This window comes from Panicum virgatum, chromosome 9N (genome assembly GCF_016808335.1).
Source record: "Panicum virgatum strain AP13 chromosome 9N, P.virgatum_v5, whole genome shotgun sequence".
In the NCBI taxonomy this organism is placed as follows: domain Eukaryota; kingdom Viridiplantae; phylum Streptophyta; class Magnoliopsida; order Poales; family Poaceae; genus Panicum; species Panicum virgatum.
Window position 1 is genome coordinate 20681277 of NC_053153.1, and position 71252 is coordinate 20752528.

Below are 71252 nucleotides of genomic sequence, written 5' to 3' on the forward strand. Positions count from 1 at the left end.
CCTTCTGGACGAGCCCGATTACGAACGTATTTCTTTAGTACTGCAAAGTATCGTTCAAAAGGGAACATATTATGAAGGAAAACAGGACCTAGAATACCAATCTCTTTGATCAGGTGAACTAGAAGATGCATCATAATATTGAAGAATGATGGAGGAAATATTATTTCAAGACTGACTAAACTTTGGACAACATCCTCTTGTAGCCTTCTTAAACTCGATAGATCGATTGCCTTCTGAGAAATTGTGTTGAGAAATGTGCATAGCTTTATGATTGTTGCTCGAACATTAGCTGGTAGAATACCTCTAAGTGCAATTGGAATCAATTGCGTCATCAACACGTGACAGTCATGGGACTTTACGTGTGCGAATTTCTTCTCTTTCAAGTTCAGTAGCCTCTTTATATTCGAAGAGTAGCCTGATGGGACCTTGATACTGTTCAAACAGTCGAACATACTTTGCTTCTCTTCCTTACTAAGAGTGTAGCACGCAGGACCTAGATAATGACGTCCTTTATCCCTTTTTTCTGGATGTAGGACGGCCCGTTGTTTCATACGTTGAAGATCTTGCCGCGCTTCCAATGTATCCTTTGCCTTACCGTAGACACCAAGGAAACCTAGAAGGTTCACACAAAGATTTTTTGTTAGGTGCATCACATCAATTGCGTGGCGGACGTCTAAGACTTCCCAATAAGGTAACTCCCAAAAAATACTCTTCTTCTTCCACATAGGTGCACGTCCGTCATCACTCTGCACTGATTTGTTGTTGGGTCCTTTTCCGAATACTACTTTTATATCTTTCACCATTTCAAACACCATTTTCCCACAACGGTGCCTAGGCTTGGTACGATGATCTGCCTTTCCATCATAGTGAGCATGCCTCCTCCTTAATGGGTGCTTGATCGGAAGAAATCGACGATGACCCATATACACGATCTTCCTACAGTGCTTGAGGTACATGCTGTCGGTTTCTTCTAAACAATGTGTGCATGCCCTATAACCCTTATTGGATTGTCCGGAGAGATTACTTAGTGCTGGCCAATCGTTGGTGGTTACGAAAAGCAATGCACGCAGGTTAAAATGATCCTCTGCGTGCGCATCCCACATACGAACACCCTCATCTTTCCACAACAATAGAAGATTCTCAATCAGTGGTTTCAGATACACATCTATATCGTTACCGGGTTGCTTCGAGCCGGGGATAAGCACCGGCATCATAATGAATTTCCACTTCATACACAACCAGGGAGGAAGGTTGTATATACAGAGTGTTACAGGCCAGGTACTATGACCACTGCTCTGCTCACCGAAAGGATTCATGCCATCCGTACTTAAGCCGAACCTTATATTCCTCGCTTCATTTGCAAATGTTTGGAATGTTCTGTCCACTTTTCTCCACTGCGACCCATCAGCGGGGTGTCTCAACATATTGTCTTGCTTACGTTCTTCTTTGTGCCATCGCATCAATTTAGCATTTGTTTTGTTCATGAACAAACGTTTCAGATGTGGTATTAGAGAAAAATACCACATCACCTTGGCAGGCACCCTCTTCTTGACACGCATCCCCTCAACGTCGCCTGGATCATCTCGAGGGATCTTATACCGGCATGCGTTGCATACAGGGCATGAATCCAAATTTTCATACTCACCTCGATATAGGATACAGTCATTAGGACAAGCATGTATCTTCTGTGCCTCTAATCCTAAAGGACAAATAACTTTTTTTGCCTCGTATGTTGTCTCCGGCAAGGTGTTACCCTCAGGGAGTAAGTTTTTTATAAGTTTCAGCAACTCCTCGAATCCCTTGTCAGACAAACCATTTGATGCCTTCCATTGCAATAATTCCAATGTGGTACCCAACTTCTTTTGGTCTTGTTTGCAATCAGGGTACAACAATGTTCTGTAGTCCTCCAACATACGCTTCAGATCTCTCGATTCCTTTTCTGTTTCGCAACCTTCCTCAGCTTCGCGCAGCATCTGACCAAGATCATCTTCTACAACGTATCCTTCAGTATCTTCTTCAGGCTCACCCATTGCAGTGTCGTTGAAAAAGGAATTATAATTGGCTGCAAAGTCAACAATCCTGTCCTCTTCTTCTACATTATTATCCAGCATAATTCCTCTTTCGCCATGCTTAGTCCAAACATAGTAGTTCGGCATGAAACTACTATTGAACAAGTGACTATGGATGGTTCTTGATGATGAGTAATCCTTCTCATTCTTACAGAATTTGCATGGACAACGAACGAAACTGCCATACTTGTGTTTCTCGGCTGCTTCTATGAATTCATGCACGCCATCAATAAACTCCTTTGAACGCCGATCGGCCATGTACATACATTGCCGACTCATCTAGGTCCACAATACATTTATATACATCATTGTAGTGTACAAATAGTTCATTCATACTATAATAAATTTGAATTCAAATATATAATTGATAATGCATATAACTATAATAAATAAATACTATTCACTTATCAAATAAATTAAATGATAACTGCTTCTAAAAACCAATTGCTAAGTTATAGAGAAAAATAACTAATCTTTTTTGAAAAAAAAATAAAAATTCGTCTCCCCTCCCCTCACTCAGCTGCCATGAACAGTGAGTTCACGGCAGCTTGGAGGGGGGAGGGGTTGGGGTATTTATAGGCGTGGCTCAAAGGCACCGGTTGGTGCTCAACAACCGGTGCCAAACTAAAGGCATAGGCACCGGTTGATGTTACCAACCGGTGCCTTTGTTGGGGGCACGTGGCGGCACCGGGCCATGGCAAAATCCGGTGCCATTGTCCACCCTTTAGGCACCGGTTGGTTCCACCAACCGGTTCCTATTCCTCTTTGTGCTTTTGGTACCGGTTGGTGGCACTAACCGGTTCCTATATTGAAGTTTTGGTATCGGGTGATGCTTTAACCCGGTACCAAACACCTTACCTTTGATCGCCGCTGGCCAAAGGTACCAGCTGCTTTTGCAGCCGGTACTGATGCGTGGCATTAGTACCGGTTGCAACAGCAGCTGGTACCTTTGGCCAGGACCTTTGGCCTGTTTTCTAGTAGGCATATTTAGTTCGCACCCCATAAACACAAAAAAAACATCTCATCGAATGTTTCGACACATGCATGGAGTACTAAATGAAGTTTATTTATAAAACTTTTTGCATAGATGGACTGTAAATCGCGAGACGAATCTAATGAGCCTACTTAATCCATGATTTGTAACAGTGATGCTACAGTAATCATCCGCTAATTATTAATTAATCATGGATTAATTAGCATCATTAGATTCGTCTCGCGATTTACAACCCATCTGTGCAAAAAGTTTTATAAATAGACTTCATTTAGTACTTCAAAATGGTAAGAATTCATCGCAAAATTTTTTTGAAAAACATCTAAACACGGCCGAAATCTAATTGCAAACAATTTGCTCTCACGAAGGGGACGCGCGTTGATGCTGGGATCCATAGATTTTTTTGCCCCCCTTACCCTTTAGCAGCAACATGCGGTGGCCTGGTGGGCATCACGCAACATCTGGTGACCGGTGGCCGGCCTTCCTTCCTCCGTGCGCGCCGGGCCGGGGGGACGAAAACGACCATGCGTCAGATAGTCATTATCGTCGTCATCCCGCCGATCGAGATCGACCGGCGTGGGTCCCCGCCGGCACTCGATCGAGAGCGAGCCCGGCCGGCTCCCATGGCATGGCTCCCTTCTCGCCACCTACCTGGTCGACCGGTTGCCGGCTGCTTTGGGCAACCTCACCTCGAAACAGCCCTACTAGCAGCAGCAGCTGACTGCTGTCCACTGCCTGCAGCTTCGCCTTGCCTTGCCTGCCAGTTCTTGCTCTCCTCAGGTCCATACGTACACACACAGATAGACGCGCGCACATGGCCATGGAAAAGGTGTAGCTATAGCTCACCTCTCCATGCACGTACGCAGCGTCGTCATGGATCCGGCCGTCGCCGCGCCGCTCGTACGAGCAGAGGCATCACCTCCTTTCCATGCCAGCAGCGCAAAGGGGGAGCGCGCCGGCATCGAGCGGCGCCGGCCTCTCAGTTACAGTGACGCAGCAGGCGCCGCCCAACTAACGCTTCTGATTCTGATCGCCGGTCGAGCTCTCTCGCCGCGGGCCGCGGCCGGGAGATCCACGAACGCCCGGACGCCGCGCGCCGCAGCCCCGCTGGCCGGCCGGCCGGCCGCAGCTCTCCTTTCGTTCCCAGCCACGCGCGTGGCTGTGTGAATGGTCAGGCATCAGAGGGTGGGGTACTGCCTGCGCGCGTAGCGCTACAGTGCGGCTACGCCGTAGGGGGGTATCCCGTGGGTGGAGAAGAATATGGGGTGGGGTCCTCGAGAGGTACGGCGTAAAGACGACAGCAACGGCGCCGATGGTGAGCCTGCCTAGCTACCGATCCATCTAGATTTCGGTTAAACTTAATGGGGGCAAGCACATGGAATGCACTTGTCTGATTGCAACGTACATGTGTGTGTGTGAATCATGAAACGGGCGATGATGCATGGACTAATTGGTAGAATTTGTGGTGTGGTCGCTTCTTGAGGTTTATGGGGCTCTTTCGGGTCAGATAAATTAAATGCCTTGGGTTTTCGAGGGTGTATTCATCAAGTGAACGGATCCGGATCCGCATTCGTTCTCCCCATCTTCAGTGATGGGGACGCGATCGGATCTGCTTCTACCATCCCTCTAATTATTTAACTTTGTTATTGACTAGGTTTGTGCCCGTGCGTTGGTACGGGTACGTAGCAAAAAGATTTATAGCATAAGATAAATATATTTTTTAAAAATTATAATTTATAGACCTCAAGGATGTGGCCAACCATCACGTATCTGAAGTCATTGGTAACTTCATTGGTATAGATGAGAAAGAAAGAAAAGATATACCAATAGAGAAGCATGATTATCCAATCGACAATACCCGTGCACTATGGCCCGAGCCTGTCATGTTTGCGTACTTGCGTTCAACCCTGTCGCCTTTGGGTTGAGCCATGTTGGCTCCTCTTTCCGATGTGCCATATTGAGCGCTGCTTGGCTGTCTCGGACCAATAATATTTTCCCACGAAACGCCAAACAAAATAATTCACATATCATATATATATATATATATATATATATAGCACCAGAAACACTCTTCGTTGTGCAGATTTACCTGACAAATTTCCACTGCTCCCATTATGTATCACATTCTCACAGCAATCTTATATGAAATGTTATCAGGACAAAGTGACGAATAACGCCCAATTTGACAGATACAATAGAATCGACATAATTTATAAACTTTATGCTAATATGAAAGAAGAGTGAAGGCTGCCAGCATGAGAACACATGCTATACCCACGACCATCACATATTGAATGCACAGTTGTGTGAATCTATCAGTTATGAAATGGCAAACACCAATCTGTTTGGAAATATTGCTAGAGACCAAATCGTAATTAGCTTACCTGCAGAGTGATAGCGACTGCCCCTGCCTTGACTTCGCCAGGGCCATACGGGCAAATTCGGAGACCCTGTGCGAAACAATAGACTGGGCCCTAGCGGCCTAGTAATAACTGATAACTACAATAAAAATGATACATGCTATAATATAGTACATGTAAACAAAATGTTTCAATAATTAATAGATCTAGTTGGAGTTGTGATCGGTGATCTGCCGTCTGGGTGTGGATGATGTTGGTGAGTGAGGCCGTGCTGCCGTGAGCACTGGCGCGGCGGGCTACAGCGCACTGGGCAGGTTGGCACTTGGCAGGATCGCGAATACCATGTGACAACAGCCAGCAAGAGCGATGTGTGGAAGGAAGCAGCAAGCGATACATCTACGGCGATTCATCTTTCAAGAGCAATTTGGGCCATGTTTTTGTGACAAATTGGGCCAACAATCAATTAAATTAAAGTCTTTACATATCATTATACTTAATGTATATCTAGTATTTTGGGGGGGGGGGGGGGGCTTCGAATTTGGGGGCACGGATTGCACGTGTCCAAAAACGGGCATGGACTTCGCCTAGATTTGTTCCAGGAGCTTACGTCGAGCAAAACTGCCTTCATACAAAATAGCTTGACCTGCAGTTCCATTTAAAATCAGCCAAACCACGGCGTACACGTACCTGCAGGCTGCTGCAGTTCCAGGACAGCAGGCATGCATGGACACGACGCCGTCGAGCGCGGCGTTTTCGCGTGCCCTACCTTGCACTGAAGCACGCGGCGGGTTCAGATCACCTCGTCTTCTTCAGCGTCTCGGAGCAGAAGTCCTGGTCCGCGACGCCGCCGCCTCGTCCACCTACCTCGTCGACCCTCGTGACCGGAGCACCAGGATCCAGCTGCAGCATCTACTAAAGGATGACCTCCCCTTCCGTCTGCACCTGCCTGCTCTCCGATCGACCACCCTGATCCTGATGATCCAGGGAGAGGAAATTGCCTTATCACATCGGCGGCAGCGACGACGAGTGGGTGAAACACGAGTATGACATCGGTACCCGACGTGGGCGGAGTCTGGAGGCCGCCGGCTCGGAGGAGGAGGACGCGACGGCGAGGGCGGCGTCGAGCTGCCGCCGGCTCGGAAGAGCAGAACGCGACGGCGATTGCGATTGTGCGATTGCAAGGGTTCCGGGGAGATGGTGTCGAGGTCGAGGTTACCAGATTTGTCGGGGAAGGGGATTGCGAGGGCGGGGGACGGAGGAGGGATTTCGCGTGCGCGTTTAGGGATGAGGCAGATGGTGGGCCGATGGACGTACAGAAGAGCGGCGTTTCAATCGGACGGTCCGGGTGATGGCATGGCAGAACCACCACGGGGAGGGGGTAGGGTCGCATCAAATTTTTTCTCCCAATCATTCATTTTAGTAGTAGAGATGACCTCTAATACCTTTTCACGCGCCGCCATCGGTGTGCACTGCGACTTCGTCTGTATCTATATGGACGTGTTGTACATGTTTCCGTTACCTTACCTTGTTACATCGCTTTCACGCCAATTCCTCTGTAAGGCCTCCTCAATGCGGTCCTTCCTTTAAGCCCACAAATCCATTGTTAAACCTCACCGGAATTCCACATGCAGTAAACCCTTGGGCACTAATCTTGATATGTTCCCACCAATTCAGTCCAACCATCAAACTGAAATCTTACTATTACTAATTGGAGGCTCATTTGCTGTCTCCACATGAAGCCACCTAGGATCATAGGTGGACATAGTAAAAAAATAGAGAAATCCTATAAATTCTCACAAAAATCAGAAACATCCATCCATCAATCCAACAACTCTAATTATAATAATCATCGAATCTGTTATCTTTCCTAATAAATTAACCACCTCTGCCATTATGAAAATAGACTAAAGTAACCCCGTAAATATGTATCTAAATTACCCAGCTCTGCCATTATAAAAAAAATCTAAAGTAACCCCTTAATGTTTGTGTAAATTACCCACCTATGTCATTATAAAAATAACACAAATACCCCTAAATTTGCATATAAATTATCCAATTATGTCATTATTCTTACAAGTTAAATAACTCCTAAATTTGAATCTAAATTATATAATTATAATAATATATCAAAGTGCACCAATTTAAAATTATAAATTTCTATTTCTATTATTATTTATATATTATTTATATTGTTATTTATATAAAAACATTACGCACGATATATGTCACCATATATTCATGTATGATGGAAGAAATAAGAATACCAATTCACAAACAAATAGTTCGACTAAACATATATTGAATACATATGGAGGTGTGATGTAAAATGAAATCTATTGCAACTAGATAATGATAAATATATATTTTAGAGTATGTGTTAGAATATTTAATAGATGAAAAAGGCATGAGATAAATCATCATAATTATTAATCTTGTTCTTATATTAATTAAAATTAATCTGTGTAGGAGCACGGCTTGATAGACTAGTAGACACCAATTTCCGTCTAAGAAGTGTGCCAAATTAAATACCCCAATTGCTCATTTGTGTTCCAGACTAGACGACTTCGATTGCATGGTGTCAGTTTTGGAGCCACTAGTTTTCTACCTAGACACATTTTGAACCAATAACATTCCGCCATGCAAAATATGCAAATGGCTATGAATTTGATTGTTTTTTTTTCTGGACAAATCCTTGCATTGGATAGCGAAATAAGTTTAAAATTTCCATTGAAGTTGGATTGTAGTAGAACAATAAAGTTCTCTTGGAACATTCAACTAGTGGGCGATCAATTTGAGCTCTAGAACACAAATGGATTATGGATTTGGAGGACGAGGCACTGATTAGAGCACACATATCATAGACAATATAGGTTCGGTCAATATTTTATTTTGTGGCCTTAGAATCACTTGTTGTCACCTCTAGGACCTTAAGCCAGAAGGTGGGGTTAAGGGTGGCAAAGTCCCTCTTATTTTTGATGCACAACATTAGCTAGTGTACCCTTAATTAGCTGACGGTATAAATCAATGGCAAATTAAGTCTCATCCATGTCTTAAAACAAACATTTGCTCATTATTTTTTTTCATAACTAGATATATGAAACGTATCATCAAGAGTCCCAATCTTTTTTTGTGTTGGAAAAATGGCACCAGTGGTCAAAGCCGACAACACCATAAATACCATCATAGCTTACACAAGGAAAAGAAGGTAGGACTACACTATATGGTATAGCGTTTTCATAAATATGTTTTCCAATTCCTTTTATTGTTAATGAAAGATACATGCTCTTCCTTTTGGAGGCTAGTGGTGAGTACCGGCCATAGAAGCATTATGGTTCGGTGGGGTACATGTACATGAATTCGTAGGGAACTGTAAGCCTGCAGGGTCGTCCTAGCTAGTAGCTTCCATAGGACGTACTAGCACATGTTTTCTTACCATACATATAACAGCTAATCTTTCTTTTTTCAAAAAAAGTTAATCTTCTCTTATATCCTTTTTATTTACCATGCACGCACAATCCTCTTATGATAATTTTGTAATTTCCTATATACATATATATATAATTTGATTTATTTTTTGCTATCAAGTCAATCCCGTCATCGTTCTTCTTCTTCATTCCTACCCCATATTCTTATGCATGCTAATTAACTTCCCCGGCCGCTTCTTAGTTCCTTCTCCAGCATTGACTACAGGGACAAGTTCTCAAAAATGGATACACAAACAACCTCTTTACAAAATCCACCAGTCCGTCGTCCTCCTTGTCTGTAATGATATTGACAGATGGACATTGCATGGGAATGTTTCACCAGGGAGGATCTAGCTAGGGATTATTAGAACCGTCTACTATTATAGGATTGACAATATATAGCTGGTAAGATTGATAATTATCCATGCTTAGACTTGTCCACAAGCGTCCACACAGATTTTCGCCGACGTAAATTGTTGTGTACGGCATATCTGTAATCCTGAACGCCTACCAACGTGTGGGTTGACATTGTGCATAGCCTTCCATCACCAACTGATTTCAAGTTTAACCAACCACATATGGAAATGTACTTAATCGGTCGGTCGGTCAGCTCTGGACTATCTACAAAATCCTCACATTTTTCTTTAAAAATAGGAGCACTTCTCAGTCTTATAAGAAGAGAAGCATGAAGAACGATCCGGTATATCTTACATTCTACTATCTCCGTCCATACACCACTGACATTTTGTTCAAACTTTAATCAACAATATTTACTTACTCAATTAGTTAAGTAAAGTGAAAAAAGTGAACTACATTTATCATCAGCTATATACATTTGCATAAATAAATATATTGCCTTGTAGGTTAATTTATTTGCATAAATAAAAAGTGAAAAGTCAAACGAATAATGGCAAAAAAATCAATAGTGCCATATATATATAAGAGCCGGAAGTATATACATTTTAATCCATACAATCTCTCACTCACAGTAAGCCCTGTATAACAGTGCATGCACATGAGTCATGACACACATAGCAGTATTACTAGTACATGAAAATAACTCCTCTTTGTCTTTGCCATCTCCCTCGATCTAGAGCCTGCCTGGTTCTCAACTTCTCATGGCATGGTTAGAGTCCTGATCCAGGCAGCAAGCCTCCAGGCAGCGATCGTGACCCCAGGCCGAGAAAATCGACGGCCTGGGTTTGCTGCCTGGCTCAGGCAGCTGATTGGAGGCAAGAACCAAACAAGCTGGCGTGGCAGAAGTGAGAGAAAAAAGCCCCACTACCCCCCGTCGTCTAGCTCGCTGCCTAGCCACAACTGCGGCTGCCACTGTCCCTCCCTCATTGTTGACCAGGGATTCCCAAAACACCCCCACCCCCGCACACTCTCTCCTCTGCGGCTCTGCCTATATCTCTCTCCCCTCCCCCCCGGCCCCTCTCCTCACCAACCAAGCGAAGGCACGCTCTTCCTCTCTCATCCCGTCTTTGCTTCTCTCCCTGGCCTCTCTCCTCCTCTCTCTCTATTAGTTCCCAAATCGCAGCAGCAACAGATCCAATACATACTAGGTTCCATTGCATCACACATCAGTCACCCAAACCATCAAATCACACGCCCATCAAATCGCACAGGCGAGGGGAGAGGAGGAAGCAGATGAGAGAGAGATGCTGCTACCAATACTAAAGCAGCAGCCCATCTATCCATCAATCAGGTAGCTCGCCAGCAATCGCGTGCCGCCTTTCCACTCACGTACACCGCCTCTCAGCTCGGTTCGGTTGGTTCGTTGCCGCGTCAAATCGGGGCAAGGCGGAGCCAGTGCTGTTGCTTCGCGTGCTCCGCTGTTGCTTGCACCGCGTACCTGAAGGGAGGAGGAGGGCAGCGATCGATCGGTCGGCCGGTCGGTGGTTGTCGTCGGCGTCCGGCATGTCGTCCTCCTCCTCGTCGTCCTCTGCGGCCTCCGCCGCCGCCGGGTTCCCGCCCTCCCCGCCGCCGCTGCTGGTGGAGAACCTCCCGCCGCTGCACCAGCAGCTCACGCCGGTGGCCGCGGCGCCGCCGGCCTCCGAGCAGCTCTGCTACGTGCACTGCCACTTCTGCGACACCGTCCTCGTCGTCCGTGATCGAACCCCTGCTCTCGATCTCTTTCTCTCAATATACTTATATAAATGGGAACATCTCTCGGTGTTATCTGAATCTCAAAAGATTTTTACAAGCCTCAGGCGTGCGTGGGTGCAGGTGAGCGTGCCGACGAGCAGCCTGTTCAAGACGGTGACGGTGCGGTGCGGCCACTGCAGCAGCCTGCTCACCGTCAACATGAGGGGCCTCCTCTTCCCGGGCACGCCGACGACGAACACCGCCGCCGCCGCACCAACTGAAGTCACCACGGCTCCGCCGCCGCCCGCCTCGTCGGCCAACAACGGCCAGTTCCACTTCCCCCACTCGCTCAACCTCGCCCCCAACCCTCCCCACCAATCCCTCCTGGTACGCGCGCGGCGCCTTGTCCCGGATCGCCAGCCGGAGCTAGCTCCGATCTCGCGCATATCACATGTCTAATCCTCCGCCCGCGTGCATGCAGGACGAGATATCGAGCGCGAACCCGAGCCTGCAGCTGCTGGAGCAGCACGGCCTCGGCGGCCTGATCCCCGGCGGCAGGAACGCTGCCGCGCCGGCGCCGGCGCCCCCGCCGCCGCCGGCCGCAGCGGGGAATAAAGGGGCCAAGGAGCCGTCGCCGCGCGCTAACCCCGTCGTCAACAGACGTAAGCACCCACACGTAAATCTTCCATGCACGTCGCTGAGCTTTCCCTTGGTTGTTTCTCTTCGCCATTATTATTGATTGCCCAATGCAAGCTTTCCTCAGTTTCCCGAGAGAGAGATAGATCGATCATTCGGGATCAGCTTGGCCACGACGAAGTCGAGTCGAAACCGTCGAACTCGTCTTCGATCTCTAGCTAGCTCCGTTCCCCTCTGGCTGACCAGATCAGTAAGCCCACGTACTGGCGGATGCGGATGGCTAGCGCTCGTGGCTGGCTAATGGATGGCCGCCGCGCCTAGCTAGCTAGGTGTCGTTGTACATGTCGCATCAATAAGTGCGAGGACGCCCAGTCGCCCACACATGCTTCTTCTCTTTCAACTGTCCAGGAGAGGGCGAGCCTGTCATGCCATCTTTTGTTTCAATTCCTTCTCGAGCTCTTTTCACTATGATGAGGACACCGGCCGGCGCGCGAGCAGTGGGTGCCGGCCGGCGTGCCGCCACGGCCCACGGCGTGCTACATACACTGCTAGCTCTACCTGCGCTCGCGCAAACCAGGCCAGTGCGCTCGCCGAGAGATCCAGCGCGCATGCTGTGCGCGTGCTCCACCATGCGGCATGACTACTGTGTGGCTAACAGGGCTTGGTTGCCTCGTGTCTGTGTGTGCAGCTCCGGAGAAGAGGCAGCGCGTGCCGTCGGCGTACAACCGCTTCATCAAGTGAGTGTGCCAGTAACTACATTTTTCATCCTGCTGTGCGTTGCAGCAAGTCACGACCGGCGGTGTCTCTTTCGGTCACGGCGGTGCATGCCGCCTCGGTGGCCGCATCCGGCCGGGGGCCGGGCCGGGGTGCAGAGGCAAGAACTTTTGCAGACGCGCGCAGAGAGACCCTGCTTGTTTTTGCTCTCTCTCTCTCTCTCTCTCTCTCTCTCTCTCTCTCTCTCTCTCTCGTCTGTACATACGCTCTCTCTCTCGTCTGCGCATACGCAGAGAGAGAGAGAGAGAGAGAGAGAGAGAGAGAGAGAGAGAGAGAGAGAGAGAGGGAGGCGTACTCGTTAATGAGACACGGCAAATGATGCATTGGTGATTGCAAATATTGCGAGTGTCGTGTCACCGAGATTATATAGCAGCTGCCTTCTGATTGATCATATATATGCATCCATCTGACGTCTCCCTTTCCTCTTTTCTTTTTCTGGCTCCTCCTCGGGGCCGGGGAATGCGATTGCAGGGACGAAATCCAACGCATCAAGGCTGGCAATCCCGACATCTCGCACAGGGAGGCCTTCAGCGCGGCGGCCAAGAACGTCAGTGCGGTTTCCTCCTCCCATCACATCCTCTCTAGACGACGATCCTTCAATTTCTTCTTCTCCGATCCAGTAACCTCCCTAGCTAGGGTTTTGCTCCTGCGCGTGGTTGGTTCCTGTGCAAGCAAGCGTGCATTCCTAGGATTTCCCGATATTTCAAAATCGCATGATACGGCTCCACGCATCCCCCTTACTGAATCCCTGTTTGGTGTGGTGGTTTTGTTTGTTGCTGCAGTGGGCGCACTTTCCGCATATCCACTTTGGACTCATGCCGGATCACCAGCAGGGGCTCAAGAAGACAAGCCTGCTACCTCAGGTGATAAATTGATCCAACCTTGTCAATGCATATATACTTTGGCTAATGCCATTTGCCATTTTTTTCAAAGGTCCAAATTAAAGTGAAAACAAATGTTTTATATATATAAGTGATTTTTTATCACAAAATGGAGACGCGTTTTGACATCGATCTCACATGTTCTGGAAAAGGATAAGAAGGATTATATATAGTAGCATTTATTTTTTTCATGATTTTGGATGCAGTGTTGAAATTAAAATTACTAATTTTAGAAATTTATGTTACCAAAAGAAATATCTAGGGGTATTTATTTTCAATGAGAAAAGTAGAAATATAGTTTTTTTTGTCTGGCTAATCCGCAATTTTCTTTTTATATTAGACATGCATATTACAAAAATTTCCTTCCCTGTTGCAAATTCTAAGACATAAAATACAAAATGGGATTTGTAGGAGTTCCCAAACTATCCATCGGTGTGTGTGTGTGTGTGTATATATATATATATAACTAGCAGCACAAATCGCCCACTATTTTTCCCCTTGGATTAATCGAGCTTAAAAACTGGGATATGAAATGATGTGGGTGGAGGAACTGGTTCAAACTGGGTGGTCTCAAGCCAATTTGTAATGAAACCGCAACGTTTGGTCTCCATTTTTTGGCAATAAAATCTACCAATCTGGTAGCTTCGGTAGTAGTACTATAGAGTTGTTTTTTTTTCTGAAAATTTTTGTAGAAGCACTGCACTGTCATTTAAGGAGAGGGAAGCAAGCAGAGTGTCTTACAGAGTTGAAATTACATAGAAGATCTGAAACTCGAACACCGAAACAAAAGTAGGAAACAAGTAATTAAATATTAAAAGAACTAGGATAACTCTGGCCTTCTATAGGCCAATCTTCTCGCCTCCACTTACAGTACTATAGAGTTATAGAACACGTCTCTAGCTCATAGATTCAAACTTGGCTCTTCTTTTTATTAATTCTTAGCTGTTTGTATTCTCTGTTTGATATTGATTTAATCACTTTCAAATCTTTTTGAAAAGCTAATCACTTTCAAATCTCGAAATTGAGACGTGTGCAAGACACATTTTCGTATAAACATAAGTAGGTCGGGTTTTATAATAATTATGGATACCCTCCATCCACAAATACTTGACATTTTGGGCATGACCTAGTCAAACTTTAGAAACTTAGGCTATCAATGAATTTTGAAATACTTATTTATATTTAGGAAACTTGAAAGGCACATTGTAAAAAAAACTATCACTATCCCATAAACCATTGGATTTTATAATAGCATTTTGATATATAAACAGTGGTCAAAGATATATATATTAGAGAACGGTGTCATCATGTTCAAGACGTACAATAACTTTTTTTTTTTGCGAAGGAGCATTTAGCTTGAAGGATTATCTATATAATCTATATAAATGGTGTAAACTAGGAGTTAGGAGTAGTAAAGCAGGCATTTACTTGTTGAAAACAAATTAGGGTGAATCGTTAAGCTAAGTAATTACCGTAAAAATTTAAGCTAAGTAATATTTTATTTCTGCCTATGCCTTTACCTGCAGGATCATCACCAGAGAAAGGACGGGCTCCTAATAAAGGATGGGCTCTACGCGGCAGCAGCCGCTGCCGCGGCGGCGGCGGCGGCCAACATGGGGGTTGCTCCATACTAATTACTCAAGCTTATATTAGCTGCTAGCAAGTTGCTGCTGTTTACCTAGCTGCCAAGACTCTCTTTAACTTCTGGCTCCTATGAACAACCAAGCTATATATCTATCTAGGGCTTACTCGATCGATCCTTCTCTTGTTAATCTGTGCTAGCTCTCGCTGTTGGAATATAATCAATCAAGCACTACCTGCAATGCAGGGGTACGGTTGATCGATCAAGCTGATCATCGCATGCATGGTCAATTATCCTGCTCTAGCTAGTGTGTCTGTTTTGCCGTTGAGTTTATCATGGATGAACACACCCCTTATTTTGCCTTTTTTTCCATTTTCTTTTCTTCCCCTTGTGTTTAGCTGCTACTGCATGCGGCTGCCTACACTTCTGTGCTAGCACCAGTCGTTAGCTTTATCCATCCTGCGCTCTGACCTTTACTGTGTCTTTTTTCCTCCTCTTCTTTTTTAGTACCAATTTATCCTTTGTTTTTGTTCTTGGCCCCCTGTCGAGTAAAGGGAGGCCAGGGCAGCCACGGGCTCGCCCTGTCGTCTGGAATCCTCCTGCCGCCCAGAGACCGCCGGTCTTTGGGTCCATGCATTGCTCAACTCCCCGGCTCGCTTGGTGCTGTTGCTGTAGGCATGCTGCCGCTGGGATTCAAACGCGCCCAGGCCCAGCCCACTGTCCTGTGCGAGCACGCATATGCAGTGGCGCCTCCAGACGGTAGCAGCGGTCGCCGGCTAGGCTACCACCGGCTCCTTTGCGAGCTCGGCGTTCCTTGCATTGTCGCCTTCGAATTCGTCTCCCTCTGCGCCCCTCCGGACCAGCAGCAGGCCAGCTCGCGGCACACTTCTGCATGCACGGCGTACCTATACTGGTCCTGGCCGCGAGAGTCCTTGTCTAATTTGGATGCTATCGCCGCCGCGCCGAGCGCAAGAAGCTAGATAGGGCCGGCGGCGACGGTAATTAAGGTCGCCGGCCGCCGCGGATAATGAAGCGGAATTGGCGGTGGCGGGACCTAATGGGCGGCGTACGGGCGGATCGGCGGCCGGCGTGCGGCCGGGCGAGGCTGGGAGCGAGGCCGGCGCGGGGGGGGGGGGGGGGCTAGCCCTAGGCACGCAGCTCTGGGGAGAGCTTTGAAGGGCACGTTTCCGGTGGCTGCGTTGTGCGTGCCGGTTCTGGGGGGCCGTGCCGGCGCCGGTGCACGCCCCGCCGTGCCGGGCACGAGGGCACTGTTTCGTTTGACGAGGGGAATTTGCCAACAGGGGAAAGTGCCGGGGGCGTGGGCTTGGCGGCCTGGCGGGCGGTATCTGGACTACTATGGTCTCGTTTCGTTTAGCTGCGTCTGTAAATTTTTTAAAATAGAATCTTTGCACATTTAAAATATTAAATATAGACTAATTATAAAATTAATTACAGAATTTGTCTGTAAACTACGAGACGAATCTAATGAGTCTAATTAATCTATCATTAGAGCATGTGTCCTATAGTAATTTAGTGTCTAATTATAGTCTAATTAGACTTATTAGATTCGTCTCGCAATTTACAAGCAAACTATGCAATTTATTTTTTATTTTATCTAGATTTAATACTTCATGTATGTAAGATTCTTTTTCGATGTGATAGATTTAGAATTTTGAATTTTGCAACTAAATAAAGACTATGTTGTTTGTGAGGTGTAGGCTGCAGCCGCCGGCCGGCGGGGATTCTCGACCGGTCGACATGACGGATCGACCTTACATGGAAAGCTGGCTGCGGAACAGTCAGCGTCCAAGCAGACCACCTTTTCGGTCACGGGCACACCGCACACGCATGCGAAGCCTAGCTCGATGTGCAGCAACGCGTTGCCGTTACCTGAGGGACCATGGAATCGAACACGCGCACGCTGCAGGTTGGCAAGCCGAGGCGTCGATGTCTCGATGCGGCGCAAGGTGACCGCCCGGCCGGGCGGCCATGCAGCAGACTCGCCGCCGGCCTCCGGTTTTGCACCGGCCGCAACGCGCACGTACGTGGCCCGTGCCGCAGGGGAGTGGTGCCAGACTGTTACTGCTGCGCGGCCACACATGTACGGCCGCGGCGCGCCACCACGCACCGCATGGCATGGCCACACAGCACGCAGCGCGCCCAGGGGGCAAGCCGTGCCACCCGCCGCGCGAGGCCCCGGCGTTTGTGCCGCAGAGGCGCGCGCCGCCGCGCGCCGCCCCGTGGCGCGCGTGTTCCTCGTTAATCCGCGGCCGCCCGCAGGCGGCACGATGGCCCAGGAAACCCCCATGTCTATTTTGCGGCGTGACGAATCGGCCACACACGCACGGGGCCGCCATTGTTGTTGCTTGGTGGGTGGGCCTGGCGCCTGCACGCACTTTGCCCGCAGATCCAAGTTAAGCCGGCATGCTGGGCTGGGCTTAGATGGAAATGATGTCATGGCCGGACCATCCCGATCCGGCCCGACACAGGCACCCATCCGGCCATCCGCCCTCCTAGTGACCCGCGAGGTGTGAATCAGGACGCCGAAGAGAACACCTACAGGCTCGGAGCGGACCCGATCCGTTTCACCAGAGCACGCGAAGTACACCTTACTAGGGATGGAAACGGTAACGGTAGAGAAACAGGAAAATAGATATCCAAAAATATTTGAAATATCCGAATTCGTATTCGTGCGAATCTGATTCGTTCCAATCCTAAGAGATGGAAATTAGAAGGAAACACAAATATAGTTATCTGAGATATCCGAGTCCGTATCCGTACGCATCCGATCCGTTTCCATCCTTACACCTTACAGGCTTATTAGTCCGAATAGTAGGCGAGTAGGAGAGTAGCATTAGCTTTGGATCTGGAGTCCCCGCCCTCGCCGACAAAAAGATCCAGAGGGAGCCGGCGAAAAAACGGAGCCTGGAACAAATCGGCGTCCTGGATCTCGTCAAGGCCGTGGCCTCCGATCGCCGAAAGACACGTGCCTGGATCCCCAAAACGGCACGGCCTCCACTCTTTTTTTTTTTAAGCACCCCGGAGCACTGGGGAGTTATTTAAAATTTTGGATACACACGCTGACCGGACTCAACGCAGACGAGGTTGCTCGAGTAGTCTCGAAACGCACCATACTGAGGCACTCATACCACACGCACACACGCACACCCACACACGCCTTAGCATCAGGTGGGAAAATCTCGCGTCGAGCAGAGCTCGAACACGGGACCGGCGGCCTCCACACCTGGAGTGCGCGCCAACCGAGCTACCCTCGGTCCCTCACGGCCTCGACTCTTGATGAGTGTCCCGGCATCTCGTAGCGTCGACACTTGAAACCGAATTACCAAAACATGGTGGTAGGCTTTGCTGAAACCCTGCATCGCCTCACGTAGCTGTTCTTAGGCCTCGTTTAGCTCATTTTGTATTTTGTATTTTTAAAAGAGAATTTTTAATATTTGAAATATTAAATGTAGACTAATCATAAAATTAATTACAGATATTGTCTGTAAACTATAAGACGAATCAAATGAAGCTAATTAATCCATCATCAGAGTATGTCTACTATAGCATGACAGTAGTAATTTAGTGTCTAATCACATCCTAATTAGGTTCATTAGCTTCGTCTCGCGATTTACAATCTATTTGTACAATGCGATTTATTTTTCGACTATATTTAATACACTATATGCAAACGATTTATAAAAAAATTGTATTTTGCGTTTTGGAGGAACTTAGTTCTCACTTCTCATCGGAGAAGCAGTGAAATCCTTCCGGCACAACACCAGTGTCTCTCTCAGTCTGGGCACGGAGTCCGACGCTCACGCCGTTGAAAAGTTCCCCCAACGGCAGCATGATGGCTGGTGCCTGGTGGAGATAGGAGCCTGCTGGTGCCGTGCGCCCGTGCCGCCGTGCGGTCTCCGCGACACTGGCAGCGGCAGCCGGCACCGGCAGGCGACCAGCGAAATATGCCCGCCTTCGGCGGGAAGGTCGCACGGGAAACGGGAGTGAAGCCAACTCAAGGAATAACGGGCACGCGCTGCCGCTGCAGCGCGCCGCGCTGTGAGCCGCGAGGCGAGCACGACAGGAATCAGAGCCATTTCTTGCGGCGAGGTCGGTCAAAACCCAAAAAGGGTTGGCGCACGGGGGCACGCCGGCAGGGCATCAGAGCCGAGCCTGCAAGCCCCGCCCGAGCGGAAGCAACGAACATACCAGCAGCCCCTACACCGTGGACCTGTGCCTGTGCTTCAGACCCCAGACCATTCTATAGAGCCAGCTAAGCGTCTCAATCATGGCTCACAAGAACTGGCCCTCATTCCGAGGCAGAATAGAAATTCGACGCGACACATTCTTGCAAGATACAGACTCTTCACTCTTCAGAGAGCCTGTTTGTTTCCATTAGTTTTTTAGTCCCTGTTACATCAAAATTTTTTTTTACCATTTAGAAATATTAAATAAAATTTATTTATAAAACTTTTTGACATATGAGTGCTAATTTGCGAGACGAATCTAATGTTATTATTTGACAATTAATATCTAATAATAAACTAACTAGATTTAAAAGATTCGTCTTATTGTTTACAGTTAAACTAGATAATTAGTTATTTTTAATTATATTTAATGTTCAGTGTCAGATGGTTCGATGTGATACATGGCCTCAAGAGAGAAAGTTGTCACAGCAAGCGACCATGCATGCTGTCGCAAGAGCGGAGCAGATGTATTCTTGTGGTTAGCAAGCGAAGCACACTGCAAGTTGCTGCTAATGTACTAGGCAAGGTGACAAGATGCCGCAAGTTTGGCTGGCCATGAGGGATCATGGTGATGGACGGATGGTAGCCCAGACAGCTGTGCGGAGTCAAGGATGGGAATCAATGCCGAGTAGCTGCATGAGTACGAAACTAGATCCGGGGGGCGTTGATGATCGTACGGCGCGGTTGAACTGGCTTCCAGGGAGAACGGACGGAAGATACAGTGAAAGGGGCTGAAATGAATCCCTTTCTCATGTTCGAGAAGGCGTCAAGCATTTCTTGGGAGGCATAAGGGGTGTGTGCAACCTGACTGGCTTCTCGATCCGAAATGATTTCGCAGGCATTATTTGGCATGTCCTGGAAAGAACACACTGATCCAATGACAGTTGCATATAGGAGCAGACGAGCAGCAATATTGAATGACTAACAGGCTTAACATTTCTGAATCGACCGGGCAACAATGGCAAAGATAGCATTCAGTGAGACAACTCTTATCTGGTTTACTGATTACTGAATGTCTGAATATATGCAAGATATTGGCGAGCACATACTCATAAATATACATTTACAGATGAAATCGAATTACACACAAATAAGTTACCGAAGATTAGATAATAACTCTTCAACGCTGTTAGAACACGTAGCTCTCTGAACCTGACGACCTTTGTACAACACTTCAACACCCCCCCCCCCCCCCCCCCCCTCCTTTCAGCCGAACAAAAACCTAAAAGAAAAGATAAATAGCTTTCTTTATACTCATCATTGAGCAGACGCTTTGATCCTCGAAGGTTATTCTGATACACTGTTCTTGATCGCCTTTACACAGCCTCCTTTTGTTTCCAAATGTACAGTTTGTATCTTTGACTATATAGTCTCACTTCACCTCAAATTGAATCTATAACGTCGTCTTCCCTCTTCCCATGATCTAGATACACCCTACATTGGATCACTGTCCCTCCAAGCCTGAAGCCCGGCACAACTGTGAACCCAACCTTCGGCTGCCCTGGCTTCCCAAGCTCCCTGCTGCCTGAAAACCCCTTCGACCTGACAATGTTCTCCATGTACACCGTTGAGAACTCTGTGCCCCGGCTGACCTGGAATATGCCGACTGCCGGATCATATGCCCAAGCTAATCTGTGGAGCGTCCAAATTGAGCTTGCCATTGCAACAAACAGCTCGTAGAGTGGGCCGGCCACACTCATCACCGGCAATGCCCCGCAGTCTGAATTCCCAAACAGCGAGGACTCAATGCCAGGATGGATCAGCTGTTTGTACTTGCGGTTGCAAAATTGGGCAAACTCACAATCCGGGCTTGAATTCATGAGCTCCATGGGGTCTGCATCTGAGTGCTCGATGAATTGCTGCAACGACTCGTTCCTACGGATTGCCAGCTCGATTCCTTCAAGCTCTGCGGGGTCAGCTGTGGCCCCAAATTCGTAGGAGTCGAATCCGTCGAACATGGAGAGGCAGACGCGGGAGAGCAGCGCGTAGCGGCAGTGGCCGGCCTTGGAGTAGGAGACGCCCGGGTAGGCAGCCGCCGCCGCCGCGGCCAGGTCCCACCCAGCGCACCGGAGGACCTCGGCGAGCGCGCGGGCGAATCGGTGGGCGACGCGTAGCGCGTCGCGGAGGACAGAGTCGAAGACGCCCGCGGAGAGCATGGCGCCGACGGCGTCGCCGCCCGGCGGCGGCGCGAGCGCGCGGTCGAGGCGAGCCGAGAGCCGCGCGTTGGCGTCGTCGAGCGCCTCGAGGTCCAGCCGCAGCGCGGCGGCCGCGGCGTCCTTGGCGTCGAGCGCGGCCTGGAGGCGGTTGACCACGGCGTCGAAGGACCGCAGCAGCGCCTGGTTCTCGCGCACCTGCGCCTCGAGGTGCGCCGTGAGGGTCCCGTCCCCGTCCGGCCCAGGCGCGTCCGCCGGCGCGCCCCTCGCGATCCGCTTGAGCTCCGACAGCCGCCGGAGGTGCGACACCGCGGCGGCGTCCGCGGCGGCCGCCGCCTCCGGCAGGAACGGCGCGTGGGCCGCCTGCAGGTGCAGGTACGCCGCCTGGAACGACGAGGCCGTCGCGAGCGCCGCCTCCACGGCGGCCTCCTGCCCGGACCCCGCCCGCCCGCCCCCGTCCGCGCTAGGGTTAGGGTTCAGCGGGTCGGGCTTCAGCACGACCACCCGCTGCCCCGCCAGGACCCCATCCGCGCCCGGCGCCGGGGAGCGCGCGAACCGGTCGGCGTCCTCGTCCTCCTCGTCCTCGGCGAAGAACTCGATGGTCTTGGTCTTGAACGCGAGCGCGAACTTGTGGAGCATGGCTGCGCCCACCGCCGCGCCCCTCTGTCCACTCTCTTCTGTCTTCGCCGCCGGGCGGGGCGGGGGATCGGCGACGCGAATTGCGGGGGCGCGGAGGTTGGGGAGGAGGCGAGTGGTGGGTGATGCGGGGCGGTGGGGCGGCGCAGGGTTGGGGTGGTGGGGGGGTGGAAGTGAGCGAGGAGTGGGGGATCTGGAAAGGAGAGCTAGGCACGGGAGCAAAAGAAGCAAGGCTGGCTGTCTCCGTCGGGGAGAAGGGTGGTGGTAGAATGGAAGGGTGGTGGAATTTCAGCGTGGAGGCAGGGTAGAGGATGGTAGGTGCTGGGAGGAAAAGATGCTTGTACGCTCCTGGAGGTCTCTGTTTTGCCACACGGAAGAGATGCATAAAAGGTAAATTGAATTTATATCTATACTATTATAATTATCACATTTTAGAGATACACTATTGTTATTCTTAATCACTCCGTGCGGCTGGCTGTGGCTGGTAGCTAGTGTTGATTTGTTGTAAAAGAGATGTACTGATGGCTATTGTTGATTTGAGAGAAAAACACCGCTAGTTGGCTGGCTGGCTAACAAGACAGCTAAACATAGTGAATATCGGGAGCATGCTATTACAATTTCACACTTCCTATACATATGCCATTATAACCCTTTTGATATCTTTATGAAAAAATTTGGACTAAAATACCCTCATCTTCAACTTACAGCGACGATTCCTATCGCGAACAGTAATGTTGTATCTCCAAAATGTGATAATTGCAATGGTATAGATCCCATTAATCTTAGATAAAAACACTAGCAGGAAACATTTCAATTTCAGAGCTAGAAATTTGGAGTGTTTGCAAAATTGGCAGCTCTCCTGCCATTTTTATTTTTGAAAAGGAAACGAGAGAAGATACGAAGGCTTGATCCATGCCTAATATATGAAGATCAAACTGCAATCCCACTAAATTTGTGCATTCAAATTTGAAGAAGAGCTTGATATGCAAACTTTAGATTCAGATTGAACCTCTTTGAAACCAGGGTAGGAGCTTCAACATGTAAACAGAAGGTTTAATAAGGTTCGACTAAACATGAAAAGATTCAAAAATTTTAGTAAAAGTATAAGTGCTTATTAGGCTAAAATTTACAACTCCAAACATATTAATACTGCGCACTCCTTGTATCAAACTTTACTACACAGACCAACAAAGAATTGTATGCACCTGCAATTCTCGGTATGTAATTCTAGACACATAGTCAGAATTGTAGGGTTTTTTTTGTTTGGACGGAGGGAGCATGTGAAACACTTGAATTGCTTCCTCACCAGGGTTAACCATTTCGTTTTCGTTGCAAATCCCGGTGTTTAGCGGAAACGAAATTTCGTTCCGAAATTTCGGTAAATTTCGGCGAATTTCGGTGACTTTTGGCCGAAATTTTTTGAATTTTGAATTTTCAAACGAAATTTTCCGAAAAATACCGAATTTTTTTTCCCGGTAAGTAGCGAAAACGAAATTTTTCACCGAATTTCGGCGAAATTTCGCCGAAATTTAAAACCCTGTTCCTCACTACATAGATGGTCAATGGTCCCGTTGACTAACTGGCCTGCCTGGCTGGGCCCTTTCTCAGAAAGGTGAGTTGCCGCATTGGAATGAGCTGGTAGAAGGCCAGACCGCGAGAAGCACTGAGGTCTGTTTAGATCTTTACCCGTAAAACCTGTAAACACAAAAAATATCACATCGAATATTTTGACACATGTATGGAGTATTAAATGAATTTTATTTATAAAATTTTTTGTATGGATGGGCTGTAAATCGCGAGACGAATCTAATGAGTCTACTTAATCCATAATTTGCAATAGTGATGCTACAGTAACCATCCGCTAATTATGAATTAATTATGAATTAATTAGTATCATTAGATTCGTCTCGCGATTTACAACTCATATCTGCAAAAAAAAATTATAAATAGACTTCATTTAGTACTTTAAATTAATAAAATTTCTTTGAAAATTTTTACACGTAAACAACTAAACACGGCCTCAAGCAGCAACCACGCAGTGGGCAGCAGCAGCGCACCTAACTGCCTCTCCGGTCCCACGCGTCATGCTCTACCGGTTCAACGCTTGGAGGCTACCGCGGCAGCTCGGGCGTTCTTATTAGTTCGTCCGCTTGCCTGGTGTGAAGTGGATGGCCTTGTTCCGTTGCGCTCGCAAGGATTCAACTGTCACGGGCACGGATTCGGGGAGGTGGCGGCCTGGGCACGGATTCGGGGAGGCGGCGGTCTGGGTAGCATGGCCAATAAGCTTGGCTTATTGACTATAAGCCAAGTATTATCTGACAATGTACAGTAGCCAAATTATCTTTCTTCTTTCTTTTATTTAGGGGGTGTTTTGGAATAGGGACTTCAAAAAAGTCCCACTTTTTTGTATTTAGAAGTATTAAATAAATATTAATTATAAAACTAACTGCAGAACTCTGGGGCTAAACTGCGAGACGAATCTAATGAGGTATCTTAATCCATGATTAGCGAATGGTTACTGTAGCATTACTGTAGCAATTTATGAATTAATTAGGTTCATTAGATTCGTCTCGCGAAAAAAGCACTCCGCTGTCAAAAAATATTTATAAACAAATTTTATTTAATACTATAAAATAATAAGATTCTTTTTGATGTGATAGGGACTTTTGAAAAAAACTGGGATCCAAACAGGGCCTCATTCACACTCTCTCGTTCTAGGCGCTCTCTTCTTTCTTTTATTCATTCACACTCTCTCGTTCTACGCGCACATAGTATAGAGAGGGACTGAGTGGGAGGAGAGGAGAGGGTGGCAGGCACAAGCGATCGGCGCGGCCTGCGACGCCTAGTGGCCCTCTCTCTCCTCTTTTTTCTCTTCCCTGTCAGAAAGAGCAGGTCATGCGTCCGGCGTTACGCCGATTATTGGCCGTGCTCGTCGATGAAAGCGACTCACACCACTGTCACACACAGAGGGTTGCAGGTCACAGTTATGGGCTGTGTTTATATCCGTAAAATAGTGTAAAAAAGTTATATCGGACACTGCAGTATACTATAGTATTTTTTATTTTTTTTGATAATTATTGTCCTACCATGACCTAACTAGGCTCAAAAGATTCGTCTCGTCGTGTATATCAAAACTATACAATTAATTTTTTTATTTATCTACATTTAATACTTCATACATGAGACAAAAAATTTAATGTGATAGCTGATTAGTGAAGTTTGGAGAGAGAAATTTTAGAACTATCACAGCCATGGAGCTCTTTCTGCGAGCTTGGATCTAGCTTCCTTCTTTGCTACGGGCCACGGCAGTAATCAGTAGGGGGAAATTGTACACGCACCTGTTTCCCTATACAAGAACTCCATCATTGCTGTTTCCTGCTATCCGTGATAACTCCGCACAGAGAAGTCGCGGCCGATCTTGAATTCTTTATTCTTGACAGAGGCTGTGTTTAGTTTCCCGGAAAGTTCCTAAAATTTTTCACTCAGGTACATTACATCGAATCTTATGATATATACATGAAATATTAAATGTAGTTAAAAATATAACTAATTGCACAATTTGTTTGTAAATGACGAGACGAATCTTTTGAGACTAATTACTCCATAGTTGGACAATAATTGTCAAATAAAGCCGAAATGTGGTACAACAACTTTTTCACAAACTTTTCGCGAACTAAACACACCCAGAAAAAGAAGATTACATATTCATGTTTCTTCCTTCTCTCTTGTTTAGATGCCCCAACCCCCCATCCAAACTTTCTATCACATCTCCATCACATCGAAACATTAGATATAGCAAATGACTCATGCATAGAGTACTAAATGTAGGTAAATAAAAAAACTAATTGCATAATTTTGATGTACGTTGTAAGACGAATCTTTTGAGTCTAGTTAGGTCATGGTAGGACAATATTTACCACAAACAAACGAAAAGTGTTACAGTGTGCTATAGTGTCCGATGTGACTTTTTCTCCCACTTTTCCCGGGATCTAAACACTAGCTAGCTACTCAGCTAGCAGCACAGGTGCCCCATCCGCCTCACCAGCAATGAGAAAGATTCTTCCGTCTAAGGCCTTGTTTGGCTCCAGGATTTTTTTCAGAAGTCTCTGTCACATTAAAAAGAATCTTACTATTTTATAGTATTAATTAAAATCCGTTTATAAATGTTTTTTGACAGCTGAGTGCTTTTTCGCGAGACGAATCTACCTAATTAATCGATGATTGGCTACAGTGATGCTACAGTAACCATTCGTTAATCATAGATTAAGATACCTCATTAGATTCGTCTCGCAGTTTAGCCCCAGGATTCTGCAGTTAGTTTTATAATTAATATTTATTTAATACTTCTAAATACTAAAAAGTCCCTAGGACTTTTTTGAAATCCCTATATCTAAACACCCCTTAATTGTCTCGGCCTGCAAACCGAGAGCGCAGTCTCTCCCTCCAAATCTCATCGCCAAGAAACACTAATGATTCCCGAAGATTTGTTAGTGCAAGATGACAGCAGCATTGGTGCCACATCCTTCTCACGGCAGCAGTGCGTGCCGTGAGGATTCTTTTGTCCCTCTCTGCAAATGGGCACCCCTGACCGCACTCCTCTCTTTCTCTCTCTAGAACCCATCCAGCTGGCTAGCTCCGGATCTCCAGCCGTACTGCCTCACTGAGTAAACGGGAGACAGGAGACTGATACAGCACCAGTGGCGAGTGGTTTGTGGATCACTGGTTCGCATCATCAAGCTCCGCACCTGTGAATTCAATCATTGTTGGGTAGGGGTAGATGATAGATCAGACACGCACTGCTTGGTGCTTCCTCTCCCTTTTGTGTGCGGCGTGTGTGCTTATGACTTTTTGGTACTTGGTGGGGTTACTTTAGCAAGTTAATCTGGCGATGGCCATAATTAAAGGTGCAAGGACGAGCCGTTGCAGAGCTTGGGAGAGTGTGGCTGTGTTTGGTAAACCATCAAATCAAGTTTACACAAAAAAAACGAGCTTCTGCATGTAGTACTAAATGTAGTCTATTTGTAACTTTTTTCAGAGACAGATGTAACTTTTTGAGATGAATCTAACGACAGCAATTAATTGATGATTTGCTACAGTGATGCTACAGTAACTATCCTCTAATCACGCAGTCAAAGGCCTCATTAGATTCGTCTCGCGATTTACAGGGGGTTGTGGAGGTGGTTTTACAATTAGACTTCATTTGATACTCTAAATTAGTGGTCAAATGTCAAAAAGTTTTCGCGAAAATTTTTACAGCCTCGACCAAACACGCCTGTGGATAAAAATGAAAACCTAACCCCTTTGACCTGGGGATGTCTTGTTTAAGGCAGGGCCTGCAGGGTGCAGATTAGAAGAGTGCTTTTCTATTCTACGGTGACGGAGATGTAGTGGAAAGTTCCATCAGCTCAACGGTGGCTGACAGGCTGAGGGCCTGAGGTGCTGGGTGTCCTAAAAAGAATGGGATATTTTCAGTGCATCGTGTGGTGATACCTAGAGACAATCTGGAAGTCTGAGGAGTTGTTTGGTTTTAGAAACTAAATTTTAGACTATGTCACATTCAAAAGAATCTTGATATTTATTAATATTAAATAAAATCTGATTACAAAACTAACTGCAGAATCCTAGGGCTAAATTGCGAGACGAATCTAATGAGGTATATTAATCCGTAATTAGTGGATGGTTACGGTAGCACCACTGTAGCAAATCATGGATTAATTAGGCTAATTAGATTCGTCTCGCAAATTAGCACCCTTCTGTCAAAAAGATTTTATAAATAAATTTTATTTGATATTTCTAAATGATAAGATTCTTTTTGATGTGACAGGGGCTAAGAAAAAAGCTGATGGAAACAAACAGGGCCTGAATGTGCTCGGGGTGCAGTAGTTACAGATCGTTGAAGTTCCAGCTAAATTTCCACGGAACAGTCATTGGTGTCAAGTTGCCGGTGAATATCTGCACCCGTTGCCCAAAAATCCACATCTGTGATAAACGGGTAGGGTACGGGTGTATCCATCTCAAACGGATAGGGGATGGATATACCCATTTGTGAGGAGGGTACAGGGAGGGTATTACTGTGGTTATCCATCCTTCTCCGTTACCCAAACGGGTAGGGTACAGGGAGTACTACGAAGGATCCCGGCCGCGGGCCGCCGCCACCGCCGCCGCAGCGGGGGACCTCCTGAAGCTTCTCCTGCGAGGCTGGCACCGTCGTCCGATCCTCAATCGCCACCGGTATAGACTCCTCATCATCTTTTTTTTTTGCTTCCATCTTTTTTCCCCATCCAGTTCCTGATTCAAATTTAGTGGATCTGCTTGCCGTGGATCCTGATTCTTCAGCAGGCGAGCAAGTTCAAGGAGCAGGCCGCCAAGCAGCAGCAGGTTAAGATCCCACACCCTAACACCCCAATTCTTCCTTGCAAATTTATAGTTCTTGGGTCGTGTGGATCTGCTTGCCGTGGGGGTTGCCGTGGCAATTAGATGGATAGGCCATCGCCCAGTCAGTATTATGTGCAGCACGTATGGTAGTTATAGAGCTTTGCCGTCAGTATTAGCTCCAGATTCTAGTGAAGTTTTCTGCTACTACCAGGTGCTATTAGCTCCAATGTTCTGAATCAGCATATGCACAAAGAAAATCTGCAAGGCTTTCTATTCTTAAACCTTATTGGCTAGTTGAGCAGATGATATTTATGTACTCCTACATCACTAGATGCACCATCAGGATACTCACAGAACTGTCTAGACAGAGCCTTTTTCTTTTACTGTCTTGAGAAGATTCAGAAATACTCTCCTTCGTATCCTCTTCCTCCAGCATCCTCATGGGATTGTTGGAAGCTCGGCCGAGCTGCGGCTGTGTAGTAGTTATTAATCTCTGAATATGTTAGATTATGAACTGGATGTGCAATGACTAATTAAATTTTGTATGCAGTAGCTGCGGCTGTGCAGTAGCTATTAATCTCTGAATATGTTAGATTATGAACTGGATGTGTAATGGCTAATTAAATTTTGTCTGCAGTAGCTAAATGGAACCTCATGAGATTGTTGGAAGCTCGGATGGCACAGAAGAGAGGGAAAACAACTCAATTAACTTATGCTCTGAAGGTGTCAGCCTCAAGTAAGGATTCTTTTTCATGCAGTTGCTTTTCTTATACTTTAAATGCAATCACTTCAATTTCAGTTCCTTGCGTGATCTTCCTGTCCACTGCTCTGAATATGGCTTTCTAACATTATTTTATTTCAAACAGTTGATCCTAGAGTTGAATCATTTGTACCAACTCCAAATGAAGAAGATCAAACTAATGATGATTAAGGTAGGCTTTCTTGTTTTCCCTGCTTGCAGTATTGCATGGCATCACTTGTTTTTTCTTATTTTGATGGCTCAATGATGGCTACGGTAAGTATTGTTTTACTGTTAAGACTAGTACACTTTTGTTATCTTTTGTAATTGTGAATTGATGGTTATGCTTACTGCAATCAACACTATTAAGTTCTAACTTCATCTGTTTTGTTGTAGGACTAGAACTAAGATGTTAGGAAATGACACTGCCATTCAGTTTCGACAGGCAAATGGCACCAGGGAGTGGCGATGGAAGTCGGCAGAGAAGGCAACTGCAATCAACACTTCAGTAGTCATATTGTATCCGGCAGCCATCGTCAAATAAAGGCGTTGATTAGCGCCTAAGCTCCTGGCGCATGATAACATTGTCAATTTTTTTAAATTTTTCATGTAACCCCAGCTGTAGAGATACAAATCGAGTATATTGTTATCGATCCACACGTAGTGCATGTCGAGAGTATTCTCTTTTAAATATTATTTATTATCTCATATTATTGTATCATAAGCATCAAGCAGCAATCGCTCTGCAGGCTCACTGCTTTAGCGCTGTACGTAACGGACCAGGCTTTATTGTTATTCATATCCTGTGTTATATGGCCTTGCCCATATCCATGATATATTTCCCCGTTATCCAATGGGTATGGACAAATTAAAGCGGGCATGTTATGTATAGGGTAGTGATTGGATAATTAACTTATGGGTACGGGGAGGGAAAGGTGCAGGTATGCCCGAAGCTTGCCCAACGTCAACGTGACATTGGTGTGCGGGCAGGAACCCGAATCTTGTAGCAACTAGCAAGACAAGCGGATGGAACACACCAATGGTGTGGAAGGGGCAAAAAGCCTCGCGGCATCGGATCACCGAACGCGCGTTTTGCTTGTTTTTTTTTGGTTGTTGTGTGAAGTGGGCTGTATCGTGGGCCCTGCAAATAGATTATGACGGGCTCCTTTTTGCTTGTTTGATTTTTGCTTAGTCCACGAAACTTGTGGGCTTAGGCCAAATTTAAAGTCTAGTGTCATTGCACAGTTACCAAGTATACTATGTCAGTTTGATATTAGAATATAATCATCTCTCTTAATGCATAATTTCATTGCACATTTTTATAAATAATATGGGACCGATAGAAGGCGAATTTCTATTTATCGCACGTGCTACCCGCATGCGAGCTGTCGCAGAACACGGCAACGCGCAACGCAGACCGAAGGCAGGTACAGGCGCACGGCCATGATGACGCTGCAGGGGCAGGCGCCTGGGCAAGTTGGCTGTTTGCCTGTACTTATTAGAATCGGCCAGTTCCACTTTCTTTCTTTTTTTCATTCGCTCATTCGTTCTTTTCACGATTGCTCGCAATGGCTCATTCGTTCTTTTTTTATTCTTTCTTTTCACATTTGTTTGTTCTTTATTTCTTTCTTTTCACATTTTTTTTCATTTGCTATTTTGTTGTTTTCGCATTTTGATAGATTTATTAAAATAATTTTATTATTTTTCCCAAGTGTATTATATTAAAATCTATATTTTTCCAATGCAGGCTAGCATTCAAACAGTAAGGCAGAAGTTGTTTCAAGCTTTCGTCGTCAATTTGTGAGTACATGATTATGTACTTCTTTCTATTTTATTTACTCTTTTTTATTCTTTTTTCTGCAGAATATTGCTTGGTACTTGAAATATTTCCAAAACAAATTTGAAATGTTCCGAAACACTCTGGAATGCTTCTAAACAAACTAAACGTTTTGGAACACTCTGAAAACTTTTGAAGTATTTCCAAGACAGATGTAAATATTTCAGAACACTTCGCAATGTTTTTCAACAAATTTGAATGTTTCGAAACAAAATGAAAGTTTCGGAACACTATGAAAACGGAACAATAGAAACAAAAGTCAGAATGTTACGAAACACTTTGAAATATTTCAAAACAAATGTAATCGGAATACTCTAGAGTGTTTCTAAACAAATCCGAATGTTTCGGAACAAACTAAAAGTTCCAAAACACTTTGAAATGTTTCCAAAACAAATGTAAATTTTATTCTGGAACAATCTGAAATGTTTCAAAACAAATATGAATATGTATACAAAAACACTATGAAATGTTTCGGAACAATTTTTCTGAACATTTCTGATAACTATCCAGAACATTGCGAATTGTTTTCAAACATTTTTTTTCACTTGACACTTTGTTTGGAATGTTTACAAACAAAGAAGAACAGAAAGCCCGTGAAATGAAAGCTCGTGAGAGAAAAGAACAAAAAATGTGAACAAGAAGAAGCGAATGAAAAAAAATTAACGTTTCCAGGCCAATAAGATTAATGGGCCGGCGTCCCCGTTCGTTCGCAGTTCGCTACGCCGACGCGCACGTCCGCGCGCGCGCCAGCTTGGCGCGCAACTCGGCCTCACGCCCGTTTCTTTCTGCGATAGAACCGGTTCAAATCGCAAAATGCAATGTATAGACACGCCCGATAGTAGTTGATGGATGTGTGTACTAGATGACACTCAAATCCTCCTAGTAGAGTTTCATTCTAGTTTCATAGTTATTGGTAACTGTGTGCATCAAGTTTCATCATCATAAAACTTTATTTATCATCTTTCTTTTTTAAACTGCATATCATATCATCAAATTTACCTATGTGGCATGTCATTTGATAAGACTGAAACTAATATGGTATTTACATTGAGAATGGCCTTAATCTAGGATCCTCTGCGGAAGAAAAGGTTAACATATACTGTTCGTTTCATCCTCCCGTATTTAAGCACGGTGAATACAATATTACAATTCGTGGTTACAGACTCAAACTTGGTGTCGTGTGAACGGCCGTGTAGGCAAGTACTCGTATCACCTATGGCTGAGGCGACTGCTGAATCTCTCCCACGCCCAGTCAGGAATTTCTTGATTTACCACTAGGGCTGTGTTTAGTTCCCTATTTTGGAGTGCCAAAATACACTGTAGCACACTATAGCACTTTCGTTTGTATTTGATAATTATTGTCCAATCTTTGACTAATTAGGCTCAAAATGTTCGTCTCGCAAATTAGAACCAAACTGTACAATTAGTTTTTGATTTTATCTATATTTAGTACTCCATACATGTACCGTAAATTTGATGTGATGAAGAATTTTTTTTTGAATTTTGGACTTTTGGGGCAACTAAACACAGCCTAGGAGAGACAACCCCAACATCGCAACATGGCCGTGTTTGATTTGGGTTGAAAATAATTTCGCCAATTTTTTTTGCACTTTTGACCACTAATTTAGAGTATTAAATAAAGTCTAATTACAAAATCACGTGTATAATCCTTGGTAATTCGCGAGACCAATCTAATGAGACCTTTGACCGCACGATTAGAGGATGGTTACTGTAGCATCACTGTCGCAAATAATAAATTAATTACCGTTATTAGATTCGTCTCGAAAAATTACACCCACCTGTGAAAAAAAATTCGTAAATAAATTTTATTTAGTACTCCATACATACATTCGTCATTTCGTGAAAAAAATTTCGTCATCTCAACCAAACACGGTCATGGAAACGACAGACGCGGGCCGGCACTGCGCCGCGGTACGGCGGCGGTGTACCACTACTACTCCTGGGCCTGGCGACTGCGAGCCCAGATAAGCGATGTGGTACCGTGACGTGAAAGTCGGGTCCGTCTGACCAGTCAAATTTGTATTTGCCGGCAGTCTGCAGGCACCGCCTGTGCAGATTGCTGCAGGCCTGCGTAGCAATCATCAGGAGCGACCGCCCGGCCCCGGCAGCAGAGTCAGACCGTAGAAAACTGTTGGGGACCCATCGCCCCGGCAAAGTTGCGAGCGAGGAAGCGGAGTGGAGTGGCGAAGCAAACTGCGAATGCGAAGTGGATGCACCCGAGGGCACCGGAGCGAAGGAAGGAGAGCGCGGGCAGTTCCCGTCCAAAGGGAAGCGAAGAGGCTGCCCGCCATGGCGAAGGGACGTACGACGAAGTGGCTCCGATAGCCCCTTCGATGGGACAGCAAAGACCTTGATCACTGAGGGGCGCGAAGAAGGGCAGGCCCACTGTCAAAAATTTGTACGGAGTGTCATGTGTAGCTATAATTCCACTACATTATGTCGATTGATATAACATTATCGAATTACCCTAGAAATATTCTCAAATGTTGGCAGTTAGGGGGTAGTTAAGGAATTTTAGCCAGGGGTAGGTGAACCATTGGGCTATAAATACCCCCATGTAACTATAGAGGAAGATGTAATTTAGAGCGATTACGCTGTCGTGTTGATTTTCGTGCTGTTGTGTTCATTACTTCTCTCTCGAGGCTTCGCCTTCGACAACCCGGGCTGTTGTGATCTCTTCGTCCCGGAGAGCATCTTACACCAACAGTTTTTGGCGCCCACCCGCGGTTCGTCCTTGACACGACCACAAGGCAGCGAAGAAGAAACCAAACCCCAGCGCTTCGGAGGCCAAAGCCTCGACCGAAGCCCCGCCTTTGACAGACAACGCCCTCGTTCCGACAAACAACGACAACAACGAAGACCACGGCGAAGACTTCGAGGTCGAAGACCTCGCTGACGGGGACTTCAAGGTCAAACTCCACGACCTCGGCATCTCCACCGAAGACATCCAAGTCATGAAGAGAATTGACGCACGCCTCTCCGAGCGTATCCGTCAAGCGCAACAAGCACAAGCCGGCACATCGAATGCGTTGGTGGCAACAAGAACGAAGGGAAAAGGACATGAGCTCACCGCTGAAGAGCTAGAGGAGCAACTCAACAAGTTAAAGGAAGAAGAATTTTGCTGCAAGGCAATGCGGCAGTCCATTCGAGATCGTCTGATAATGATGAAGCCCCTTCGCCAAGACCCCAAACCCGTGCAACAAGTGTCTCAGCCCCATAGGCTCCGCCAACAACCCATTCTCACTGAAGAAGAACAGTACTCGGACGAAGAGAAAGGCGAGTACGTGATACCACGTCAGCTTCGACCGCAACAAGGCCTCGCCACGCCTCTCTCCGCAGAGTTCGAAGAGCTCCCGTGGCCTCCACGCTTCAACCCCATTATTCTCCCGCAGTTCGATGGAGACTCCGACCCAAAGATTTCCTCCTCAAGTACGAAGCGGCCATCAAAGCATTCGGAGACGGCCCGGCATGCAAAGTTAAAGCATTTGTCCTCTCGCTTAAGGGTCTCGCTCAACATTGGTACTCCAACCTCCCAGGTGGCCACATCCACACATGGGACCAGCTCCGAAGAGAGGTCACCGCCGCCTTCAGAGCGCCGAAGCCTGAAGAAGTCAACTCATGTGACTTCCACAACTTGAAGTACGAAGGATCCACACTGCAATAGTATTTGCACCGTCTCGTCAGGCTTCGCGCAAGGGCACCAGATGTAGCGGAGAAGACCATCATCGATGCCGCAATCGCAGGCTTAAGTCTTGGCCCGTGCAGAGAGTACCTTGAGCGCCGCAGGCCGAAAGCGCTGAACAGGCTCTTTGAGATTTTGCAAGAATATTGCATCTCAGACAAAAGGAAAGCGTCGGAGAATCGAAGAGATGAATGAGAAGAGATCGTGCAATCGCGACCGGCCGAAGCCACATCAGGCTGAACAAGCGAAGACCCCGAAGGCCGTGAACACGGTCTCTAGTGACGAAGCCCGCGACTCCCGGCCTCAGAACAACAGAGGAGGGGGGAGCGACCGAAGCAACTCCAGTCAGGGTCAGAGGGAAAACTCCGGCCGAAGGCAAAAAGTACCCTACTGCTGCATTTATGGCAGAGACAAAGGTCATTGGACGAGTGAGTGCCCCCTCGTCAAGGAGAAGAAAAAGAATTAGTCCAAGCCGCAAACTCCGAACAACCGCCGAAGCCCGTCAACTATACCCACAACATCCAGCCGCGAGACCCGCCACCACAAATTCAGTGGCATCCTCCACAACAACCTCACTGGACTTTGGCATATCCCACCCTATCACCATCCTTCCATACCTTCCACTATAACCCCACACACACCCCACCAGCCCTTCCAGCCCCTTCGGCGCCCCAACTCTCGCAAATCCAAACCCCTTTGGCGCCACATCAAGGGTGGCACCCACAACCCCAGCCACAAGCTTCCACCTACCTCCCTCCACAGCCAAAGCTAGAACCTGGTACAATCCCAGAGAGAGCAAATGATCCGGTCGGAGGCACGGTGAACGTCATCAATGCCATCTCCGGCGGATCGAAACATTACCCACACAACGACCCCCTTGTTATTCATGCAAACATTGGCATAAATTTTGTACATTTCGCGGAAAACGACGTTGGTCGGATCCTCATCGACAACGGCAGCTCCGCAGACGTCCTCACTTGGCAATGCTTCATCAAGATGGGCTTCACAGAAAAAAACCTACACAAGTCTCAGTACCCACTTATCGGCTTCGGGGGGAAGCGAATCGAAGCCCTCGGTAAAATAGAGCTGAATGTGACCTTTGGAGAAGGCAACACTCAGCGAATAGAGCTCATAACCTTTGACGTGGTAGACATAGCCTACCCGTACAATGCCATCTTCGGCCGCAACAGCATCATAAAGTTCGCAGCCGTTATCAACCAAGCTTACCTCTGCATGAAAATCCCGACAGCCGGAGGAGTAATCACGATCCTCAGCAACCAAGAAGAAGCCAGAAGGCGCGAAGACAATGCGGCAAGTGCCATGAAAAATGTCCATGCAATCGAAGCTACAAGCAATGAAGAAGAACAAGAAAAAGCGAAGCCACCATGTTTTGAGCAGTCCCACAAAGAGGGAGTTTTGCCTGCTGAACACACAAAGAAGGTCCCCTTATGCGAAGATGTACCCGATCGCAAAGTAACAATTGGCAAAGGGCTTGAAAAAATAGAAGACGCCAGATTGATACAGTTCTTGCGAAACAATCAGGACGTCTTCGCATGGTCATCTTCGGACATGCGAGGAGTCAGCAGAGAAATCATGTAACATGAGCTATGGGTAGACCCGAAGGTCAAGCTGCGTAAACAGCGTCTTCGCACAATGTCCGAAGACCGCAAGAAAGCCGCACAAAGCAAAGTTCAAAAGTTACTTGATGCGGGTGTAATCCGCGAAGTGCAGTACCCAGAATGGTTGGCTAATGTAGTCATGGTCCCGAAGAAGAACGGAAATTGGAGAATGTGCATCGACTTCACCACGCTCAACAAGTTTTGCCCGAAGGACGAGTTTCTTTTGCCTCGCATCGACACCTTGGTAGATGCGGCGGTAAGGTCGGAGATGTTAAGCATGTTAGATTGCTTTATGAAGAAGTCAGATGAGGAGAAGACCGGTTTTACCACTTCCTTCGCCACTTACTGCTATGTAAGAATGCATGAGGGGCTTCGCAACGTAGGTTGCACATTCAATAGAACCATCGCAGCGGTACTTGACACCTAGCTGGACAGAAACATTTCCGCATACGTCGACGATGTCGTCGTGCGAAGCAAAAAATGCGAAGACCACGTTTCAGACCTTCGGGAAACCTTCACCAACCTTCGTAAGCACGGGCTCAAACTTAACCCAGAAAAGTGTGTCTTCGGCGTAAGGAGAGGAAAACTTTTAGGATGCATGATCACAGAGAGGGGCATCGAGGCAAATCAAGTAAAGATCGAAGCCATCAGAAGAATGCAACCACCTTCGACTAAGAAGGGAGTACAAAAGTTGACAGGCCGATTGGCTTCACTGAACAGATTCATTTCGCGGTCCACGAAAAAATCACTCCCTTTCTTCAAGGTGCTGAAGGGCACAGAAAATTTTCATTGGGGTACCGAGCAAGACAAAGCCTTTAGAGACCTGAAGAAATACTTGGAAAACCTCGCCGTAATGAAAAGCCCTTCGCCTGGAGCAGAGCACATGTTATACATTGCAACTTCAAGCTCTGCGGTGAGCGCGACACTAGTCGAAGAGAGAATGGTCGAAGGCACCTTGAAACAGTTACCAATCTACTTCGTATCCGAAGCCCTTAGCGGATCGAAGTTACTGTTCTCTGAAATGAAAAAGATGGCCTATGTAGTAGTAATGGCAGCCAGAAAGCTTTGACATTATTTTCAAAGTTTCAAGATCAAGGTCCCGACATCCTTTCCCCTTCGGGACATGTTTGAAAACAGGGAAGCCTCAGGAAGAATTGGAAAATGGGCAACGCAGCTGGCATCGCACACCATTGATTTTGTCCCACGAAGTGCAATTAAGTCCCAGGTCCTAGCAGACTTCATCGCTGACTGGACACCATCAGCACCTTCGCAGAACACTTCGTGCAATCTAGAATCTAGAATGTGATGGAGCCTACTGCAAAAACGGCTCTGGCGCTTCGGCAATCCTCACAGCAACTTCGGGAATTCAACTCAAGTATGCAGCAAGACTGGATTTTCCCAGGATGCACAAACAATGTCGCTGAATATGAAGGCTTGCTTCCAGGCCTTCGCAAGGCACGAGCACTTGGAGCAAGGAGGCTGTCTATCAAGTCTGACTCCGAGCTCATCACCAACCACATTGGCAAATCATATAGAGCACTCAAACCAGAACTAGCGAAATATCTGGCAGCAGTCCGCAGTATGGAAAAATATTTTCTGGATTTCAGTGTGCGAAGTTTCCTTAGACTACAGAACAAATAGGCAGATGTCTTGGCGAAGGCCGCAGCAGAAAACGATCCTTTGCCTCCGGATGTGTTTTTTTAAACACTCAGGAGTGGCGCAGTAAATTATGCCGAAGAGCCAGCATAATTTGTCAATGCAATCTCGAGCGAAGACTGTAGGTCAACGATAATGGCTTACCTTCGGGGACACTTTGTCCCGGAGGATGAGAAAGAGAAAAAAAGACTTGCCCTTCGAGCACAAAGCTACTCAATTGTCAAGGACACGTTGTATCGAGGGGGCGTTTGTGCACCTCTGTTAAAGTGCATCTCGCGAGTTGAAGGCAGGAAGTTATTGCAAGAAATACACACAGGAATGTGCTCTTCGCACATCGGAATGAGGGCTCTGGTAGGAAAGGCTTTCTGCGAAGGGTTTTATTGGCCTTCGGCCGTGGCGGACGCCCATGAAATCGTACGCACGTGCCTAAATTGTCAGAAGCACGCCCATTACAGCAAGTTCCCACCAGAAGAAGTCCACCTCGTACCTCCGGTCTGGCCCCTCGCACGGTGGGGCATCGACATTGTGGGTCCCCTCTCAACAGCTCCAGGAAACTTCAAGTATGCAGCAATCGCAGTAGAATACTTTTCAAAGTGGATCGAAGCCAAGGCGCTTCGCGATATCACGACCGCTACCTTGCAGAAATTTTTCTGGCAAAACATCGTATGCCGCTTCGGCGTACCCAAAGAAGTCACAGTAGACAATGACAAACAGTTTGACTGTACCACATTCAGAGAGTTCTGTCAACAATTGGGAACCAAGTTATGCTTCGCCTCAGTGTACCATCCGCAGTCAAATGGGGCAGTCGAAAGAGCAAACAACATCATCTTCTCCGGAATCAAGAAAAACATCACAAAACAGCCCAAGGGCAAGTGGGTTGATGAGCTACCAAAAGTAATCTGGTCTCATAACACAACGGAGTCAAGGGCAACAAAATTCACTCCCTTCAAGCTCCTCTATGGTGAAGAGGCAATGACACCATAAGAACTTCGCCATGGATCCTATATAACCGAATCACCTGACAAGGACATCAAGCCAACAATCGACACTATCGAAGCCATCAAAACACAAGTGGCAATCAACCTCGGCAGGTACTAGGAGGAAACCCGAAGGTGGCGCAACAAGAAGGTGAGGCCTCGGGAAATCAAAGAGGGTGACTTCATACTTCGTCGCATCCTGAAGAGCAAGCAACAAGGAAAAATGCACAATAAATGGGAAGGACCTTTCCTGGTCGCTTCGATGGCAAAACCCGAAGCCTGCAGGCTTCATACACTAGAAGGAGTCAAAGAGCCATACTCCGAGAACAAAGACATGCTCCAGCGCTACTATGTTTAGTTTCCCTTGAATTTTTTGTAATAAATTGTAATCTCATTCAGCATTAGCTTAAACAATGTATTTAAGGGCCCACCCGTACTCTTTTCCTCACAGGGGAAGCCTTCGCGCAATCGCTGTTGTCGGTGCCCTGACCCGGCGGTCTGGACCCAACCAGTGATGATGTTGTGTGTTCCTCGTCCCAGATGTTGATGCAAGAGGCAATACAGTAACACACGGGTTTATCCTGGTTCCGGCCGTGGGGCCGTACGTCCAACAAAGGGGTGTGCGAGGGCACTGTACTATCATGCACCGGGGGTGCCTGCAGTAGGGGGTACATGCGAGGCGTGAGAGGGAGGGAAGCTCCCAAGTCTCTGCTAGAGAAGGAGTTGATTGAGGCGAGTGCCAATATCGGGGTTCATAGGAGCGTGTGTGCTCTGCTAGTAGCGTGAAGCGTTGTGTTCTACCGAATGGGCCGACCCCCCTAAGGGAACGCCCGCCTCCTCCTTTTATAGACACAAGGAGGGATGGTGTACATGCACAGGGGGTCATGAAAGTCGTCGTCTTTTCCTCGAATCGCGGGGGTGCAGTGGTCAAGCACTGTGGGAAGTATACTGTGGGGTATGACGCCGGGCGTGGCTGTTGTCCTGGGCATCGTCCTTGGTCTTGTGGAGATCACACCGGCGTCCTGGCGGCTCCAGCGGGCGGCGTGGCGGCGTTCCGAAGGTCCTACAAGCCAGGGTCTTGTCCTAGTCAAGGCTGGAGTCGCTTTCGAGAGTTGTGCCCATGCCGTTCGGGGGTTCCGCGGAAGGGAAAGTACGAAAGAGGCACGGGGAGTTGGCAGCATAGTAGCTGGAGCAGTGCCGAGCACGTCTTGCACTGCGTCGCAGGTTCCCACTGTGTTGTCACAGTGTCCGGAATGGTAGAGCAGTGACCGGAGTTGGCGGACAAGACTCCGGTCACAGCCACTGTGGGGGACGGCGGCCTGGAACCGTCAGACCTAGGCGCTATGGAGAAGTGGTTGGCATTAATGCCTACCCACGGCGGGCGGGTGAGTGGAAGGACCGTTTGTACTTTCTGTCGAGGGGTGGCTTTGCCCGGCGTCAGAAGAGCACGCCTCAGCCACTCGCACTTAATACGGGTCGGTGAGGGAGCTTCCAGCGGAAGGCTTGTGCCCGCGCCCGCGTCCGCGTGACACATGGCGGCTCCGGACCCCTCCCGACCAGCTAGCTGAGCCGAGAGCTCACGGGGTTCGGATAGGCACGTGGAGGTCCCGGACCCATCTGCGGGGATCCGGGTTCGTTGCCATAGGTGTTGAGCATTTCCACCTCTGGGACTCGTGATGACACCGGACCCGTACCCGAGCGGGAAGCGGGTACGGGACCGTTGGTCCGGTGAGATGGAGTCGGACCCCAGGGGTCCGGCTGCTCAGCTCCTTAGGGCGTAGATGATCTGCTTTCTCAAGGACAGGCTCGCTACTCTCGAGCGAGGCGGAGGGGCGGGGCGCGGTTGAGGGCTTCGGCGGGGAGCCCTCGAGCGAGGCGGAGGCGCGGGGCGCGGTCGAGGGCTTCGGCGGGGAGCTCTCGAGCGAGGCGGAGATCACCCCGTGGGTCCGAGGGGGTGCGGATGGACTGCACTGCGTACGTGGGCCGCGTGCTGGGTTTCTTTGAGTCCTTTCCTTTCTTCCAGATTAGAAGGAGGTTGCAGGCCTTCGTGGGCCCGGTTGCCCAGCATGCGTTCATTTTTAGGGCGATTTTAGTCCCCTGATTAGGGTTCCCCTAATCATGGTACCCGACAGTAGCCCCCGAGCCTTTGGTCGAGTCAGGGGATTCGGGCAAAGGGTACTTCAGCGATTTTACCCCATGATGTGATCGATCAATCGGTCATTGCGTTCCCGCCAGGCGCATCCAGATGCTGTTCTAGAGGACGTGACAACTCGCCGGTCGGGGTAGTGCGCCTGCGGAAAGAGTACTCCGAGGCGCACGCGCGCCTTCTTGTCTTGTTTTGGTGACGAGACGCTTCAGCGCGCTGAGCCGGCCAGAGCCATGATGGCGCCTGCTGCTCTGCAGCTGGTGCTATTGCCACGCTGTCCCGCGCTCAAGGTCTCAGCCCTGCTCTCCCTGGTCGCCTTACGATGCGCTGTTCGAGGGCAGTCGGCCAGCGCCGATGCTGGGCTGCTCAGCGCCCAGGGGCTCGGCTTTGTGTTGCTTTGTCACGTCTCGGCACGGTAACCGAGGGCATCTTTTGCTCGTGGGGCGTCGCACCGTCACGGGCGGTCCAAGCCTTCCCCTTGCAACAGGCTTAAAGCTTGGCGCCCGATGCGGCTATAAATAGGGATTGTGGGACTCCCTTTCCTCTCCAACTTTCCTGCTCTTACTTCTAGCATCGCCTAAGTCTAGTCATGTTTCCCTTTGCCTTTCACGGTTGCCCAGCATGCGTTCGTTTTTAGGGCGATTTTAGTCCTCTGATTAGGGTGCCCCTAATCATGGTACCCGACAGCTGTGATTGTCGACGGTGTGAGGTTTTTAACGAGGTGGAAACCCTATGTAACCCCTTGTGAAATATAAACAAGGTCCCCAGGAAGAACTAGCATATGAGAAGGCACCGAAGCATCTATCCCCCTTCGTCACAGCGAAGGGGGGAGTCATCGGTACGTTGCACGTGATTAACACTTCGAGAAATAAGCCCGGGGCTCGTGCAGTTGACCGGCCCGCAGCACCCTTGGGTCTCAGTTCTTATTTTTTCCCAGTTGGAAAAGACCGTTAATGCACAGCGCCGAAGGCATAGAAAGAGACTCTGCACCAAAGCGCCAAGGGCAAGAATAGTCCTATTGAGCGAAAGCCGAAGACCAAGGGCTTGCCTAAACGCACCAAAGAGCCGAAGCCCCCCCTAAAGAGAAAAGTCCTTCCGCGCAGAGCCCGAAGGCATGGAAAGTCCTATCGTGCGAAAGCCGAAGGCCCCGGGCTTGCCTAAACGTGCTAAAGAGTCGAAGGCCCCATGAAGAGAAAAGTCCCTCTGCGCCAAAGCGCCGAGGGCATGGAAAGTCCTATCGCATAGAAGCCGAAGGCTAGGGCCACCTAAGCGAGCAAAAGTGCCGAAGGTCCCCCTAACAAAAGCCCTTTGAAATATGTTCCCAAGGCACTTACAATTTAATCAACAAATATAGTGCGCCTCACTCCTCCAAGAATGCAAAACGGGGGGTGGCGCTTCGCGAACAAATATGTTGCGTGCTTGCAGTCATGAGTCACCCCAAGAAGCAAATAGGGATGGCGATTCGCAAACTAATTTAAGGTTTCGCCAATTTAATGTCCCTCCAATAATGCAAAAGGGGGGTGGCGCTTCGCAAACAAAATAAAGTGCGTCCTCGAAGGGACAAACGAGCCGTGTCGGCCTAAAAAGAACACAAAGGTGGCATCGCAAAATCGAAGACCCATTTTTCCTTATAACAAAAGTCACCCTCGAAGAACACGAAACGGGGGTGGCACTTCGCAGTTAAAATACAATGCGTCCTCAGAAGACCGAAATATTCCATCAATTAGGGTGGCGCTTCGAAATCAGAAATTACACACAGGGGTCTCGACCAATATTACACAATGGTTTATCTTTACATCGCAACATGAAAATTACATAGGGCCTTCGCCCATTCACTCCGACATTACAACAGATTCTTCCTCTTCGAATATAATGCGGTCCAACTCGTCAATGACTTCGTGGATCGCGATGTCTAATATCTCTTCGGCCAGACTTCGGAGATATGCTTCGAATCTTGGCCCTGCAATAAATGATGGCTCCCATCAGTCTCCTTGAACGAAGGCACCCTCTTCTTTGTACATGAAGCAATAGTCCCCGTGGAATTCCTCCACGGCCTCCGCCTTCGGCTCAAGCAACCCAGTAGGTGGTGAATACGGAACATCATTGTTCAACGTACGTTTGACTTCGGGACAAATAAAACGATCGCGAAGGATCTCATGATGCTTCTCCGCGTCACGCGTAAAGTTATAAAAAAACACTTCGACTGTGTTGCGCCGATTATAAGCACGTTCTTTCATCAGCCAAAATTCAGCGAAGGTCAGCCAAAGCCTGTTCGCATTGTACTTGTGCCACATGGCGCCAGAAATGACAAAGTTCCCACGTCTCATTCGCAAGGGTAATATACCTTCGGCGATCCGCGCAGGTTCCGACGCAGGGTCCTGCGCAGTCACCGAAGGCATTAATCAAAAGTTATGATTACATTCCACAAAAATTACATCTCCCAAAAATCTCACACCTCTCCAATGTCTTCGTTTGGACCAGCGCCGGCCTCGGCCTCGGCGTCTTCATTGTCGGTTGGGGACCTTCGCCTGAGGTTCAACACTTCGGCGGCCCACCCCGTTGCCTTCTCTTGTAGCCAAATAAAACGAATATCAACACCGAGTGGGAAGAGCCGAAGGCAACAACGAATGAATAGCGGACCACCTGAGCCTTCATGTGTTCACCTTCATGCGCGACCATCTCTCGCAGCTTCTCTTGAAAGAATGTCGCCATGACATTCTTAGCGATATTGTGGGGGAGAGCTGCCAGCACCTCCGGCTTCAACTCGTCAGTGGATGGCCACTGCACGTCGGGGTCACGAAGTGTGAGAAGTTTCATTTTAGACATAGCGGCTTCGCCACCAGCCGGGGCTTCGAGCAGAGAGCAGACCGTGGCTATGAGCGAGCGAGCCGCGACGCCGGCGTTCAGCTCATCGAAGAACTGGCTGCCGCAATCAGTCATGGCCACATAGCATCTTAGCCAACGGAAGAGCTCGGTGAGCTCCACAGAATTCGTGTCTTCGCCAGCCAGCAGCGGGGCATCGATGCCGAAGTGCTCCAGAAGACTGTGCACATCGCTCTGAAGGGGAACGGTCTCGTTCGAAACAGCTTGCCGGAAGGCCTTAACCACCTCTTCGGCTGTTTTGGCGACGTCTTCGGTAGCTTTCGCCCGATCATGCGCCTCATCAAGTTGCTTCATAGAGATTTCCGCCCTAATACACAAAGAGGCCAGTGACGCTTCGAGATCTTTCTTCTCCTTTTGTAAGACGGAGACCATCTCCTCGAGCTCCGCAACCCATGAGGAGGCCCCAACCTCGACCTCCAGCTGCCTTCGGGCGCAGCGGGCAGCCACAAAGGACTTCAAAGCAAGGTCCTCCGCACACTGCAGGGCATTGGCTGCCCCGGTGTTCATCAGTCTCTTCTCCATCAGTGGGAAGAAGAAGGACCCCCTGCCTCTGCCAGGAACTCGCGTTCCCGGTCGCGGCTCTCGAAGCGGAGGCTGCCGACAACTTGACCCCCAATGAGTTTAGCTCCCGAGGTGCCAAGGGCCTCAGCCACCTCGCGGGGATCAGCTCGAGGTAGAGACTGCAGCCTTCTTTGGAGCGTCACCCGAAGGCTTGCCTTCGCCGTCGTTGCCAGATGCCGAAGACTACTCAGTATCTTCCCGGACATTGGCCTCGGCGGCAGTGCCTGTAAGGGGCGCCTCAGGAGTCGTCGTGGGCGGTCGCGACTCAACTTGGATGGGGGAGGCATTGTGCCCCTCGTCCTCGTCGCTCTCTTCAGCCATCGCGCTGTACTCCAGTGCGGGCACGCGTCTCACGGCGGTGGGAGCCGCAGCAATCGGAGCAGGAACAGTCGGCGAGGGATGAGGAGGAGGCTCTTCGCGATGCTCCTCTTCCTCCATGTCGTCTTCAGAGTCGCCCTTTGACTGGAGCGTTTCCGAGCCAAAGATCGAATCCAGAAGCTTCGGACGCTTCGGCGCACTCGTGCCGGAGGCTTTTCCTCGCCTTTTCTTCTTTTCAAGGGCGCTAGTGGCGCCCGCACCACAAGCAGCTTTCTGCTGCTTCTTTTCTTTGGCCTCCGCCAGCACCGCCTCGGCTTCACGGCGGGGAGGATTAATTCCGAAGAAGCTAAACACTCGGTTCCTCCTATTGCCACCGAGCTTCTCCATCAACTGCTTGTACTCAACATTGCCCACAGGGCCAACGGCTTCATCAGCGGCAGCCTCGATAGCCTTCGGATCAATGTCTGGAAGAAAATTCGAAGACAACAGATCAATTTTTTAAAAAAACTACCATCGCAACGGAGGCCAAAGCACTCTGTAAAGTCAGGCATCGGAATGCCTTCGATCCATTTCTCTTTGGCCGCCCAGGAGCTGACAGCCCACCCCTCTCGGATGGCAAAGCACTAACACGCCGAGAACTCTTCGACGAGATCTCAGGTGCCGAAGCTCTTCACCACAACCTGCAACAATGCCACGAAAGCTTTAGCCTCTGCGGTGTCCGGTGGTGCAACCACCGGGGTCTTCGGAAGAAGAGGAATCTTCTCAACCCAAAGGAGACTGGAGTTCGTCTCCGGGTCCAGGCGAATCTTGTGATAGAACCAGAAGTTGGTCCATTCCACAGGCCACTTGTTCTGGTATGCCTGAATGGGGCTCGGCGTTGTTTGCCAAAAGGGAAGGTGTAGCTGCCGTACTGGGGCTCCGCGTCGATGCTGTTGCCGTCTTTTTTGTTCACGACGATGGTCTTCGGCTGGTAATGGATGCGGAAGACATGCGCAAATGCTTCGGCAGTGGGCACAACCCTGCATATCTTCGCAAGCCACATGAACAGGTTCAGCCTGACGAAGGAGGTGGGCGTCATCTGGTGGAGGTAGACTGTGAACAGTCGGAAGATGTCCACGACCACCGGATCCAACGGGAAGCGAAGGCCCGCGGTGAAGAAATCACGGAACACAACCACTTCGTCCGGCTCGGGCTGTGCTGAGCCTTGGTCGGGGGGCAGAGCCCGCACCTGGCCGCGGTCAACTAAATCGGGAAGGATCATCCCTTCGAGGACTTCGGGGGTCACATGGCTGTAACCCAGGGCTCGAGTGGGAAGCGGCTTCTCAGTCGAGCAAGGTGCCATCTCTTCAAGCGAAGCCGTCACGAAGAAACAACAACAAAGGCTGGAAATCGAAGGGAAATGCAGAACTGAGAGCAAGGAGCGAATGCAAGTATAGCTCGCGCGAGAGTTGGGGCTCGCTCTCACCCCCACCCCCGCCCTTTTATAACTGGGTGTGTACGTCGGCGAACGCACAAGGGCGTGCGAAGTTATAGCATTGCCCTCACCCCCAACGGTTGAAAAACAACGAAAAGCACACCAGCAACGGTCAGATTCAGGGGCATTTTCGTCTTCGCACAAAACGGCGACGCATCGGCTTCAAAAAAAAATTCTCACAAGCAGGACCTCGATATTCTTCTCAAATTGCAGGAACCCAAAAGCTCGTAGGCGAATATTCGAGGGGTGGCGCTTAATGGGCGTGGCTTCGCTCGCGCATCAGTCGAGGCCACTGCCGCTCCAAGGAACAGCCGTGGCCTCGAGGGGTTACTGTTGGGACGCCACCTTCGCCCGCCGCCGAAGGCACCTTCGCCCGCCGCCGAAGGCAGTTTACTGCGAGCGAGGAAGCGGAGCGGAATGGCGAAGCAAACTGCGAAGGCGAAGAGGACGCACCTGAGGGCCCCGGAGCAAAGGGAGGAGAGCGCAGGCAGTTCCCGTCCGAAGGGAAGCGAAGAGGCTGCCCGCCATGGCGAAGAGACGTACGGCGAAGTGGCTCCGATAGCCCCTTCGATGGGGCAGCGAAGACCTTGGTCACGGAGGGGCGTGAAGAAGGGCAGGCCCACTGTCAGAAATTTGTACGGAGTGTCATGTCCAGCTATAATTCCACTACATTGTGTCGATTTATGTAACATTACGGAATTAATCTAGGAAGATTCCTAGGCAGTTAGGGGGTAGTTAAGGAATTTTAGCCGCGGGGTAGGTGAACTATTGGGCTATAAATACCCCCTGTAATTGTAGATGGAGATGGAATTCAGAGCGATTACGCTGTCACGTTGATTTTTGTGCTATTGTGTTCACTACTTCTCTCTCGAGGCTTCGCTTTCGACAACCCGGACTGTTGTGATCTCTTTGTCACGAAGAGCATCTTACACCAACAAAAACAGCACGGTAAAATTTGCCTGCTTGGACCCCAGATGCAGGGCGGTCAGCAGTGCGTGTGCTGCCCTGATCCGATCCGTAATTTGTTGGCAGCGTCAATTGTCAAAGATGCCGTACGAAATGGCTGCTGTCTAAATTGTGCGGGTTTGCTGCTTTGCTTGCTGTCTGCTTTGTTGCAAGACCAATGATACTAGTGTCGTTTTTACAGTGGCTATTGTCTGAACTTTCTGTATCCTGGTGGCCCTGATCCTGCTATCACTGAGTAGAAACAGATGCCCGGTTTTCAGATGAAAAGAAGAGAGATAAGCGGGAGCTAGACGCACAACTGAATTACGAGATGCTACCAGATTTTTTTTATCCTGGTCAACAGACAAACGAATGAACAAATCATAGCGAAACAATGCGACCCTTCCTAACAGGACCCAAATCGAGGAAAAGCTGAACCACGGGCGATCAATCGGGCCCAGCCCAGCACTGGGCAACCCGAGCAAATTCTTTTTTCTTTTTCTTTTTGAAAATTAACAACACGAGCAAATTCTCTTTATCGACAGGGAAAATAATGGCACGGCCTAGACCTCTGATCCTAGACAAACCTACATAATACACGGAGCCACCTCGCCGCAGAAGTAACGCGCTACGGTGCGAGCACGACGGACCCGGCCAGGAGCAGCGCCGCCGACACCAGCCGGCGCGCCACGGACGGCGAGCGCGGCGCCGCGGCAGACACCCCCATCCTGTGATGCGGAGTTTGCTCCCTGAAACAGATCGGAACGGAGGAACACACGCGGAGAGCATCAGCAAACACGAGCAAGGTGCGGGGGGGAGTTGACCAGAATAAGAATCTGGTGATCTGCCGCGGGGGGTGGCATACTTCTGGTACTTGTGGAGCTGGCCGCAGAAGAGGGCGTTGCCGGGGATGGCCATCTCCGTCTTGTTGCCGGCGTCCTCCGGGTTGACGACCCTGACGTAGACCTCCTGCCCCAGGTACCACGAGTCCAGGTTCTCGGACCGCACGTTCCAGACGCCGGCGTTGTCCAGCGACACCAGCACCGCCGCCCACGCGCCCGGGTACACCTGGATCGTGCTCCGCGCCACGCCGTCGCCCTTGTTGTAGGTGCCCCGGCTGTCCTCCGTCCACTCGCCGTAGTCCATCCTGCACGCGACGACGACGAACACGGACCGGGGCTTTAGTATCTCTACCATCCAAGATCAGCAAGAACACATCGTCGATCGATTGGTTACCCGACGACAAAGAAGGCGTATCCGTCCATGTGGTAGCTCTGCATCCTGGTGTCGTTGTTCTGGAAGATGAGCTCCATGAACCCGCGGTAGGTGCCGTTGATGACGGACCGCGCGAGCCGGGGCGCGCCGCCTCGCGCCGGCGGCCGCTCCGGGAAGTCGAGCGTGTACACGCCCTCCACCCCGAACGCGTCCGCCAGCCGCAGCGGCGTCTCCGGCGGCGCGAAGGAGAGCCCGTTCAGCGCCGCGCGCCGCCGCCCGCCGCTCCGCGCCGGCGCCGCCGCCGTGCCCCGCAGCAGGTACGCCTGCGTCACGTTGATGGACGAGTACCGGAACGAGCCCTGCGGGTTGGGCCGCGCCGCGCCGGCGCTGAGGTTCCACCGGACGGACCGCGCCTGGTTCATGGAGAAGCTCCGGTCGTCCCGGTCCTGGGGCGGGTCCGGCAGCGGGCCGGCGGCGGGGCCCCGGGAGTTGGAGTAGCGGAGCACGGCGACGCCGGTGACGCGGCGCCAGAGGGACTCGTTCACCTGCCGGGCGCTGGCCACGACGTAGTAGTCGGAGCTGGCGTTCTGGTCCGTGGCGACGAGGAAGGAGTAGGACTGGCCGACGTGGACGTCCAGGTTGGTGTAGTTCTGCTGCGTGGTGTAGGAGCCCTCCGTCTCCACCAGCAGCATGTTGTGGCCCTGGATCCGGAAGTTGAGGCTCGTCGACGTGCCCACGTTGTGCACCCGGATGCGGTACGTCCTGCCTGCGCCATCAACCGGTCATTGTAAGTGGTTTTTGTAGCACTACTGAATTGTGCTTGTCAGGCAACTCGATACGATCTCGGTCGACAACTCGTCTTGTAAAGATGGTTGGCAATTTGTAGTCCCAGCGTTGCTGCTTCTTGAGAAACAGGTCAGTCCAGAGACGGCAATGTTTCAGATGCGAATTTGTGCAGAAGCAAGCACAGGAAAACGCCTTCCTCTCAGTACAAGAGTCTGTAATCTGGGACAGGTATCCTGACACAGAGAGTAAACTGTACCCACACATATACATAGGCTGTGTTTACATGCGAAAAGTTTGTGAAAAATAAAGTAGAAAAACACTGTAGTACTTTTCGTTTGTATGTGATAAATATTGTCCTACCATAGTCTAACTATACTCAAAAGATTCATCTCGCAACGTACATCCAAACTGTGCAATAAGTTATTTTGTTTACCCACATTTTGTATTTCATGCATGCGTCATTTGCTATATTTAATGTTTCGATGTGATTTTGATGTGACGGAAAGTTTGAAAACTTCGGAAGAACTAAACACAGCCATAAGAGAAATGCAGATATGTCAGTAAACAGTCACTTCGGATCTCCTCTTCTTCAGGCCGTGTTTAGTTCCGTTGCAAATTTTTTTTGCAAAGGAATCTTACTAATTTGAAGTACTAAATGAAGTCTATTTATAAAACTTTTTGCACAGATGGATTGTAAATCGCGAGACGAATCTAATGATGTTAATTAATCCATGATTAATCAATAATTAGATTCATCTTGCGATTTACAGCTCATCCATGCAAAAAAAATTGTAAATAGACTTCATTTAGTACTCCATGCATGTGTCCAAATATTCGATGTGATGCTTTTTTTTTGCATTTACAGGATTTACGGGTTCGGATCTAAAGAGAGCCTCAGTGTGTTGTGTACCTTTCAGTTTCCCATTGTCAGCTTTGGCCCTGTTTAAATCTTTAACCGTAAACTCTGTAAACGTAAAAAAAAACGTCATATCGAATATTTTGACACATGCATAGAGTACTAAATGAAGTCTATTTACAAAACTTTTTGCATGGATGGGTTGTAAATCGCGAGACGAATCTAATGAGCCTACTTAATCCATGATTTGCAATAGTGATGCTACAGTCCCATCCGCTAATTATGGATTAATCATGGATTAATTAGCATCATTAGATTCGTCTCGCGATTTACAACCCATCTGTGTAAAAAGTTTTGTAAATAGACTTCATTTAGTACTTCAAATTAGTAAGATTTCGTCCCAAAAATTTTTTGTGTTCTATCTAAACACATCCTTTATCAACTGGAAGCTATATTGCATGATAACATATATTGCATGATAACAGAACTATACCGACTGGCATCGATGCATGAATGATGAATGAATCTAACGGCCTCTTACTTTTTTACGGACTAAGGCCCTGTTTAGATCTTTACCCGTAAATTCTGTAAATGCAAAAACAACGTCACATCGAATGTTTTGACACATGCATTGAGTACTAAATGAAGTCTATTTATAAAACTTTTTGCATAGATAGGCTGTAAATCGCGAGACGAATCTAATGAGCCTACTTAATTTATGATTTGCAACAGTGATGCTATAGTAATCATCCGCTAATTATTTATTAATCATAGATTAATTAGCATCATTAGATTCGTCTCGCGATTTACAACCCATCTGTGCAAAAAGTTTTATAAATAGACTTCAATTAGTACTTCAAATTAACATGATTCCAACACAAAATTTTTTTGCGTTCTATCTAAACACAGCCTTACTCTACTCTACAGTAAGTGCAATACTGATATGATGGAAGTGTATAGTGATGTTCACCCAAAATTTTTTGCATCCTTTGAACACATGCATGAAATATTAAATATAGTTAAAAAACAAATCTAATTGCACAATTTGGATGTTCACGACGAGACGAATTTTTTGAACCTAATTAGTTCATGATTAGCCATAAGTGCTACAGTAACCCATATATGCTAATGATGCGATCAAATGCCTTAAAAAGATTCATCTCGCGGTTTCCATGTGAGTTCTGAAATTAGTTTTTTAATTAGTGTCCGAAAATCTCTCACGACATCTAATCAAATATTCGATGTGACACCTAAAATTTTTGATTTCCCCAACTAAACACACCCAGAGAACTAACAAAATCAGAGTACCGCACCACCAGACGACTGAAGTCGGCAAGAAAACTCTGAAGTTGACACGTGTTAACACTCTACAGACTAAGGTGAATGACCGCCCCTAACTATGAAATAGGGTGTCAAGATTCTTGTCCTAAGAGAAAAACAATGCTCGCTCTGCACAAAAGCGACGCCACCTGCTCCTCCACTAGCCATCCCGTCAGCCTTACGGATTAATGCAGAGCTAGTAGTACTAAGTACAGTGCTAACACGAGGGGTCTGATCAATTTTAGTACCCGGATGCACATTGAAGGTCTCGTACTCGATGCCGGCCGGCACAAGGCTGTCGTTGTACCGGTACGGGCCCTTGCCGTTTATTAGCACGCCGTCCGGCATCCCCAGGTCCTTCCCTTTGTCCAGCATCTTCCTCAGATCCTACATTACACAGTGTGACAGCTCACTTGCAAAACATCTGAGCCACAGCCGTCAAACGATAACGGTGGAATGGAATCGAGGATGATTCTTGAGCTCGTTGTCACTGTAAGAGTGATTTATTACCGTGTGGTTCTTGTTGTACCAGTCGCCGATGAGGATGGTGATGTCGCCGTCGGGGCGGCCGAAGGGCACGGCGATGACGTCGCGGTTGTTGACGACGATGCCGCCGTAGCCGCCGGCGGCGCGCTGCAGGCTGGTGGAGGGGAAGTAGAAGAAGCTGCCGATCTGGTCCTTGACCTGGAACTCGTAGGTCCAGTTCCAGCCGGACGGGATGGGGCAGTTGGTGCCCAGCACCCCGTCCTGCCAGCAGTTCTTCCGGTGCTGGATCCCGTTCCTGCAAGCGTTCCGAAATCGCAACTCGTTATGATGCTCGCTCGAGCGCGGCGAACGTGGTGGCATTCGAAGCCAAGAGCGTGTGCGTGTGCGTGCTCACCAGGTGATGAGAAGCGGCTCGTCGAGGTCGTTGAGCACGTTGACGACGACGTTCCAGTTGGTGGTGATGTTCACGACGGGGCCCGGGAACTTGCCGTTGATGCCTATCACCTACCGGCAGCCCGGCTCGTCAGCACCCAGTTAACATGCTCCGATTACTTGTAAGAAATGTGCAAGGAAAGTCTCGGGACGGCCGGCGCGGCGCAGGTGGCGCCGGACCGGCCGAGAACGCTTGCCTGCTGCTTGACGCCGAGCGGCGCCGCGGTGACGTAGGAGACGTCCCAGTCGAAGAAGGCGTAGGGGTCGGTGGCCAGCGCCGGCCGCAGCGCCAGCAGGGCCGCCGCCAGCGCGAGAAGCCGCCGCATCGCCAGGCTCTTGGCTCTCGCCCTGGGAATGGCCGAGTGGGAGACGAGAGGGCGAGGACGACGGGGGGATAAGAAAGTGGCGGGGAAAGCGAGGCGAGATGCCAAGCGGATTCACTTGCAGCTGGGGCAGACCGGCAGTGGTGCACCGCGGCGAGTCTGAGTCGGTCAGTGGGCAGCGGCCTGGTACTGGTAGCCCTGGGCAAAAAAAACCGAGAACCGAGGACCGAACCGAAAAAACCGAGAACCGGAGCCGAACCGAACCGAAACCGAGAATTTCGGTTCTTCTTCGGTTCCTGATTCTCAGGAACCGAAATACTCGGCTCGGTTCGGTTCCTGGGCTCGGTTAACCGAAGAACCGGCCTCATCCACATTCAGCCCATCAATTCTATCTGGCCCAAGGCCCAACAAGCAAACAAAACCCTAATCCCCAACCCCAGCCCAGTCCCGCACGGCCGCACCCCTCACTGGCCTCCTGCCTCCCGACCCACGCCTCGTCGCCCCGTCCGCCCTCCGCCCCTCCGCCCGCCCCGCAGCCGCCGCCCGCCCCGCAGCCGCCGCCCGGTGCCCGGGGCCGCTAGCCCCCGCCCTCGCCGCCGCGCGGCCGCCGTTGCCCCCCGGCAGCGCCCTCCTCCCCTCCCTGGCGCGCGCCACCGCTCCATCTTCCACCTCTACCGCTACCGGAGGTGTGGCCATGCGGGGGCAGCGGCGCGGCCGCCGGGGCGAGCGGGAGATGGGCGGATGGCGGCGCGGCTCTTCCTCCCTCCCGTCGCGCGGCGCCCCCGGCTCCTTTCCTCCCTCCCGGCGCGCCCCGCCCCCATCTCCCTCCCTCCCTCAGTCCCTCCCGGTGCGGCGGCGCCACGCCCGGCCGGCGGCCGCCATCTCCCTCCTCCCTCCCTCCCGGTGCGGCGGCGCCACGCCCGGCCGCCATCTCCATCCGTTCCTCCCGGCGGCCACGATCTGCGTGAGGGCGCGGATCGACGACGACCTCCACCGGCGAGTGCGTGCGGCGGCTGATTTTTTTTTCATTTTTCCTTCTTTTTCCTTTGCCCCGGTAAATCTCGGTTCTTTCGGTCAAAACCGAAACCGAACCAAAGGAACCGAAACCGAAATTCGTCGGTTCCTACATCTAAAAAGAACCGATCGGTTTCAGTTTTTTAAGAACCGAACTTTCAAAAGAACCGAGGAATCGAACCGATCGGTTCGGTTAAAACCGAACGCCCAGCCCTGGGTACTGGTGGTGGTGGGGGTGGGCAGAGCAATGGATGGGCCACAGAGTCACAGAGAACAATCGATGGGTCACAGAGACTCACAGGGTGGCAGGCAGAGCAGCATTGGGATCGGGGACCGGACTGGCGTGGCGTGGCGTCGGACGGATCCTCCTCCCGCGCGGGCGTGGGCGCCGTTCTGCGCGGCGTGGTGCGAGGGGAGACTTGTAGCCGTTGCGAGTGGCGACTTGCGACTTGCGACTTGCGAGGGTTTTGCCTGGCCGGGCGTCGGGGATTAGGTCACCACCCGTTGAGATTTGCTGGCGGTTTTGGCGGCGTGATTCCGTTACCATTTTCCGGATGGATTGGATAAGATGAGCAGGGCACTAGGGCAGCGAACCCTCTTTTATTTGCTCGCAAGTTGAGGGGAAGTGACAGGGAGCGCGTTACGACGGAATGCAAACCGCAACGTGCAGTCTGACACGGGCAACATGGGTGCGAGTGCAGATCAATACTTGCAGCGTACTATTACTCACAGCAGTGGTAGAAAACACACGGGCTGGAATGTGCACGTCGCAGTACGCCCCATCCATCTTAAATCGCAACTGCAAGTATTGATACATCGAGGTCGAGGACTCCAGCACGGCGGAGGCGAGCCGCGCCGCGAGCGAGCCCATGCTGCTCGGCTGCCGGTCGCACATGCGCCCAACTGACGGCCCGGCGGCCGGTGAACGGCGCGCCCACCGGCGCCGCCCGTCCGAGGCGCCAGCGAACGGCCATCAGCCGATCGAGGATGGAGCGCACGGCCCGCCCCGCGCGCCGGTCGGTTCGGGCTCGGTCCACGCTGCGCATGGAGCGCCCGCGCCGCGCGCGCACGGCCTGGGCCACGGGGGATGGGGGGCCGCGGCCATTGGTTCCGGTCGGTGCGCGCATGCGCGGCACAACGGCGCGACACTGCACGTGCATGGTCCCGTGGCCGGGCCCAGAATTATTACCCCGGCGAGGCGCGCGGGGGACGGACACGGACTGACCGAGGCGCTGCCCGCCTGCCCGGGCCCCGGCTCCCGCCTGTCGGCCTGTGCCTCTTCTTCTCCGGCCAGCCAGCTCCGTCGTCCAGGAGACGGACTGACGGACACCGACGGCGAGCGGCTGCCCTCGAGCGCGGGGGAGAAGCTACATGTGCGTGGCTGTGTTTGGTTAGGGGTGAAAAAAATTTGATGGAAACTTTTTGCAATTTTGACCACTAATTACAGGTATTAAATTAAGTCTAATTAAAAAAACACCTCCACAACCATGAGTACTGTAGCAATATTGTACCTAATGAGGTCTTTGACCGTATTGTATCTGTATCATTATTGTATCTAATCATGTATTAATTAGACTCATTAGATTCGGCTCGCAAATTTACATCTATCTCTAAAAGGGTTTTGAAAATAGACTACATTTAGTACTCCATACGTACAAAATTTCTTTTTTACGAAATTTTTACTGTTACAACAACCAAACACGGCCCATGTCGAGCGCAAGTACTGCCCGTCATGCGCCCAGGTACATGCTGACTGGTAAGCACCCGCGCGCATGCAGTCCGCTAGTTTTTTATTTTTTGGCCGGCCCATCAGTGGTTAAGGCTCAGCTTTGCTAAGGGTCCGGCGTTTTTTTCTTTTTTATATTTTTAAAAAATAAAAATTTCAAAAATATATGTCTGTTTTGAAATATTTTAAAAATACTCCCCGGTAGTCTTCTCCATAGGGCGACAGGCCCTAAGTGTAATTTTTTTATTCAAATTTGCAACGAGGTCCTTGGAAAAAAAAGGAGCCGGTCGCCCCCCAACGGGCGACAGGGGGCCTGTCGCCCCCCCCTCGGGCGACCAGTGGGCCCAGCCCACGGGCGCGGCAGGGGGGCCTGTCGCCCCCCCGGGCGACCGGGGTAGGCTCCGCTATATATGGTTCAGGCCCCCTTCCCTCCTCATTTGAGCTCGAAAATTCCACCAAAAATCCAGAAAAAAAGAGGGGTGAGGAGAAGGGAAGTGGCGAAGCCCTGCCGGAATCAGCACTTGTGATCTGCAGGTTAGTACATTTAGTTGATATATTTTTCTGTTTAAGTACTATGCATTTAAGTATGAGTAATTTAAATTGGGGTGAGTAATTTAATTTAATTATTACTATAGTAGAACCATTTAAGTAGGAGTTTAATGATACTTTAGTTTGTAGTTACGTAGTAGTAAATTAGTTTAGAAAATTAGTACTACGCATTTATTATTATAATTGCAGTACTATTAGAGACGTGTTTATAAATTAATTATGATTTAGAATAGAATTTAGCGTATGCAGTATAGAATTTGAGTGTTATCACGTAGTTATGAATACTTATACGTTGTAGTTGAATTTCATACTTAGTTTTTACGGATTATTGAATAAGGTAGTGAAGCAAAGAGTATAACTCGATAAGTATTATGTGATATACAGATATGTCGAGCAAGATGCAGTTTCAAGTATTTTATGGTGACTACAATGTTATATATGGGCCAAATGGAGTAGATCTTTCTGCCTTTAAGTGCACATCTAGCGCCATAGATAAACCTCTGGAAAGGAGTTTTGGTTCCATATGTAAGTGGCTGCAGCGTGGGTTCTGTGTTGATCCGTTGACACATGTGATCACCGTCCAGTCTCTTGTTAATTGGGAGGTAGAAAGTGAATTATGGGAATTGATGATGATATAAAGCACTGATGACTGGCAGAAGTATATGCAAGCAGCTCTAGAGCGTGGGTGGCCTCTGGCCATTCTTGTTCAAATCCGGGAGAAAACAAAAAATGAAATCCAACATTATGCAGATCAAGGAACTCCGAGTATTCGAAAAGATACCAATTATGTTGAGCAAGATGAGTCAGAAGAGACAAAGAACCAAAACATGAAACCACAGGGCCTTGCTGATGAGGGAGAGGATACATAGCATTGTGGACGAGATGGAGGCTGAAGACCAAACCGCAATAGAGATGTAAGAATATGAGGGCTCATCTGATGATGAGCAGTACTCATTGCCAAAAGAGTGGAAGGAGCATGGTTTTGGCAGTCATGTCGCAGAAGATGTACGAAATCAGGAGTGGGAGTACAGAGGGAATGAGGTAGTGCAATGTGCAACATATCCAAACATTGAAGCCGTAAAAGATGCTGTGAGACTATGGGCAATGTCTTTGAAACGAGAATTCAGAGTTGTAAAGTCTGGCAGTAAAGAATATGAGGTGAAGTGTGTGAATGATGGATGTCCATGGCGAGTACATGCATTCAAGCGAAAATGGAAGTCCAACTGGAAATGTTTCATTGTGACAGAGCACACTTGTTTGCTGTCAGAAGTTCTTCCCTCGCATCGCAATATATCATGCGACTTTGTTGCAAAGCAAATGTATGGGTTTATTATGGACAACCTTAATTATGAGCCAAAAATGATTGTTCGACACATTTAGCAGACTTACCAGTACACCATCAGTTATTTGAAGGCATGGAGGGCTAAACAAAGAGTGTTCGAGATGCGGTTCGGCACATACGAGGCATCATATGATAACCTACCTCGTATGTTATCCCAGGTTGCTGCTAGAAATCCTGGAAGCTTTTATGACACATACCTCGTACCAGCCGTGACTAGGGGACAAAGAATTATGCAACGAGCCATCTTTTGCATAGGTGCTTGTGCTAGAGCATTTCAGTTTTGTCTTCCGGTGATCTGCATTGATGGCACATTTTTGACTGGAAGGTATAAAGGTCAGATACTCACCGCAATCGGTGTAGATTGCAACAACCTAATAGTTCCGCTCGCATTTGCATTTGTTGAGAATGAGAACATAGACAGTTGGTATTGGTTGCTTGAACGAGTGAAGATTCATGTTGTTGCTGCACGCCCAGATGTGTGCCTTATTAGTGATAGGCATGCAGGTCTGCTGCAATCAATACTGAAATTGCAACGTGGAACTGCGACAACGCCTCCATTGTGGCCCGATGTCCAAAATAGGTGGTGCATTAGGCATATGGGTGCAAATTTCTATGACCCCTTCAAGAACAAGGATCTTAAGAACCTGTTTAAGAGGTTGTGCACCCAAAATCAACAGAGAAAATTCAATGCATTATGGCAGATGCTTGATCAGTTGACTTCAGAGCTAGTGAAGGTAAGGGCATCAGGAGCTGGCACGAGTCAGGCTGCAGAGGCTAGGGATTCAATTGAGAAGCCATTTTCACACTGGATTCGAGGTGCACCTAAGGAGAAATGGTCATTCCTTTATGATACCAACGGAATACGGTATGATATTTAGACAACGAACCATGCAGAGTGTTTCAGTATTTTTATGCGTTCTTGTCGTACCTTTTCTCTTGTGGGAATTGTTGAGTTCATCATGTATGGGTGCATGAAGTATTTCAGAGAGCGTTATACGGCTGCAAGCATAAACATCAGCAACCCCCAAATTTAGTTTTGCAAAAGAGTGACACAATATATGCAAGAGAAGATTGAAAAGGCCAAACTGCACCGCGTCATATCGACAGGTACAATGGAGCACAGATTTGAGGTTCTATGCAAGGATAGAAGTGGTCGTGGTATCCGTAGAGATAGGGTGGTACATGAGAGTTTGATTACAGTAGATGGCAAAGCCTTCTGCTCCTGCATGAAGCCTAAGTTATTGCATTTGCCATGCTCCCATCTCATTGCGGCATGTGCAGAGTCTGCGTTGTAGCCAGGAGTATTTGTTTCACCTTACTTCAGCAAGGAAGCAGCTGTATCCTCATGGGGACATGAGGTATACGGGATTGGAATTGTGGGGCCTTTCACTCAGGATAATGAGAATAAGATGTTTATTCCTGATCCAGCCACGTCGTATTCGGAATGGTATGGACGAGTCGGAAGCAAGCAAGGCACAAAAGCGTTGCAGCCAATGTGGAGCATTAGGTCACAACTACAAGAAGTGTCCTCAGAATGCACTTCACGATGCTGCTGACGTCGGTCCTTCCGGAAATCCCAGAGATGGAGCACCTCCTACGTTCAGACGAGCATCGGCGAGAATTGCTCGTGGAAGGCATTCGGTGTCATGATCCACAATTATATTTCATTATTTGTAATATCAGTAATGAAATATTGCAGGTATGTAATGAAGTATTATTATACATATGTGTCCAGTTTGTATGAAATATATATTTACCTATGTGTTCTCATATATTTTTGAATGCAGGTTTGGAGATGGACTCCTTACTAGACCTAGTGATCGACTCGAGCTACAGGTCTTACTTTACAGCTGTTGAGCACCGAGCCCTAGAGGTGCTACGTCCTCGTCCACCCGGGGAGGCGATCTCTATACACCACGATTGGTGTGACCGGTATGTAATGAAATATTATTGTTTATCACTTATGTATTCGTCGGTATTCCTTTGTTTCGACAATTTTGTTTATTTTTAGGTTACGCGAGGCCGGTCTACTGACTCTGAGCCGTCTTGTCGAGGTTGGGCCTATTCAGCTCGACCGATCCCTCCTGACGGCGCTCGTTGACAGATGGAGGCCGGAGACACACACGTTCCACCTCCCGTGTGGGGAGATGACTCCTACGCTGCAGGACGTGGCCTACCTCCTCGGCCTCCCTATCGTCGGGGAGGCTGTAGGTCCGCGTGTGGTGGCGGCCTCGTGGACGGATGAGCTGGAGGCTCGTTTTGCCCTGGTTGACCGCGTGGAAGAAGCATGTCCGATCAACCCGCACCCGCGAGCAGGCCCGTATCTAAGCACGTGCGGGCCGTGCGACCGCACAGGGCCCCCGAATTTGAAGGGCCCCCAAAATATTAGATATACATTAGATATAGTCATGTAAATACTTTAATTTAGTTAATTATTGATCAAATTTGTAGCAAAATATGGCCCAAATTGCTCCTAAAAGATAAATCATTGTAGGCGTATCACTTATCACTTCCTTTTACATGGGTGCTACTCGGGGTCAGGTGTGTGATCTCGAGTAGACCTATCACAGCACCACAACCTCTCCAGGATTCCATATTTTGAACCTAAAATCGGCCTAATAAACCAGGCCCCTCAATGCTTTGTTACTAAAACAAATTTTTTTTGAAAAAAAATTTTGTTGCTCAAACAATAACAATTGTTCCAGCAATAAAAGAAATTATTCCGGAACAAAAAAATAGTTATTAGACCTTTTGTGATGATTTAACTGCCAGTCACACGTGTGACTTCTAACATTTGTGCTTTCACACAGCACATCGCGCTTATCGCGCTTGCCGGCTGCTATCGCTTGGTATTCGCGATCCTGCACTAGGCCACTAGGGCCCAGTCCATTGTTTCGCACAAGGCCCTTAAATTTACCGGTACGGCCCTGCCCGCGAGCAGCAGGTCCTTCGAAGACCTGGTTCCTACAGTTTACAGTACGTATTCATTCCATATATAAATTTAATTGTTACAATTCACATGTTCCATTGACAGTTGAAACCATTAATCTTAATTGTTTTTGCAGCCTGCCCTGTTGGCTGCGGATGCAGACGAGTACAGTGTGACCAGATCGCTGGAGGCGTACCTACTTTGGTTGTTTGGTTACATCATGTTCAACAATACTCATGGCAACTCGGTCGATAGGATTCTCCTTCCATATGCACGGGAGATTGCGGATGGGGACGAGGACGTACCGCCCTACAGCTGGGGTGAGGCGGTACTTGCAGCCACTTACCGTGGACTCTGCGACGGCTGCATGAAGACATATGGGAACGCTATCTTGGCAGGGTGCCCACTACTGCTACAACTTTGGTCGTACGAGAGGCTAGCCGTTGGTCGGCCCATGGTCAGCCACGAGCCTTACCACGGGGGCATGTACGGCGAAGAGGAGGACGAGAGGCCCACTATGGGAACTATCTGGATCTGGCGTCAGGAACGTTGGCAACAAATCTAATTTTGTTATTCATTGTTACATGATGTATTAGCGCACTTTTAATTTTACTTATTCGGAATGCAGAGATCCTGGGCGCATGCGCAGGTTAGACGCGCATATCCTGAGTTTGTTTCGGAGCTCGACATGCTGACGCCCGAGGACGTTGTCTGGGAGCCTTACAACCCAAAGGCTGTGGCTACCCGTGCACCAGCAGGCCTGTCTTCGCACTGCTCCGCGAATGCGAGCCTGTGGCTTACTACCGCCGTCCTGGTTTATGACATCGCGGTTGAGGCATATTGCCCCTGGAGAGTCAGGAGACAGTTTGGGCAGCGCCAGGAGTTTCCGGTGCCCACCGCATTGGAGCGTGTCAGTCGCCAGGACCACAGGTAATTATGAATGAACTTGACTCATACATTCGTGTCGAATCTAACGATTCTTCGTGGTCCACTTTTGTAGGTTGTCAAGGAGTGGCTTGCCGTGCTCTGATGATTGGCTCACCAAGATGCAGCCGTGGGTGGACCAATGGGAACAGGCAGACGAGCACTTGGTCCATCCAATAGGACCACACACAGACAGCTCCTTTAGAGCTTACCTCACCTGGTACTTACCCCGGACTCGGGCTCGTCTGGTTTATGTTGACACTCACCCGCAGCCACACACAGGGCCATGTCCGTGCCCAGCAGAGGGCTAAGAGGGTCCGGCGCCCTAGGGGTGGTTAGATATATATGAGTTTATTTGTAATGAGATAGCTGTGGACCGCTTATTTATATCCGATGTTTATGATTGTGCTAGTTTACTTGTCATTTGTTTCTATACATACTATTGATGTGAACTTGTTATGTTTGTGGGTTCCATAATGCTCGTGAAATAAGGGAAGTTCTTGCGAATTTTTTCCATGATTTAATGAAGGAAAAGTTAGGTGCGGTACGAGTTAGTGGCCGAGATCCTGCCGACGATGATGACGACTACACGCTCGAATAGCTCAAAATAGGAACCATAGTGTATCTAGCTGCGAGTACGGATCACAGGTTGCCACTGCTCAGCACGGCGATCACGGGTTTCCCAAATGTCGCATTCTTTGCCCAGACATACGTGACATGTTGTAACATCCCAAAAATTCACCAAATAAATCACACGCTAAAATTTTGTGCAAAACTCGTTTTCATCGTTGAGCTCGATTAACCCTAAACCCTATTTTCCCTCCTAGATTTTTTTTCCGCCGTCCGGTTCCAATCGTCGTTCCATTTTTATTCCCCGCCGACCGAACCCTTTTCTCTTTGTCCTCACCACTGTCCCATCCCGCATCACACGGCCGCCTATCGCCCACGTGCGACCGCCGACCGCAATTAGCGCCGGCCGCACGCGCCTTTGCCCCCTGGCCCGCGCACCCAGCCGCGCTCGCTCCCTGGCCCGCGCACGCGTGACCGACACCGCGCGTGGCCGACCACGGCCGCGGAAGCCGCCGGAGCGCGCACTCACTCCCCCTCTCCCTCGTCCCTTTTTCTTTTTCCCATTTTTACTTCCCTTTTTCCATTTTCTATTTTCTTTCTTTTTTTCCCTTTTCCTCTTTCCTTTCTTTTCTTTTTTCTCCATTTTCTCTTCTCCCTTCTCCCTTCTCCTTTCTTCTTTCTCTGCTCCTTGGCCGCACGCGCCCGCGCACGCCAGGCCGGACCCTCCCTCGCTTCGCACGCGCCGCCCCGCTCGGCGCACCGCCCCGGCTCAGGCCTCACTCTCTCTCGCGCGCCGCTCTGCTCTGACCCCGGCCCCGCCCGCGCGCGTGCCCACGTGCACTGCCCGCGCCGCTCGCTGCTCAGCTCGCCATCGCACGCGCCTCGGCCCAGCTCACCTGCCCCGCTGCGCGAGCTGCCGGGCTTGCCCGCGCGCACCGAGCCCCGGCGCACCGAGCCGACCGCGCCACGCCGCGGCCGCCTGCCAGCGCCGGCCCTGCTCCTCGCCACGCTCGCGCGCACGCCGCGACACCAGCCGTGCCGAGCCGCCCACGCGAGCACGCGCACGCCACCCACTGCTCGCCGTTGACGCACGCACAGCGCCGCCTGCGCCGAGGCGTCGCGTCACCAGCGCTCGCCCCGCCCACTGTCGCCGTTGACGCCGCACAGCGCAGCGCCCGTGCCGTCGCATCACCTGCGCAAGCCCCGCCGCCCCACGCCATTACTGCCCGTGCGCAGAGCACCGGCCGGCCACCGCGTCCTCCCCTCCACCGCCTCTCCTTGCCTATAGAAGGTGCCCCAAGCTGCTCTCCACCACCACCAAGCCATTCCGGCTGCCACCTCCCCTTCCCAAGCTCTGCAGTACCGCAGCCACCAGAGCCGTCGCCGAGCTCGGGCCGCTGCCGTGGCCAGGCCACCTCGCTCCACCTCCGGCCGAGGTGAGTAGGGGAATCGGACCCCCACGACCTCCTCTCCGTTTTGCCCCAAGCCCCGGCCGCCGCCGTGCCCTGAAGAGCCGGCGCCAAGGCCTCCACCGTGAGCCCCTCCCCTGCTCTGTTTGCGTTCGTGAGGAGGAAGAAGAAGGCACTTTTGTGCTGAGCCCCCTTCATTTCTTCCTTTTCTATTAAGAGCCCTCCCCCACTCTCTAGGTACTTTTCCAGAAACCCCCCCTTATTTCTTTTAGAGAACCAGGCCAGCCCACCAATGACTAGCAGCCGCGCAGCACCTATTAATTAGGAGGACATCACGCACATAAGCAATACTCTCTTCTATTTTCGAAATTAATTAAGCACTACAATTTATAACCACAATATCTAATCCATACCCACTCCGATTCTATCTATTCTTTTCCTAAGTTCCTAAAAACTCATATACTATCCATTGTACCTATTTTCTAGGGCAGCCTTGATATTTTCAGAAATCCTAATTAAGCCCTATCACTCCAAAAAAATAATTACAGATAGGTTCCTAGATTCTAGTTTAGCCCGTAAACACTCCTTTAATTTATCATTTCATGCGCCAAAAATCCTTCGATCGTCCCAAAACTTTACCACACCATTTCCTATATTATTCCGACCATGCAATACAAAAATCTCCAAAAAAATATTCCTTCTACCATCGTTTCCTAATTTATTTCCGATTCGAGCTCAATGATAAAACTTTTATTTCTTTTCTTAATTGTGTGTTTGTTTGTACGTGTCATAGACCACGGTGTGAACGAAGGAGAGCCCGTCAACGAGCAGTACTGTGAGCAGGTGAACGAGGACCCGTTCCACGACCCCGAGCCCGAAGGACAGGACCTCCCCGAAGGCTACGAAGACGGCAAGTTCAATCCCATCCTTTGATGCATGTTTCTGTCCTAGTTTTTACAAATACAACCCAATGGCCTACTTTATAAAACTGCATACGTTTTTGCTTGCATGAAAACACGGTTGGATAGCCACCCCTTGATTTGTGATGACCATTCCTTGACTACCTAGATTAATGTCTGATTTTGCTTGGACGTTAATCAATATTAGAACGCTTAGGACTTTATTCATAAATACTGTTTGTTTTATAAAGAAAATGTGTGCGTATTGGGAAGGGATAAATGTGGTGTTTTTGAAAAGTGAATCTAGACGGGATGGATGGCATTTCAGTGTGATTTGCCGATTGGTGTGCTCGTGCCGGCGTGGCAGGGCAAGAAAGGGAGATATCCATCTTGTCACCCCTAAGGACCGAGTTGGTGTTACATCTCACCTAACTCCACTTTCGTGCAAACCACTCGACCGTTGTATGGGCAACGGCTTAGCATAAATCCCACTAGTTAGTCTGATAGCCATCAGGAGAGCTGAGAGCAACGGGTGACTAAGGAAAAGGGATAAGCCCAGAGTGACTTATGCCCGGTTATACCTAAGTGAACGGTCGATGACCCCTTAGTGCATCCCGTGATGGCTAGTCAGACTTAGCTATGGTGGGTAATGGCTATGATGGGATCTACACCGACACGACAGTGTTCGAGTTGTGGTATCCTACTTGTGGGTAAAGTTGCACACCTCTGCAGAGTTGAAACCTATTCGAATAGTCCGTGCCCACGGAACTGGGCGAGTTACGGTGTGGTCTCACCACTAGTGTTTACTTTGTGATGGGTTAGCGTGAGTTGTTTTGGATTTGTGTCCGGCAGTTGTGCCGTGTGCTACGACGGACGGGGAGTCCGGTAGCAGTTTTAAAACCTGAATTCTGTGTTACTGCAAAAACTGATTTCTAAAAGGTTTTTCGTGAAATAAACCCCTGCATAAAATGCCGCTTTTCTGCAAATTAAACCGTAACCTTATCCTTGATTTACCTATGCATATTGTTCTGTTATAACCCCCTCCGTGGGTGTGGTTGGACTTGCTGAGTACGTTTGTACTCACCCCACTCTTACTTTTTACAGAAGAAGACCCAGACTTCGTTCCAGACGACGCCGAGTAGGGTTACCGTTCTACACCCAACCTTGCCTGTGGAACCGGCCCTGTCGAGATGCCTCCGCTGTCGCAGTACTCTGAGCCCGTGCTAGACCCCATGTGGTTTGCGGTCTGGTGTTATGTCGTAGCCTGGTTAATTATTATTATCATCTGTATCGAGTGTCCCCCAAGGTTTGTACGGTTTTGAACCATCTGATGTAATAAATGTGGCATCAGCCTCCTGAGACTGGTGCTTTGTATCACATTTTAGTCTTCTCTTATGAGGGGACGCTTCACATGTTTAGCAGTGCCCTTCCACCATTTCAAAAAGATGTGACAACACAGCAACTAATCCAGCTCACCTTCAAAGCAGTCTCTCTGGCCAGGACGACGAACCTGTCATTCTACAGCACAGGTCTGTGGCGTGTAGTGGGGAAGGCGGCATCTAGGCGCGATCGACCGAGTGCATCAATGCAGCGCTGTGAGTCTGCATGCACAGAGATGCATCGAGTAGTCATTTCGAGAATCGAATCTAGCCTTTTCAGTGTTATGTCAGCTAGCCTCTTCACTGTGTTGTCATGTAGGCTTTTTAGGTGCATTTACACTCCACACTCTGGTATCAGACCTTTGTGCGCCTATAAATACTCTGAAATTTGTGAACTCCCAGCAGCACTTAAACACCAAAGCTCATTGTATACCCAATGTCTAGAGGTGGGTCTAGCGGGAAGAATTACTACGGTTTTGGGAAAGGAAAAGGTGGAAGAAAGGGAGACCCCATAATATGGGAGGGGCCTCTTGGACCTGATTCCTTTCCGGAACCAGTGTTTGAGTTTCCGCCACAGCACAAGAGTGAATTTACCAATGAAACTCCTCTTCGACAATACGATAACCGTAGAGAACCGTGACCAAAATGCAGACATGGTGAGGACTGCTTAGTGCAGATGTGCACCGACGGGATGGATGGCGGTCGGCGTTTCTTTAAATGTCCCCACGCATGGGTAATACTCGGTTCTTTCATTTCTTTATCTTCAATGAGACACCTTACATGAAATTTATTTTACAGTCTTCAGATGCTCCAGAAAACTGTGGTTTTACTAGGTGGGTCGATCCTGCACTAGTTGATTCTGTTCAGGAGTTCATCGAGTACCTCCAGATAAAGATCTTTGATCTGGAATGCAAGGTGAACCATTTTGAGGAAGTGAGCGAGGGTAACAAAGACGACGAAGTTGATGATACCAGCAATGCTACCGGTTCACAGGATGAACCATGCACTATTTCTTACTGCAACTGCCCTTGTCACAAGAAGAAGGGCCCTGCGCCTCCGGCACCACCGCCTGCACTACTTGCAATGGGTGGATACTGCGGAGAAGGCTAACGCAGTTTACTATGTGGGGGTACGGCTACTAGGACTACCCTAGTGGTAGTGACATGCTGCATCGTTGTGTCCGGAATCTGTTTACCGTAGTTTGCAACGGGTTCTTCCATGCCACTGCATGTGTGATGTGTGTTTCATTATCATTGTATTATGATGTAAAATTTGATGTTTCACATTATGTAATGCATTTCTTAGTTCTTATTTCTTATCGTTATATTAATTAAATGTGTGCTTTTTAGTATTCTAGTGATATGTTTATACTTCGATGCTCCATTACGACTAAGTACGATTCAAACTCGACATTATGTACATGTCCAGTGAATGCAAGTTAGGTATGAGACATACATACAAGCATAATACAACATTAACAATACTAAATGCGAATACATCTTAAACCGATGAACATCATATGTTATACATCATGGCATGAAATCATCTAGGTCGTCATCCCAGTTGACAGATGGTGGTGCTGCAGGTGGTGTAGTATGGCTCGACGAACCTCTTGGCTTTTCCTTTCTCTCTTTTTTGGATCTACGTTCATGTACAGGGGGAGAAACATTATGTATTGGAGGCCATGGTTTGGGGGGCATGAAGTCATCCATGTCGTCATCCTAGTTAACATAGGTTTGTGCTGCAGGTGGTGCAACGTGACTTGACGAACCTCTTGCCTTTCCCTTTGTCTCCTTTCTGATTCTAGGTTCATGTACAGGGGGAGGAACATCATGTGTTGGATGCCATGGTTTGGGGGGTATGAAGTCATCCATGTCGTCATCACAGTTAACACAAGTTTGTGCTGCAGGTGGTGCAACATGACTTGACGAACCTCCGGACATCTATTCTTGCGCAGGCCAAGTACTATCACCCGAAGATCTTATCCGCCTCCTTCTTCTAGTTTGCGGCATAAGTCCACTACCGAAGATACATACCAATTTACGGAAATTTGGTATCGTTTTGTTAATCAACTCCGTGTCCTCGGGGTAATCCTAGCATATAATTAAAAAACAATGTTACTGTTTCATAAATATGGATTCGAAATGACGGACGGGATTACAACTGAATGAGAGTTACCTTAATGTGCATCTCATACACCTCTGGCCGCATCCATCTCTTTACATCTTGTGTTGTAATACCTCGAAATAATGTGATATCTTTAAATTCTACTACTTTGGACAACACCATCTCTATCGTACCATCCGCTAACGGATCCATTGCCTTATACTGCAATATCAATAAGGTACTTTCATAATTCTATTCTAATTCATAATTAATTTAAAAACAAGTATGTAAAAGTACTGAAATTGTAATACTAAATGAGTGTTCTAAAGCACCAAATCTAATTCAGCTAATCCGCTAATTAAATTAAATTGTTATACAATATCAATGGATTCATACGGAAGTTACCAGTAGATCACAAGTACGCAATTTGGCAGAACTTCGCCGCTTTTCTTCTCCTCACCCCTCTCTTTTTTCCTGAATTTTTAAGTTCAAATGACAAAGGGGATGGCGGCATATGGCGGCCAGGGCTTATATAGGGGGAGGGGACCCTGTCGCCCCCTCAACGGGCAACAGGGGCCTGTCGCCCCTGGGGTGGGCGACAGGCCCCTGTCGCCCGTTGGGGGGCGACAGGGCTGTTTTTTTTGCCAGTGACCTCGTTGCGAATTTAAAGAAAAAAAATTACATTTAGGGCCTGTCGCCCTATGTGGGGCGACCGGGGGATATTTTTGAAATATTTCAAAACGGACATATATTTTTGAAATTTTTATTTTTAAAAAACATAAAAAAGAAAAAACAGCAAGGGTCCGTCGGTGGTCTGTTTCGTTAGCTCACTAGATTCTTTTGGCCCAACCCATGAAAGATGGCCATAAGAATCCATGGGCCATGGCAGTATGTGTAGACAGAGCGGTTTTTTTATTTTTTATTTTCATTTTTTACAAAAATATATTTTCGATTTGGAAATTTACAGGAATGTATCTGGCTGCCCAGCTGCCGGGCGGCCGGGACCTGGCCGCCCGGCAGCGGGGCAGCAGGAGCATTTTTGAAAAAAATTTCGCGGAAAAAATTGCGCGCAGGTCCCTGAGGACCGGTCGCCCGGCATCGGGGCGGCCGGCCCTGGCTGCTCCAGGAGCGCCTCACATCCAGCATCGGCAAGGTCGGGATCGCCGTCGCAGTGCTCGTCTTCGCCGTGCTCACCGCGCGCCACTTCACGGGAAGCACCAGGGACGAGCAGGGCAAGCTGACGTTCGACAGGCACGTCACCGGCCTTCAACAGCGTCTTAACCGCGCTCGTCGGCATCTTCCAGCAGGCCATCACCATCGTGGTCGCCATTCCCGAGGGCCTCCCGCTCGCTTTCTCCGTGAAGCGGATGGTCAAGGAGCACGCGCTAGCTGGTGCGCACGCTCTCGGCCTGCGAGACCATGGGCTCCGTCACCGCCATCTGCACCGACAAGACGGGCACTTTCACGCCGAACCAGATGAAGGTGACGGAGTTCTGGGTCGGCTCCGACCGACCAAAGCAGGTGGAGGTCACCAGCGCCGTCGCCAGCTTGCTGCGCCAGGGAGCAGGGCTCAACACCACCGGAAGCGTGTACCCGACGGAGAAAGCACTTTTGTCTTGGGCCGTGGCGGACCTCGGCATGGACGCCGACGTGCTGAAGAGGAGCTGCAAAGCGTTGCACGTTGAGGCGTTCAACTCCGACAAGAAGCGCAGCGGCATGATGATCAGGGACAACGCGACCGACAAGGTGACCGCGCACTGGAAAGGCACTGCGGAGATGGTCTTGGCGAGCTGCCCAGCATGGCTATCAGGCAGATATAAAGTCATGTCCCATGAACAGCTGACTCCAACCAGCATGCCCATTAGCAGTATGAGGCCATGTCTCATGCACAGCAACTCTGCCCCTTCGATAGCCCATCAACGCCCAGGGTTCAACTTTTCGGTCGAATTTCGCCGAAATTTCGGTGTTTTTTTCCTTTTCGCTAGTTACCGGGAAGTGAAATTCCGGTATTTTTCGCTATTTTTCGTTTTCAAATTTAAAAATTCAAAAATATTTATAAAAAATTCGAAAAAATATGATAAAAAATTAGGTGTTCTTCTGAGCAAATAGGACTAGAACACACTCAAATCTAAGATCATTTGCTAGGCTAAAATTGCATTTTAGTTGAAAAACAAGGTTATTTGTAGTCCAATGAGGTAGAATTTATAGCTTTTTAGTATCCGACGCAGCTTGGCATTTCTCCAGACCCCTCCTCGCTCTATACAAATTACATTTTAGGAATTCTCTATACAAATTGAATAAAAAAAATTCAAACACTGTCACATGAATTGATAACCAATTCAAATCATGTTTGTCCTAGATTTAAAACAACTTTCAATTGGATCAACCAATGTCCTTGAAATTTAATAGGCATATCCGCAATAACAAGAATAATAAAAGTCTAGTTGAGACCTAAGAGAGAAAATGGAAGTTGTCACATGAAATGACAAGACTTTTAATTGGTAGTTTTTGAAATAACTAAATAACTTTCAAACCATTGCTCAAATGAAAAAGTTCCTGAAACAAAAGTTGTAGATCTCGAAAAACTGAACAAAGTTGGTATTCAAAAGTTTTTCATTTGACCTCTGAAACAGTACGAAAATCACAACGGACATCATTTTCCGGTCGAAATCACCGAAATTTCGGTCGAAATCACCGAAATTTCGGTCGGAATTCACCGAAATTTCGTTTTTTGAATTTGAATTCTCTTTCCGTTCGGAATTAGCGAAATTCGGCGAAATTTCGGCCGAAATTTCGTTTCCGGGAGTTGGCGGGATTCGGTAGAAAAACGAAAAGGTGAACCCTGTCAACGCCAACCAGACCTCTCTCCTCGGGAACCTTCCACGATGGTCCAGTCCATGCCCCCAACGAATAAAAAACCACACCGCTCCGTCCTCTCTGCTCCTGATGACATGCTTCACACAGGCTTCCACATTCTTTATTTGTGGGGCATGCAAGGAAGCGGGCGCGTGAGAGAGGCCGGCCACCCCGCTGCGGGGCGGGCTGGGGAGACGGCCGCCCCGCTGCCGGTCTACCGGCCTCCAGAGACTTGTGCGTAATTTTTTTGTAATTTTTTTTTTCAAAAATGCCCCTGCTGTCGGGCAGCCAGGTCCCGGCCGCCCGGCAGCTGGGCGGCCGGGTATATTCCTGTAAATTTTCAAATCGAAAATATATTTTTATAAAAAATGAAAATAAAAAATAAAAAACCGCTGTAGACAGAGATTCCTAGATGGGCCCATGCAGGCATGCATAGGCCTCACTGGGCCGGTAGACCGGGCAGTTGTGTTGTGTGTCAGAGGATCCAAATTTTTTTTATTTTATATTATTTTTTATTCGATTTATCAAAAATATATGTCGTTATATTTTTTTTAAAAATGTCACTCTGCCGCCGGTTCGTTTGGCGGTAAGGAGTTACCGCCGGATGAACCGGCGGTAAGATCCTTGGCCCACGGCCCATGGAACTTACCGCCGTTTGATCCGGCGGTAGCTCTTTACCGCCAAACGAACCGGTGGTAAGTGCTACCGCCGGGCTACAGCGCAGCTATAGTCGTCTGTAGTTGTCCTGTAGACTGCCAGTGTCCTACCGCCGTTTGAAACGGCGGTAGATATTCCCACAATTTTTTAACTATTTTATATGCTTTCACTGCTGTAATTAATTGTATAATTATTTTATAGTATGTCTGAACTGTAATTATTTTCTTTACGTTTAGAGATATTTCAGAAAATAATAGAGATAGCGGAGGTTAGGGAAATATTTTTTAAAAATTTATACAAATTAGATTTAACTCTAATAGAATGTGAAAATATATTTTTATGAGATATTCATGAGTTTCA

The 71252-nt window shown here is 48.7% G+C and overlaps 3 protein-coding genes and 1 long non-coding RNA gene across 4 annotated transcripts; 2 read left to right on the plus strand and 2 right to left on the minus strand.

The window, feature by feature from the left end:
• The first annotated feature begins 10315 nt into the window (after positions 1 to 10315).
• Positions 10316 to 15142, plus strand: LOC120688464 (protein YABBY 3-like). Its single transcript, XM_039970799.1, has 7 exons — positions 10316 to 10990; positions 11114 to 11359; positions 11454 to 11634; positions 12297 to 12345; positions 12854 to 12929; positions 13165 to 13245; positions 14790 to 15142. Exons 1-7 carry the CDS (start codon positions 10805 to 10807, stop codon positions 14895 to 14897), a joined length of 927 nt encoding a protein of 308 aa, XP_039826733.1. The 5' UTR covers positions 10316 to 10804; the 3' UTR covers positions 14898 to 15142.
• A 4923-nt stretch (positions 15143 to 20065) lies between these two features.
• On the minus strand, positions 20066 to 22142 carry LOC120688465 (protein GRAVITROPIC IN THE LIGHT 1-like). Its single transcript, XM_039970800.1, has one exon. The coding sequence runs from the start codon at positions 21882 to 21884 to the stop codon at positions 20475 to 20477; it is 1410 nt and encodes a 469-aa protein (XP_039826734.1). The 5' UTR covers positions 21885 to 22142; the 3' UTR covers positions 20066 to 20474.
• A 5837-nt stretch (positions 22143 to 27979) lies between these two features.
• Positions 27980 to 29726, plus strand: LOC120688466. The gene is made up of 5 exons (XR_005681109.1): positions 27980 to 28112; positions 28218 to 28259; positions 28894 to 28992; positions 29123 to 29188; positions 29392 to 29726. It is a non-coding gene; the product is annotated as an uncharacterized LOC120688466 (long non-coding RNA).
• A 17712-nt stretch (positions 29727 to 47438) lies between these two features.
• Positions 47439 to 52678, minus strand: LOC120688467 (monocopper oxidase-like protein SKU5). The gene is made up of 7 exons (XM_039970801.1): positions 52407 to 52678; positions 52172 to 52281; positions 51802 to 52072; positions 51540 to 51678; positions 48351 to 49095; positions 47980 to 48261; positions 47439 to 47863 (listed from the first exon to the last, which is right to left on the minus strand). The coding sequence occupies exons 1-7, from the start codon at positions 52533 to 52535 to the stop codon at positions 47743 to 47745; spliced, it is 1797 nt and encodes a 598-aa protein (XP_039826735.1). The 5' UTR covers positions 52536 to 52678; the 3' UTR covers positions 47439 to 47742.
• Positions 52679 to 71252: the final 18574 nt, after the last annotated feature.

Excerpts from the sequence above, each read along its gene's own strand:
- LOC120688464 (XM_039970799.1), top strand. The coding sequence starts at position 10,805 with ATGTCGTCCTCCTCCTCGTCGTCCTCTGCGGCCTCCGCCGCCGCCGGG. Across the intron at positions 11,360-11,453 it reads CTCCCCACCAATCCCTCCTG|GACGAGATATCGAGCGCGAA; the intron begins GTACGCGCGCGG and ends GCGTGCATGCAG. Across the intron at positions 12,346-12,853 it reads GCGTACAACCGCTTCATCAA|GGACGAAATCCAACGCATCA; the intron begins GTGAGTGTGCCA and ends ATGCGATTGCAG.
- LOC120688465 (XM_039970800.1), bottom strand. The coding sequence starts at position 21,884 with ATGCTCCACAAGTTCGCGCTCGCGTTCAAGACCAAGACCATCGAGTTC.
- LOC120688467 (XM_039970801.1), bottom strand. The coding sequence starts at position 52,535 with ATGCGGCGGCTTCTCGCGCTGGCGGCGGCCCTGCTGGCGCTGCGGCCG. Across the intron at positions 52,282-52,406 it reads CGCTCGGCGTCAAGCAGCAG|GTGATAGGCATCAACGGCAA; the intron begins GCAAGCGTTCTC and ends GGCTGCCGGTAG. Across the intron at positions 49,096-51,539 it reads GACCTTCAATGTGCATCCGG|GCAGGACGTACCGCATCCGG; the intron begins GTACTAAAATTG and ends TTGATGGCGCAG.